The 70,501-nt window shown below is 34.4% G+C and overlaps 7 protein-coding genes and 1 pseudogene across 14 annotated transcripts; 4 read left to right on the top strand and 4 right to left on the bottom strand.

Annotated features, from left to right (window-relative positions):
- Positions 1-36,418: 36,418 nt before the first annotated feature.
- On the top strand, positions 36,419-43,672 carry LOC107896461 (serine/threonine/tyrosine-protein kinase HT1). 2 transcript variants are annotated; one of them, XM_041081771.1, is made up of 9 exons: positions 36,419-36,711; positions 36,892-37,008; positions 37,118-37,357; positions 39,670-39,944; positions 41,655-41,787; positions 42,161-42,356; positions 42,739-42,860; positions 42,957-43,112; positions 43,186-43,672. In XM_041081771.1, the coding sequence occupies exons 1-9, from the start codon at positions 36,694-36,696 to the stop codon at positions 43,492-43,494; spliced, it is 1,566 nt and encodes a 521-aa protein (XP_040937705.1). In that variant the 5' UTR covers positions 36,419-36,693; the 3' UTR covers positions 43,495-43,672. The 2 variants fall into 2 exon arrangements, with proteins under 2 accessions (XP_040937705.1, XP_016677132.2); XM_016821643.2 differs by lacking the exon at positions 36,419-36,711 and adding an exon at positions 36,739-36,743.
- Positions 37,357-38,078, top strand: LOC107896472 (WAT1-related protein At1g21890-like). The gene is made up of 2 exons (XM_016821654.2): positions 37,357-37,591; positions 37,673-38,078. Exons 1-2 carry the CDS (start codon positions 37,388-37,390, stop codon positions 38,018-38,020), a joined length of 552 nt encoding a protein of 183 aa, XP_016677143.2. The 5' UTR covers positions 37,357-37,387; the 3' UTR covers positions 38,021-38,078.
- On the bottom strand, positions 38,227-39,878 carry LOC121209884 (uncharacterized). Its single transcript, XM_041081772.1, has 2 exons — positions 39,740-39,878; positions 38,227-38,627 (listed from the first exon to the last, which is right to left on the bottom strand). The coding sequence occupies exons 1-2, from the start codon at positions 39,767-39,769 to the stop codon at positions 38,307-38,309; spliced, it is 351 nt and encodes a 116-aa protein (XP_040937706.1). The 5' UTR covers positions 39,770-39,878; the 3' UTR covers positions 38,227-38,306.
- Positions 43,673-43,965: 293 nt separating the features above from the next.
- LOC107896423 (G-box-binding factor 1) lies at positions 43,966-48,328 on the top strand. 2 transcript variants are annotated; one of them, XM_016821592.2, is made up of 12 exons: positions 43,966-44,238; positions 45,553-45,686; positions 45,810-45,857; positions 45,976-46,065; positions 46,167-46,256; positions 46,360-46,517; positions 46,652-46,706; positions 46,826-46,874; positions 47,052-47,251; positions 47,490-47,567; positions 47,679-47,804; positions 47,983-48,328. In XM_016821592.2, exons 2-12 carry the CDS (start codon positions 45,627-45,629, stop codon positions 48,067-48,069), a joined length of 1,041 nt encoding a protein of 346 aa, XP_016677081.1. In that variant the 5' UTR covers positions 43,966-44,238; positions 45,553-45,626; the 3' UTR covers positions 48,070-48,328. The 2 variants fall into 2 exon arrangements, with proteins under 2 accessions (XP_016677081.1, XP_040937704.1); XM_041081770.1 differs by lacking the exon at positions 43,966-44,238 and adding an exon at positions 44,339-44,595.
- A 326-nt stretch (positions 48,329-48,654) lies between these two features.
- LOC107896407 (vicilin-like seed storage protein At2g18540) lies at positions 48,655-51,461 on the top strand. Of its 2 annotated transcripts, none has more exons than XM_016821585.2 (5): positions 48,655-49,304; positions 49,372-49,547; positions 49,647-49,727; positions 49,814-50,125; positions 50,216-51,461. In XM_016821585.2, exons 1-5 carry the CDS (start codon positions 48,998-49,000, stop codon positions 51,296-51,298), a joined length of 1,959 nt encoding a protein of 652 aa, XP_016677074.1. In that variant the 5' UTR covers positions 48,655-48,997; the 3' UTR covers positions 51,299-51,461. The 2 variants fall into 2 exon arrangements, with proteins under 2 accessions (XP_016677074.1, XP_016677066.1); XM_016821577.2 differs by having other exon boundaries at positions 49,638-49,727.
- A 77-nt stretch (positions 51,462-51,538) lies between these two features.
- Positions 51,539-55,384, bottom strand: LOC107896433 (probable protein phosphatase 2C 55). 4 transcript variants are annotated; one of them, XM_016821615.2, is made up of 7 exons: positions 55,199-55,358; positions 55,095-55,112; positions 54,406-54,493; positions 53,768-54,160; positions 53,227-53,551; positions 52,379-52,528; positions 51,539-51,946 (listed from the first exon to the last, which is right to left on the bottom strand). In XM_016821615.2, exons 4-7 carry the CDS (start codon positions 53,818-53,820, stop codon positions 51,650-51,652), a joined length of 825 nt encoding a protein of 274 aa, XP_016677104.1. In that variant the 5' UTR covers positions 53,821-54,160; positions 54,406-54,493; positions 55,095-55,112; positions 55,199-55,358; the 3' UTR covers positions 51,539-51,649. The 4 variants fall into 4 exon arrangements, with proteins under 4 accessions (XP_016677104.1, XP_016677114.1, XP_016677090.1 ...); XM_016821625.2 differs by having other exon boundaries at positions 53,768-54,133; XM_016821601.2 differs by having other exon boundaries at positions 54,456-54,493; positions 55,095-55,384.
- Positions 55,385-56,193: 809 nt separating this feature from the next.
- Positions 56,194-59,043, bottom strand: LOC107905350 (laccase-6-like; annotated as a pseudogene).
- A 1,497-nt stretch (positions 59,044-60,540) lies between these two features.
- Positions 60,541-63,619, bottom strand: LOC107896394 (zinc finger protein GAI-ASSOCIATED FACTOR 1). Of its 2 annotated transcripts, XM_016821565.2 has the most exons (5): positions 62,816-63,619; positions 62,321-62,717; positions 61,965-62,236; positions 61,100-61,540; positions 60,541-61,006 (listed from the first exon to the last, which is right to left on the bottom strand). In XM_016821565.2, exons 1-5 carry the CDS (start codon positions 62,937-62,939, stop codon positions 60,759-60,761), a joined length of 1,482 nt encoding a protein of 493 aa, XP_016677054.1. In that variant the 5' UTR covers positions 62,940-63,619; the 3' UTR covers positions 60,541-60,758. The 2 variants fall into 2 exon arrangements, with proteins under 2 accessions (XP_016677054.1, XP_016677049.1); XM_016821560.2 differs by having other exon boundaries at positions 60,541-61,540; positions 62,816-63,618.
- Between the last annotated feature and the right edge of the window lie 6,882 nt (positions 63,620-70,501).

Raw genomic sequence — 70,501 nt, 5'->3', positions numbered from 1 at the left:
AATGGATGTTGGAACCCCATGTAGTCTCACAATCTCACACATATACAATTCAGCTAACTTCTCAAGTGAAAAGTCAGTTCTAATCGGAATAAAATGTGCTGATTTTTTCAATCTGTCCACAACCACCCAGATCGAATCTTTCTTTCTCAGAGTCACAGGCAATCCTGATTCAAAATCCATCGCAACATGTTCCCATTTCCATTCAGGAATCATAATAGGTTGTAGCAAACCCGTTGGTACTTGATGTTCAGCTTTAACCTGTTGATAAATCAGACATTTTGCAACAAATTCACAGGTTTCTAGTTTCATACCAGGCCATCAATACATTCTTTTCAGATCACAATACATCTTTGTACTTTCCGAATGAATAGAATACATACTATTGTGAGCTTCAACAAGAATATCATTTTTCAAATCTAAATAGTTCGGAACAAAAATTCTGTTGCAATAATATAACATACCGCTATCATCAATGGTATACGCTAAATTCTAATTGTCCCGAATCATTTTTCTTTTCAACATCAATTTCGAATCATCATATTGCAATTCCCAAATTCATTGAAGAAACATAGGTTTTGCTTTTAATTCTGCTAATACAAGATCATCTTCATTAAGAGACAAATGAGTGTTCATCACTCGAAGTGCAAAAAATAATGATTTTCGATTAAGTGCGTCAGGAACTACATTAGCCTTTCTCGGGTGATAATCAATGACTAAATCATAGTATTTTAACAATTCCAACCACCGTTTCTACCTCAAATTCAACTCCTACTGAGTCATCAAATATTTCAGACTTTTATGATCTGTATACACATAGCACTTCTCGCCATATAAATAGTATCTCCAAAATTTCAAAGCAAATACAATTGCAGCCAATACAAGATCATGTGTAGGATAATTCCTCTTGTGCAGTTTTAACTATCGAGAAGCATAAGCCACAAATTTTCCCAATTGCATCAATACAGAACCCAAACCATTCAAAGATGCATCAGTATATATAACATATGGTATACCTGATTCTAGTTGAGTCAAAACTGGAGCTTCTGTTAACATTTTCTTCAACTGATCAAAACTCAGCTGACATTCATCAGACTACACAAATTCAACATTTTTCTGTAGTAACTAAGTCATCGGTGAAGCAATCATTGAAAAATTCTTGACAAAACGGCGATAATACCCAGCTAAACCCAAGAAACTTTGCACTTCTGTTACGTTCTTCGGAACTTTCCTATTCACCACTACATATAATTTGCTTGGATCCACATGAATCCCTTCAGCTGATACAATATGACCCAAAAATCCAACTTCGTGTTGCCAGAATTCACATTTACTAAACTTTGCATATAACTACTTTTCTCTCAAAATCTGTAACACAATTCTCAAGTGCTATGCATGCTCAGATTTTGTCTTAGAATAGATTAGAATATCATCAATAAATACAACCACAAATCTATCCAAATAAGGTTGAAAAATTTTGTTTATTAAATCCATAAAAGCAGCAGGAGTATTAGTTAATCTGAAAGGCATTACCAAAAACTCATAATGACCATACTGAGTTTTGAAGCTTGTCTTTGGCACATCACATTCTTAACTTTCAGCTGATAATACCCAGATCTGAGGTCTATCTTTGAAAATACTGCAACACTTTTCAGTTGATCAAACAAATCATCGATACAGGGCAAATGATACTTATTCTTGATTGTAATCTGGTTCAACTGTCTGTAATCTACACATAATCTCAATAAGCCATCTTTCTTTTTCAACGACAGGTGTACCCTAATATGATGTACTCGATTTGATGAACCTTTTGTCCAATAACTCTTAGAACTATGTCTTCAATTCTTTTGACTCAGCCGGCGCCATTCTATACGGTGTTATTGATATTGGAGTTGTTCCTAGAATTACATCAATCACAAATTCAACTTCACGATTTGGTGAAAAACCAGTAATTCCTCTAGAAATACATCAGTAAACTCAATAACAACTGGTAACTGTTCCAGCTTTGATTCAGAACCTTGAGTATCAAGAATGTATGCTAAAAATGCTTCATTACCTTTCTACATTAATTTCTGAGCTGAAAAGGCTGAAATAATTATGAAAACATCTTTTGTATTCCCAAACTCAGCTAAAATTACTTCCCCTGTATGACTTTTCAAATCAATCCGTTTTTCTCGGCAATTCACTGCAGCATCATGCTTCATTAACTAATCCATCCCCAAAATAACATCAAATTCTCGAAAGGGTAACAACATCAAATCAGTAGAGAAATCACAGCCTTTTTTTTTCAGTGGACAATTTCGACATACTAGATTAATTATCACACTTTGTCCTAATGGATTAGTGACTTTGTAACATCCCAAATTAGGGCTAAACGAAATAGTGCTTTTGAAACCATAAATTCGAGGTAGAAATAATTATATGGATAAATTTTTAAGGTCTACTGTACGATTAAATAACTGTGCAAAAATATCGATGAGAAATTTTACCGATTAGGTGTCCAATTGAATCATTAGGACTAAATTGCTATAAGTGAAAAATATATGTTCTAGTTGATTTAAGGACTTAAATGTGATGGGATTTGAAAATTGAAGTCCTTATTTAGTAAATAGACCATTATATGTCATTATGGACAAAAATGGACATAGGAGGGATAATATATCAAAGTTTTAATGGAATGACATTTTGCTCCATTGGTATTTAACAGAATTAAAAAGGAAAAATAGTCAAAAATTGATTCCATCTTCTTCATCCTTGGCTGAATTTCATAAGGAGCCATAGCTAGGGTTTTTTTCATCTTTCAAGCTCAAAGTAAATGCATCCTAGCCTCGTTTTTAATGTTCTTTATATTTATGAAGTCCTCGTAGCTTGATTTAGCTATTCCTACCCTTAATTTGAGCTAGGGTTCATGTTCAAAAATATACCCATGAATGACATGCTTGTGCTTTAATGTCTAATGGAAGAATATGGAGGTTTGAGGTGTGATAAACAACTTTTACTAGGTGGTTTTTGGTGAAATTGATAAAAAGGATCTAATTGTAAAAGTTGTAAAAACTGTGTAAATGTGTAAATATGTGAATAAATGAAAATTTTGGGATTTTATAAGAGAATAAATGATTCGGCTAGGCTTGGGTAATGAGAAAATGAGGTACTTTTCAATTTACGAGCCTAGGGGCAATTTTGTAATTTTGTGAAATTTTATAGGCAAAATTATAATTTTGCCATATCATGATTTTTGGAATGAATTGAATAGTGCGTGTATTAAATGAGCTAAATGTGCTATTATAGATCAAGAGGGACGAGGGATACACCTTGACCGAGGAAAAGGCAAGGTTGTGGACTAAATCACAAATTGTCAAATTTTGCAACGAGGTAAGTTGTGTGTAAGTAATTCAATAACTCCAATGTTACCTATTTAATTTTTTTGTCATTATATGATACATGTATGTATACTTTAATGAAATTGAGCCCTGGGTGACCCAACGGAATACTTAGGACTTGGATGTCGTGACACCGTGCTAAATGAGATTCAATGTAAGACCATGTATGGGACATGGCATCGGCGATGATATATGTGCCTGTGTAAGACCATGTCTGGGACATGGCATCGGCAATGATATATGTGCCTGTGTAAAACCATATCTGGGACATGGCATCGGCGATAATGTATGTGCCAGTGTAAGACCATGTTTGGGACATGGCATCGACGATAATGTATGTGCCAGTTTAAGACCATGTCTGGGATATGGCATCGACAATGATATATGTGCCAGTGTAAGACTATGTCTGGGACATGGCATTGGCGATGATATATGTGCCATTGTAAGACCATGTCAGGGAGTGGCATTGGCGATGATATGTGGACTCATGTAAGACCATGTTTCGGACATGGTATTGGTATTTTATTTGGTGTACGATAATGCCGAGCGTCCTTTAGTATTTCGAGTGGTTCAACGTGCCATTCAAGATTTTGGGTTAAGAAATGGAGTGATATGAGTAAGAATGTATAGTACAGGTATGTACGTGAATCCCATGAGTATTGAACTCGATTCATGATGAGAAATTTAGCATGAGTAGAAAAGAGTAAGTTAAGTATTATGTTTAATGACATTTAATGTCAATTCTGACTATGTTCATGTGTGTAATATGATATCGTGGTGATAACTGATAACATGTTTAATTCATTAATATCTTGACTTATGTTGTTTATTATTTACATGCAACTTACTAAGCCTTATGCTTACCTTTCTCTCTTTTCCCTTTTCTTTTAGCATTGTCAAGCCAGCTTGGGGATCACAGAAGTCGGAGCTCGAGTCACACTATCAGCAAATCTTTTGGGGTACATTTGGTTTAATGCTTTTAAGTATGGCATGTATAGGGGACATAGCATTTTGTTATATGTGTCATATTTGATAGCCAAAGTAATGGCTCCTTTTGGTATATTATTCCATTTTGTATATGGCTATGAAACATGGCTCATTTTGATTATTGGGTTAAAATCCCTAAATATTGATACATGCATGGGATGCATTATTACTTGTGTGGTGTGTTCTAAATTGGTTGCTAACAAAGATTGACAAAAGGGTGAAATTCATGCTTGATGGATAAATGATACTAATTAGCATAGTCATATATGAACAAAGGTAAAAAAATGAAATGATTGAACTTGACAAGTGGGGAGTTTTAAACATGTATACTTTGATATATGAATGTCATCCATGAGGTAAAGTTTGGAGGTCTAAGTAACCCAACCATTGCCTAATTGATCACCATTGGCATGCAAGTGTGTTTGTCTTGTTGTGGGTGACAAGAGGGCTTGGAAATTAGCCTCAAAATTTTCCTACACGGGTAGACACATGGGCGTGTGTCAGGACCGTGTGTGACACACGATCAGCCCCATGGGCATGTAGTCTGGCCGTGTGTCCCCTGCACCCTAAATTCACAAGTCAGTATGCATGGTAGTAAACACATGGGTAGAGACACGGTCGTGTGTCTCAACCGTGTGGAGGACACGGCCTTGGACATAGGCGTGTGCCCAGGCCGTGTGAAGTCTACACCTTAAATGTAAAAATTAAATTCGTCACACGGCCTACTACACGAGCTTATGACTTGGCCGTGTGACCCTTAATTGATGCTGACGTCATAAACAAAGAGTTACAAGGTCTGGGGCCACGGAAGTGTCAAGGGCACATGGGCGTGTCCTCTTGTTCACACGGACGTGTGACCCTGTTTATTAAAATTTTTCTGAAGTTCATGATTTAGTCCGAAACCGCCCCCAACGTATGTTCTGGGCCTCGTAGGCCCATAAAAGGGGCGACATGCATGTTCTTGAATAAATTTTAAATTTGAACCAAATTTTATGGCTGGTTTTACATAGTAGTGTATGTTCAAGTTCGATAATGCCTCGTATCCTGTCCCGGTATTGGACACGGGTAAGGGGTGTTACAGACTTGCAAATCATAATCGGTAGATTTCACAGACAATTTCTTTTCTAATGCTAATGCAGTGAAAATATATGAATGTGTAGATCCAGGATCAATTAATGCATACACAGAATCATCAAAAAGATAGAAAGTACCAGCTATAACATCTGGAGCTAAAGTTTCCTCTTTCACTCGAATGGCATATATACGTGCAGGTGCCCTAGCTTCTGACCGGGTAGCAGGATCTCTCATACCCAAACGAGCAGTCCTTGTAGCACTGCTTTGACCTGAGTGTTTGCCTTTTTGAGAAGTGGCTGATTGTTTTTCTTTTTGTTCTCCTTCTTCTTGTAGCAATTGAGGGCAGTCTCAAATAAAATGATCAGTAGCTCCACATTTATAACATGCCTCTATCGTAGCTCTATAGTCACCTGAGTGAAATCTTCCACAACACTTGTATTTAGGCCTGGAAACATTTTGTACACTGCTAACACTAGCCCCAGGTTTAACAGTTATCCCAAACTCTTGCTGAGTTATTCTATTTCTTTTCGATCGTTTCGGCATTATAGTGGATTGACTAGAATCTTATCTAAACTTTTTGGCCAGAAATGCTAAAAATGACTTGGAAGAACTTCTTTTATAAGATTTCTTACTTCTTATTTCTCGTTGCATCTTTTTATTATACACTTCTTCCATTTTCTGAGCTCGATTTGATAAAACAACAAATTCTTGGATTTTTGTACCTCCAATCATCATTTTGATCTCATCATTTAGCCCTTCTTCAAATCTAATACACATTTCCTCTTCAGTGGGTACAAAATCTCTAGCATATTTACTGAGGTATACAAACTCCCTTTCATGCTTAGCTACAGACCGGTTCCCTTGAAGTAAATCGAGGAATTCCCTCTTCTTCTTATCCAAATACCTTTTTCCCATATATTTCTTTTTAAATTCGCTCTGGAAAAATTCTCAGGAAAGTTTCTTTTCAAGTACTATTGCTTCTATGGTCTCCCACTAGTTGTTTTCTTTTTCTTTTAGTAAAGAAACCGCACATCTTAAATAATCAACCGAAGAACATGCCATTTGTTCAAAGACTCTTAAAAAATTCTGTAGCTAGTATTCAGCTTTGATTGGATCGTCATCCAACCTTCCCCGAAATTCTTTGGCCCCATACATTCTGAGTTTTTCTATTGGAGTTCGCTTATAGATTCAGTTGTCAGAGGAGGTGGAGGAGCAACCGGGGATGTTATTGGTGATGCATTAGGGGGAGGAGGTTGCTGAGCCTGATAACTTTCCTGCATCTTCTCATTATACCACTGATTCATAATTCCATAAATCATATTTTTAAGCTCTTGATCTAGCATCAAAGAAATTGGGACATTACTACTTGTCCCTTGTTCAGATGTCTGCACCCTACCGTTAATTTCTTCCTGTTCAGCATGTTAAGGTCTATCGAACATTTTTACAATCTATAAGAAAAACAAGGATTAGATCGGATTATACACATCACACTATCATAAATTTATATGGCATGTATTTCTAAACACTTTATATGTCACATTCGTTCTGAGAATTGAATAAACCGAAGCTTTGATACCAATAAATGTAACACCCCTAATCGTATCCGTCGCCAGAATAGGGTTACTAAACATTGCCAAAGTTTTTCAGAACATTTACAGTTAATTCATAACATTTACTATTCATATTTGAAATCATACATAATCAATCATATTATCCTTCAAATGGACCCTTGAGACCCAAATTGTACATTAAAAGCAAGTCGGGACAAATCTAAGAACTTAGGAAATTTTTCACGAAATTTCAAAATTTTTCTCATGTACAGGGGTCACACGCCTGTATGGTTAAGCCGTGTGGCTCACATGACCAAGTGAAACAAGTCACACGGCCGTGTCCTTAACCCGTGTAACTCTCTAACTTGCAAAACATTAAGGCGCAGTTTTCACATGGCCAAGACACACGCCCGTGTTCTAGGCTGTGTAGCACACACGACTGAGACACACGCCCATGTCTCTGCTCGCATGCTCGATTCTGAGCATTCTGTTTCTCAAATTTAAGATGTAAGGGACACACAACCAAACCACACACCCTTGTGCCAGGCTGTGTGTCACACACGGTCAAGATACACACCCGTGTGTCTACTCATATGGACAAAAATAGGCCACTTCAAGGCCACTTTTCTCACCCTTTTCAAAATTTACCTGCATATAACATTTGTACACACCAATATATCCCAACCAAACAACCAATTCAAGTCAGATATCAAGTTTTAAATATAATATGTCATCACATTATTCATTTGTATAAATTTACTGTGACACCCCTCACCCGTATTCAATGCCAAATTAGGGTTACAGAGCATTACCGGACTTACAAAACAATTAAACAACCATTTAGCATACATAGCATCATTTCATACATTCATCATTCAACCTTAATCAATTTGTCCCTTATACGAGCCTACAAGGCCCTAAACATGCTTTACGAATGGTTCGGGACTAAACCGATGACTTATGAAACTTTTATGAAACTTCAAAAATTTTCTTCAAAATAGGGGACACAAGCCCGTGTGGCCAGGCCGTGTGTCTCACACAGCCACCTGACAAGTCCGTGTCATAGACCATGTGGACATTCGAAATGGGAGCACATGGTCGTGTCCTAGCCCGTGTCTGACCCTGTGTAACTCTCTGACTTGGGTCACACAGCCAACACACACGCCTGTGTGGCTAGCCCGTGTGCCCTAAAAATGGCCATACGCACTCGTGTGCCAGACCGTGTTCTAGGCCATGCCAAACCTATAGGGTATACTGACTTATGCCACATGGCCAAGCCACACACCCGTGTGTTAGGCCGTGTGGAGCATTCTGACTTGATTTCTAAAACCACACCAGGGGACACATAGCCGTGTAACATGAACATGTGTCACAAACGGCTGAGACACACGCCCGTGTCTTTGCCTATGTGGACAAAAATAGGCTATTTACCAAGCCATTTAGCCACCCCAATTTGAACACATCTTCACCTACATATATGGCACCAAAACAAAACATAATATGCAACCCAAAACAACCAAATCAAACATAATTCATACCATTTCATCTAATCATTTCTTAGCCTAAACCACAATCACAAATATCCTCAAATCATCAATCATTTCCATCAAACATTAATCACATTCCAAAATGACATTAGCACATATATAAACATACATCACCAACCAAACCAAATACACCAAAATAAGCCATCACACATGGCTATATATACATGCCAAAACATAAGCATTTACAATGCCAAATCTTATGGCCAATATCATAACCAAAACATAACCAAAATGACTCGAAGTCCCTATACATGCCATACGACTCGAAACATAGTTTCAAAGGTACTAAAGTGTTAGAGGATAGTGTGATGAAGTTTTTGACGATCCCCGAGTTCGAGCTAGCTTCGGAATCACTATAAAACATGGAAAAACAACAAAGTAAGCAATATAGCTTAGTAAGCTCGTATGTTAACAATAAGCAACTATCATCATTCATTAATCATTCAAATAGTAGAAAACAATATACAACAATTCTATTAAATCTCAAAGCTATTAAATGATCATTCACATAACTTACCAAATAACTTATCAATTCCATAGTTTCAATACTCAATTCATTACCGTACATATCTGTACCATCTCATATCAATCTCATACTCGACCACATCTTTCATTTACCCGTTGAACCATTCAGAATAAAAGTCAGATACTTAATATAGCATACGATAAGTACCAATACCATGGCCCGAAACCAAATCAAGGTAACTTATCCGAAATTCTGATATCATGGCCCGAAGCCAAATCAGCCGATATGCATGGCTCGAAGCCAAATCGGTATATCTCGCACCCGAAGTGCTAATAACATGGTCCGAAGCCAACTCAAAGTATACCTAATGACATGTCACTAGCATCCTAAACTATTCCTAAGTTTCAACCGGGATTCTAATTGTTGAATCATTTTCAAATTTGTCTGTAATCACATAATCACAATTCATGCTATATCAAAGCACATAAAATACGTTTGAAACAAAATTATAACATACGAACGTACCTCGGATGTTAAAACAGCGAATTAAGTCGATTAGTCGATAACTTTATCTTTTCCCCGATCCAAATCCGTATTTCTCCTTTCTTGATCTAAATATATTTAAAATTAACTTATTTAATCATCTATTCATTCAATTTAACCCAAAACACACTTTAAAATACATTTACACTTTTGCCCCACATATATCACATTTTTCACAATTTAGTCCTTATTTCATAAAATCACAAGTTAATGAAATTCACAAAAAACCCATGCTAGCTGAATTACCATAATGCCCCTAATAGCCCCTATTTTTCATTTATTTCATAATTTAACCTCTAAATTTACACAATTTTTAATTTAATCCCTATTTTGCATTTTCACTAAAAATCACTTAACAAAACTTGTTTAACTATCAACAACTATTAAAAATCTATCATCAAACATCAAAACTCATACATATTCATCAATGGCATCATTCAAAAGCTTTGACAGCTTTGCTAAATAGTCCTTGGGCTAGCTAGTACTAGATGCAACGATCATAAAAACATAGAAATCATTAAAAACGGGATAAAACACATATCTAATTGCTTGAATTTAACTTAGCCGAATGAAGAACCTTAATTTCTTCTTGTTATTCTTTAATTTTCGGTTAAAAGATGAGAATGAAAGCCTTTAATTTGGTTTTATTTTATTTATTATAAGTTATTTACTAATTTACACATATACCCTTAATGATAAACCATTTAAACATCCATTTAATGTCCAATCTTGTCCACTTACACTAAGGATGGTCTAATTACAACATAAGGACCTTAACATTAAGATTCTATAGCTATTAGACACCTTTAGCTATTAGAGCTCAAGTTTTACGCTTTACGTGATTTAGTCTTTTTTATCAAATTAACCATTTAAACGATAAAATTTCTTAACGAAATTTTCTCACAATCATTCAATCATGCTGTAAACATTAAAATAATAATAAAATAAATATTTTGACCTTGGATTTGTGGTCCCAAAGCCGTTGTTTCAATTTGACTAAAAACGAACTGTTACATTTACTTTGTAATTTCCATTCATTAACTGCTAATAGATACTATTAAATATATGCACATAGACTAACATATATGTATATAAGCTTTTCATAACCATACTACAAGTTTACTTTCCTATCATTCCATCCTATAAATGCCATATAAACCATAAGGTACTTGTAAAATCTACAGGAGAAAAACTGGATAGTGTGGCCCGATGTGTTGATCCGATCCTCCGGACTCTTGTTAATCTACAAAGAATATTAAACACACAGGAATAAGCTTATGAAAGCTTAGTAAGTTCATAGGATTTTAAATAAATCTTATCGAATAGGTAATAACAAAATATTAAACAAAGCATTTTAATAATATTCCCTGTCAATCACAATCTCAAATGTTGAATTTATTTGATTGAGCTCAATATCGCAACTGATTAAATTCTTTCACTTTCATTCATATAACACTTACCAACATTTGTTAAATTATAGAACGTCTTACGGATTTGAGTACATTGTTTTCTCAATATCAAATACCAACTATGGTCTTTCACTAATATTGTCATGACCATGCAATATTCTCACTCATGATGCCATAACCCAGTTATGGTCTTATACATGCACACTTACTGTCATGGTTCAATCACGGTCTTACGTATACTGTCCCATAATTCAATTATGGACTTTTCACTGAAATGCCATAGCCCAACTATATTCTTATAGTCCACGCTTTACCACGGTTATACCATGATTTTTATCCGTCAATTTATCACTTATCACTTCACTTATCACTAAACGATTGTACTCAATTCAGCGTGTTACTCTATTTGAACATTCAAATCACTTTTCATATACTTTCAATAGTCATAATTCAATAAAAAAACACATGAAATAATACATTATTATCATTTCTATATTAACAATAATTGTAAAAGTTTAACTATCTGAACTTAACTGGACCACTTGATAAACCGTAATTTATACATGTTTTTATCCCATGCTTAGCACATTTATGGATGGTTTCTCCTTAGATTTGGTGAATTCGATGCTACTAATTCTTTAATTTCATGTTTTATACTTAGGTGAGCATAGGAGAGTAAAAAGAGCGAGAAACGGGCAAAAAACGGAGAAAATGGACCTACATGGGAAATCAACACGGCCTGGACTTCCTCACACGGGCGTGTCACACGGCCGTGTCCCTTTGGCAGGATCGAAGCATGACTTCCACAGGTAGACTACACACCCGTGCCTATTCAACAACCTTGACCACGGGCTAGAGTAATCCTACACGGGCGTGTCCCTCCCTATTCGGAAAAGGCCAATTTGGAGGGCTCTTAGGCATTCTAAAGCCTATTTAAACACCGAAAGAGGCACTTAGGAAGGGGGACGCAGAGTAGGAAGCAAGGAATTACTCAAGGAAAGCCGATTGATCCATCTTTGAAGCCGGATTCATCATCAAAACTAAAGATCTCCCTTCAAGTTCCTTCAGGAGTTTTGGTTTTCTTATGTTTTGTTATCTTTATGCTTTTGAGATGTTTTCTTTCATAAGTATGAACTAAACCCCCTAAATAACTAAGGGGAATGAAACCTAAGACGGATCTTGTTATTATTATCTGAATTGTATGATAAATATTTGACTTGTTCTTAATTATGTGTTCTTAATTCTTGTTTTAATATTCTAGGATATTAATTCAAGTTAATGCTCTGATTCAGACGAGGAATAGACCTTGTCTAAAAGTAAAATTGTCATAATTAAGCGGAGTTGATTGCACGCCTAGAGATAGAGTGATAAGATTTTACCAGATTAGGGTGAAACCTAATAAGGGGATCCATAAATTAAGTTAATGCAACACTAAGGCGTTAATTAGAAAGAGATTTCAATTAATCAACCTAAGGTTAGACGTTATTAGTCTCAAGAGAGATAATAATATAACTTAGGGATTTCTACGGATCAAGTCAAATGAATAAATTGTCTGATTTAGAGTCAAATAACAAGTGAAGTCTAGGTAGATTTTTCTTTAGGTATTGTCTTAATCAATCAAATTTTCTAAAAAGTATTTTTCCAAATTTTCTTTCTGTGCATTCTTAGTTTAGTAATTAGTTTAGATAACCAAACCTCTTAATTTTTAGGCTAGATAATAAAAAGAAAGTAATTACTAGTACTCTTGGTTCCTTTGGGTTAGACAATCCAGTCTTGCTAAAGCTATACTACTGTTCGATAGGTACATTTGCCTTCATCGTGATAATAGTTAGTTTCAAGAATTATTAATTATAAATTTTTAGAACCTGTCGCGAATATCACGTATCAAGTTTTTGGCACCGTTGCCAGGGAACTAGGATATTAAGAACACTCGATTTTTATTGCTTTAGCAATTTTACTTTTATTGTAATTTAAATTCTTATTTTCTTTTCTAATTCTTCATTTATTCTCTTCTGACAGGTTTTTCTAGTTTATGACCAGAAGAAACCCGTCAAAACCATTACTGTTTGATAGTGAGATCGATCGCATAGTTCGCAGAAATCGAGGAGAAATAAGGTGAAGCTTAAGATACGTAGAGGAAGAGCAAGAAGACGATATTTCAACTACAACTGAGGATATGGTTGAAAACCAAGAAAATCCGCTACCTCCTACGATTGCTACTAACTAGAATCCTACTCCACGTACTATGTATGATTATGCTAAACATTCTTTAAGAGGAACTTAATTGAGCATAGTTAGGCCTGCTGTTGCTGCCATTAATTTTGTACTGAAACCTAACACCAGTCAAATGATCCAACAGTTTGTTCATTTTGATGGTTTGCAGGATGAGGATCCCAATGCTCACTTGGCAAATTTCTTAGAATTTTGCGACACTTTTAAAATCAATGGCGTTTCTGATGACACCATTCGCCTTCAATTGCTTCCCTTTTCATTGAGGAATAAGGATAAACAATGGTTGAACTCGTTACCACGAGGGTCAATCACTACTTGGGAAGAAATGACTGAAAAGTTTTTATTAAAATATTTTTCGCCGGCTAAAACAGCCAAATTACGTAATGATATCTCTTCTTTTATGCAAATGGATTTAGAAACACTCTACAATGCGTGGGAGAGATACAAACTCTGGCTACAGGTTCAAACATTTCGTAATGGCCTGAATCCTTCGACTCGATAGATGATCGACGCAGCCGCTGGCAAAACTATCAATAATAAGACACCTGAAGATGCTTATGAATTTATAGAAGAGATGTCACTGAATAACTATCAGTGGCAAGTCATGACGACAAAACCAACGAAAACAGCTGGCGTTTTTAACATTGATTCGGTCACCATGCTCTCTAATCAGGTTGAACTTTTTAACAGAAAGATTGACAGTTTTCTTGGTTCTTCACAGGTTTACCCAATAATGTAGTGCGAAACAAATGGAACTGGATCAAGCAATTTAGAATACCCACTCTATGGCCACAACGTGGAGGACATGGGTAATAATCTTTGATCTCAAAATAATTCTTATATTAATACTTACAATGCAGGTTAGAGGAACCGCCCAAATTTCTCATGGGGAGGCGAAGGGAACCAGCGACTACCACCACCTCCAGGCTTCTAATAATCACCCTACCAACAAGAGAAAAAGCCGAACCTTGAAGAGATGCTAACAAAATTCATCTTGGTGTTAGAAACTCGTTTTTAGAATACCGAGACAATACTTAAAAATCAACAAGCATCGATCCAAGGCTCGAAACGCAGATAGGTCAGCTCACTAAATTGATATCTGGACGACCACAAGGTAGCCTGCCGAGTAACACTGAATCTAACCCAAGGGAGCAAGTCAATGCAATTACCATTCAAGATGAGGAAGGGTTAGTTGCACCTGAACCAGAATCGATGCAAGAAACTGTGATAAGTAAAGGTAAGGGTGAGGTGGACCACAATGACCAGAAACCGGTAAGTAAAGAATACAAACCTCGTATGCCATACCCAAACGCGACAAGGAAAGACCGCACAGAAGAACAATTCTGTAAATTCCTTAAATTATTAAAGAAGCTACATATTAACTTACCATTTATTGAAGCTCTTTCGCAGATGCCAAACGCAGTCAAATTCCTAAATGAGCTTTTAACAAATAAGCGGAAGCTAGATGAGGCGTCACATGTGGAGCTGAATGCGGTTTGCTCAACCATACTACAGAATCAGCTGGCTAACAAATTAAAAGATCCAGGGAGTTTTACGATTCCCTGTTTAATTGGTAGCCTAGATGTTAATAATGCTTTGGCTGATTTAGGGGCTAGTATCAATGTCATACCTTACAAAATGTTTAAGCAACTAGGTCTTGGGAAACCCAAACAAACTAGGATGAGTATTCAATTAGCCAATAAAACAATCAGATTTCCTAAGGGGATTATAGAAGATGTACTCATTAAAATTGACAAATTTATATTCCCAGTTGATTTCGTTGTTCTAGACATAGAAGAGGATAGTAACGTTCCTTTAATTTTAGGGAGGCCCTTTTTAGCAACCACTAGAACAATAATTGATGCTGGCACAGGTGAACTCACGCTTCGTGTGGGAGACGAAACAATCACCCTTCAAGCTCGTAATTCGAGTAACACATCGAAAATTGAAGGTGGTTGTATAAATCATTCTACTAACACTGATCATGCGGTGCAACTTACTTTGCAGAAAATAAGTTTGAAGAACCTACACGAGCCATGTTCAAGCAACAACAAAGGACTTATCTATGAAGAACGAAGGCTACAAATTAAGGAACTAGATGAATGGCAAACACAGAAATCGAGAACACCCGATAAACCAAAACCGAGCTAGGATGAGCTCAATAGATCACCAAATCAACTTAAGGTTGGAGACAAAGTACTACTAGATGCAGCAGATCCTCGCATTCCCACTTCTGAACCTAATAAAGAAATTCCTCTCACGGTACTCAATATTTTCCCATATGGTACAGTAGAGGTAATTCACCCCAAATTCGGAACTTTTAAGGTAAGCAATACTCGTCTTAAACCTTATATTGATAAAGTTTATAACAGGGATGAGGAGTGTAAACTCTTCGAGCCACCATGATCACACACCAGAGAGGTAAGTCAAGCTTAGACTAAAAATAAGCGCTTCTCGGGAGGCAACCCGAGCACTAACAGTAACGATTTATTTAAATTCTAGTTTTTCACATCTAACCTACTAATTGAGTCTTGAAACACAGGGTTTTCCCATCCACACGGCCAGGCACACGGGCAGCAGTCGTAGGCCGTGCACATACCACGAGATGCAACACGGCCATGCGATACGACCGTGTGAAAATAGAGCAAAAATGTTTCCCCACCACAGGATTCGATAAAGTTGCGACGGTCGTGCGACATGGCCGTGGGTAATCCAGCCAAATTAACACGGGCAAGCAACACGACCGTGCCCACCGACCGTGGTCGAGCCTGTCAAAATAACACAGGAGTGTGCCTGCATACACGGGCATGGGAGAAGCAAATGAAGATTGACACGGAAGTGCAACATGGCTGTGTACACCAATGTGCCCAATTTCGAAAACCATGAAATGCACGGGTTGAAATAAAGGCACACGGGTGTGCCCCACGGCCGTGTGCCCCAATTTCTCTATAAACACCTATTATTTATTTTATTTTTATCTTTATATTTTGAAATTAATTTTTATTTCCTTTTAATACTATTTATCTTGAGTTTTTACAATTTTTATTTTTGGCTATTTCATTACGAGTAATTATGATCCATTATATTTCCTAAAAGAGTTCCTGATTTTATCACAATCATAAAGAGTTCCAAAGCTCATCATGAAATAGGAACTAAAAACTCCAATGGAAAAGGACTTATGGACTAATGAACCTCTACCACCACCGGAGTATCCTCATCCACTCTTATCATTGCCTTGGCCGATTATTCTCCATAACTCCAATTCAAGGAGTTCATTCATCATTCAGGAAGTTTCACTTCTCTCCCTATCTTATGATTATTTATCTATATTTTGCAATATATCTATCTTTGTACATTGAGGGCAATGTACATCTTAAGTGTGGGGGGTCTTTCATATCATCATTAGAATTCCTTGAATTTTGTCTTATTCTCACGTGAATCACTCATATCACTATTAGAATGAATTTTAATTAATTTATGATTTTTATTGATATTATTGAATTAAAACATAGGCATTTATGCATTGATTGTTTAAACTATAAGACGTTAGGGAATCAAGCATGATAAGTTGATTTTTGAAGAATTATAAACTTTTAGGTTGTTTCCCTAAATTTAGGTATTATCGTGAGTTGAAATTCACAAGTTTAAACATCCAAAAGCCATAATTTTTTTGAGATCTTGAGCCTTTAGAGCATATTTTATTTCTTTAATGCTCACTCTTATTATGAGTGCGTCAGTATTGATTTGTTATTCTAGAACTTGCTTGATTATGCATGTCAAGACCACACCATTTGATTTGATATGTCAAGATGATAAAAGCACTTAGGTTTAAGCCACTCACTCCACAAAAGCCTACCCTCATAATTGACCCTTAGTGAACCCTTTTGAGCCTAACTAGCATTACTTGATTTACCCTCAATATTAACCCATAACCCATTATTGTTGAAATCCCCTAATTCGATCCCTATTTTTTCAAGATTTGATTTTAACTAATTGCTTAGCTATGTTTTTCTCTTCTATGTATTTGTCTTGTGCTTAAAAAAAATACTTCAACACATATTAGTAGTAATTCGTCATTTTTGAGCTTGAGTGTTAATTCCATATTCTGAGAAGAAGCTCATTTGTATTCAACTGATGACTGGTTATTTTTCTAGCTAGATAATTTTTCAATTCAATCTCGATTCTAACCTTTTCTTTCAGCTTGTGACCACACCCCCTAACCAAAGCCACATTACAACCCTCTAAAAGACCTTTTTGATTGATGTATCAGTTCAATTTCTAGTGGTAGAGATTTGATTTTCAAGCAAGCCTATGGCAATAGCTTTTCATATTGACTAATGAGTGCTTTAATTGATGTCCTTAAACAACTTGAGTGATTTGAGTGAATCTTTAGTGGGGATGTTGAACTCTGTGATATTTTGATCAAAGGTAATCACCTAGATAAAGAAAGACACCTATGTTTTCTTGATAAAATACTCAACTTGGAATGTACTTTTAGTTGAAGTTTCAATGTATGAATACTTATGGATTATTTTAAGATATTATTGATAGGGATTATAAATTGAGAAGAATTTATTTTGATTGTGAGTTGAGGATTTTGCTTGAGGACAAGCAAATGCTTAAGTGTGGGGGTATTTGATAAACCGTAATTTATACATGTTTTTATCCCATGCTTAGCACATTTATGGATGGTTTCTCCTTAGATTTGGTGAATTCGATGTTCTTAATTCTTTAATTTCATGTTTTGCACTTAGGTGAGCATAGGAGACTAAAAAGAGCGAGAAATGGGCCGAAAACAGAGAAAAATAGACCCACATAGGAAATCAATACAGCCTGGACTTCCTCACACGGGCATGTCAGATGGTCGTGTCCCTTTGGCAGGATCGAAGCACGACTTACACGGGTAGACTACACGCTCGTGCCTATTCAACAGCTTTGACCACGGGTTGGAGTAATCGCACACGGGCGTGTCACACGGGCGTGTCCCTGCCGAGCCCAAGTATAACCCTATTCGGAAAAGGCCAATTTGGAGGGCTCTTAGGCCTTTTAAAGCCTATTTAAACACCGGAAGAGGCACTTAGGAAGGGGGACGTGGAGTAAGAAGCGAGGAATTACTCAAGGAAAGCTGATTGATCCATCTCAGAAGCCGGATTCATCATCAAGACTGAAGATCTCCTTTCAAGTTCCTTCAGGAGTTTTGGGTTTTCTTATGTTTTGTTATCTTTATGCTTTTGAGATGTTTTCTTTCATAAGTATGAACTAAACCCCCTAAATACCTAAGGGGAATGAAACCTAAGACGGATCTTGTTATTATTATCTGAATTGTATGATAAATATTTGACTTGTTCTTAATTATGTGTTCTTAATTCTTGTTTTAATATTCCAGGATATTGATTCAAGTTAATGATCTTATTCATAGGAGGAGTACACCCTATCTAAGAGTAAATTTGTCATAATTAAGTGGAGTTGATTGCATGCCTAGAGATAGGGTGATAAGATTTTTTTGGATTAGGGTGAAACCTAATAAGAGGATCCATAGATCGAGTTAATGCAACACTAGGGCCTTAATTAGAAAGAGATTTCAATTAACCAACCTAGGGTTAGACGTTATTAGTCTCGAGAGAGATAATAATATAACTTAGGGATTTCTACAGATCAAGTCAAATGAATAAATTGTCTGATTCAGAGTCAAATAACAAGTGAAGTCTAGGTGGATTTTTCCTTAGGTATTGTCTTAATCAATCGAATTTTCTAAAAAGTATTTTCCCAAATTTTCTTTCTGTGCATTCTTAGTTTAGTAATTAGTTCAGATAACCAAACCTCTTAATTTTTAGGCTAGATAATAAAAAGAAAGTAATTACTAGTACTCTTGGTTCTTTTAGGTTCGACAATCCGTTCTTGCTAAAGCTATACTACTGTTTGATAGGTACACTTGCCTTCATTGTGATAATAGTTAGTTTCAAGAACGATTAATTATAAATTTTTAAAACCTGTCGCGAATATCACGTATCACCACTCGATAGAATATGTAGAAATTTAGGGACTATTCTGGTACTTTTTCTTTTCCTCGTTTATCTTCGATTTCTTGATCTATAATATAAAATTATTCATTCATTAGCACAAATATTTCAGTTTAATTTTACTTCACAATTTATGCCCTTCAATTTTAAAATTACACTTTTACCCTAAATTTTACAGTTTTAACAATTTGGTCCCTAATCAATTAGCCCATCAATTAAATTAATTTTTATTAACTAACACTTTATTCCATCATTCTAGACGCTAAATAACCTTTGGTATTTAAAATCTCACCACAAAACCCTAATTCTTAACACTTTCACAATTAGGTCCTAAAAATCAATTTCTATTCAAATCACTTAATAAAATCATCATTTAATGAAATTAAAGCTTCAAATACATGATAATTCATCATAAACATACAGCACTCATCCATGGAAACTTTTAAAATCACCCATAGAATCAAAAACTAATGAATTCAATAGGTGGACCTAATTGTAAAAGTCATAAAAACATAAAAAATTCAAAGAAAAAGAAAAAATTAACTCACATGGTGAAAAATTATGAAAAAACAACTTCTTTTAGACCTCCTATGGTGTTTTGGCTGAAGAAAAGTGAAGAGATCTCTAGATTTTTCAATTTAGTCTATGTTTTATTTAACTAATTTACAAAATTTCCAATTTTACCCTTATTTTACATTATTTTCTTACTTATTTCTTAGCCCATACCATCCAGACCATTTAATTTTGGTCTAATTTCCTTTTAAATCCTTATTATACATTTAAGTTATTTAATCATTATAACAAATTTTACAACTTTTACAATTTAGTCCTTTTTAATTAATTAACTATCAATACGTTAAAATTTCCTATAAAAACTTAATACTAATTCAATAACACTCCATAAATATTTCTAAAAATATTTATGGCTCGGTTTATGAATTTGAGGTCTCGATACCTCATTTTTAACTCCGTTTACCTAATAATTTCTTTTAAATCACAACATTGTCTAATTCAAGAATACTTTTAAATTCACACATGGCTTATAAATATTAGTTTACTAAATTTCCAAACTCATTCGTCAGATTTAGTGATCTCAAATCACTATTTTCGACACCACTAAAAATTAGGCTATTACATAATCCACCCTTTGTACCATCACTACTAACATAAATTCCTTCCATAAAACCCCTACTCCTCTAAACTTGCTCTATCCTTGAACTCTGTAACTTAGTTTCCATGAAGAAAGCCACCTCAAGATTAGTCTCCCTCAATATGTATTAAAGGCAATGGATAATTCAGGGTTTCCCATCCATCGGACATTCTAATTTAAGAGATTCATTGCATCCAACTGCCCTACCTTGCAGAGCTAGTCGATATCTAAGAATTATGAACATTATTATGTCCATCAGAAGCCTTCCCCGAATCTAACTCAGCAAAAACTTGAGAAAATAATGAACTATGAAGTCGTTTCTTTCCTTCCCCAACTTCATCAGATAGTCTTCCTCCACTAAATCCCTATTCGGATCCATGTTTTCATCCTCTTTGAGATCACTTCTTTTCTTTCCTCCCATATGCAATCTTAAATTTGCACCAACTTGTCTAATAAAATTAGCATTTTTGAAAAGACCTTATATAATCATTTGCCCACCCTCCTCCTCTCTACCGAATGCCTTTCCCAAATCACCAAGCCGCGGACCTTCCCCTTATTCAAATAAAGAACAACTTGACACCGTCATTGCTTGTTTTGGAAATGCTTTAATTGTCACTAGGCAAACTCTCTCCAAATGTCCCAATCATCTACAAAGGAAGCATAAGACTGATAATCTTTCATATTGGAATTGAGCATATATGCAACTTTTTTTTACCCAAAACAATCTTCTTCCTTCTCTTCAACGGGTTTCTCACATCAATTTGTACTCTAATTCTCTTATAGCTTCGATAGTCCATACTTATGGATTTAACGTCATAATCTAAAAATTTCCCAAGGAAATCACCAAACTATTTTGCCATCCCCTTAGTCATTAAACTCGCCAAAAGATCATGAACATGGATCTAAAAATTGACCCAAAACAATGGTACAGACAATAGATCTTCCCCCACATTTAATATGTGGAAAATTAACAAATGATTATTAAACTTCCAGTGGCTTCCTTCCAAAAGCTTATCCATTTCAATCTCATAATAGAACTTGAAAAGCAACCGTTTTCCATCAAATTTGTAACCATCACTCCCCCAAGAGGATGCCATAAATTAGCTAGGGTTGTACACATAGCCTAGAATTGCACAACACTTGCAGTCAAGAAACTACCCACTACACTCAAATTTTCCACATCCTCCGTCGATCCCTCTTCCAAATCGATCTGCCAAGCCCATCTTCCCCACCAGCAATAGATAAGGCCACCATCTCTTCCTCTATTTTAATGCCATTATCGTCAATCTTTTCCTTGTACCTTTTGCTGCGCGGTGGAATCGGTAAACAAAGAAACCCACTTTGACTAAAACCATGCTATTAGAAACAAACACAACAATGTGCTACTAGAAACAGACTCAACTATTAATTTTTTTTAAATATATAAAAACTAATAAATAACTCTTATTTAATATTATTTTAGAAGATACTTTTTATATAGAATTTTGAAGTTATTTTCACTATTATAAATATAAAATATTTATTTGTACATTATAAAAATTAATATTAATTATAAATTAAATAAAAAAGATAATTCGATCTGTTTGTATAACCATGGTCTAATCACAATTTAGATAAATTTGTTATTTCTAGATTTTTTTTCTAAGAGGGTGAAAAGAGTAGAATAAGAAAAAAAAATCAATTTTAGGTGGACTAGGTAAGAAGGAAAGGTGAATGAAAAAAAATTAAAAATCATCATGAATAAAATTTTAAAAAAATCATCATTTTCCATCTATATATAAATAATAACATTTTTTGAAGAAAATTTAAAAAGGAACATTTTAATTTGAAAAGATTGAAAGGAAAAAACATGTGTAACACACATAACCCGTACTCGTCACCGGATTAGGGTTACGACATATTACAGTACAATCCAGAAAAATCAATAACAGATAGCATCAACTTGCAAATTTAATTAACATAATTTCATAATAATTCAAATTGGAGTAATACTGTAACACTCCTCACTCGTATTCAATGCCAGAATAGGGTTACGGAGCATTACCAGACTTATAAAACAATTAAAAATCATTCATTATACATACGTTTACACATTTCATATAATTATCATTCAAACTCAATCATAATATCCCTATAACGTGTAACAGTCCGATTTAGACCCTAATCGGAATGGTGGTTTCGGGACCACGAATTCGATTCAAAAAAATATTTAAATATTATTTTTCGTGTTTATTATATGTGAATTTGCATGTGTGAAAATTTCGTACAAAAACTTGATTGTTTGTGTGCTTAATTTGATAAAAGGACTTAATCGTGTAAGTTGAAAACTTGATAGTCTAAATTATAAAGGTTGAATTGATAGTGGCTTTTTAATATGGAGTATTTATGTTGCAAATAATCCATTATTTTAGTGATGGCCGAATGTACCCATAAAGTATATGTTTATGTTATTATATTTATAAGGTTAAATAAGTAAAACATGTTAAAAGTTAACATATATTATATTATAACATAAAAAAAAATAAAGCCATGCATTCATACTTTGTTGTTGCCGAAAATAAAAGAAGAAAGAAAAGAAAAGAAAAGGTATTCGACCATTGTTGGTTCAATTTTAAGGTATGTTTTGTTTCAGTTTTTGATGATTTTTACGTTTTTGATATCGTTACTTCGAATATTACCCAACCCATGCTTGAATTTTTTATTTTGGTGAATATTTTGTGTTATGCCATTGATGAATATTTGTGTTTTGTGATTTTTGATGAGGAAATATCAAAAATATGTTTTAGATTAACATGTTTTGTATTGGAGTTTTTGATGATTTTGAGTAATTAAGACTAAATTGCAAAAATAATAAATTGAGGGACTAAAATGTGAAATAGATGAAATAAATGGATTAGTATGAGTATATAGAAGATTCGGCTCAACTATGTTGTTGTGAGATTTTGTGTATTTTGTGTTTTATGCAATTAGGACTAATTTGTAAAAGTGTGAAATGTCAGGGGTAAAATGGTAATTTTCCCATTTATGTTTTATTGGATTAAATTGAATGAAATTGTACTTAAAATGAGGTTAATTTGAAATTATATAGATCAAGAACAAAGGAAATCGGACTTGGATCAGGGAAAAACAAAAATAGTCGAATAGCTGATTCGTAACATCTGTCGATATCCGAGGAAAGTCTCTAAGCAATTAAACATGGTTTATTTTGAACATAAAATGATTTACTATGATAATTCAAATTTTATAATGTATTATTATGTTAGTCGAATGAGAAATATTAATGAATTAATGTGATTAAGTTGTATTTGAATAATATCAAAACCTCTGAAAGTGTGCATGTGTTACATGGAGTATTATACGATTTGATATAAGAAATGCATTCTGGAATGATTTTATGTTTGTGATATTCGGGCTTTGAGCCTAACAAGCCTTGGGCTGGTGACTTTGATTGGGCTTTGTGCTTAACAGGCTTAGTGCCGGTGAATAAATATCAGACCTTGAGTCTAGTAGGCCTATGCCGGTGTGAAATTCAGGCTTATGCCTAATAGGTTTTATACCGGTGATTTGTTTTCAAGTCTATGATTATGAGTATTCAAGCTATTTTGGATATTGAGCAAGTGAAGTTGAGCTAAATTGCATTGTATATGTTTGACCAAAAAGGTAAGTATATGTGAGCTTATATTGAACTTGTATATTCGGTTATATGTGAAGTTGTCTTGTGTGTGCATATTCGGCCATAAGTGATGATATATTGAAATTGAACTATAAGTTATATGTAATGTTTTATTCATCTCTTATATTCGGCCACATGTGAAGATATAATGAATCTTGTGTATTTGGCCATACATGTAAGTGATTATGTGATGAAATATTTGATCTTGTATAATCAGCTTATAGAAAATATTTATGAGATGTTATATAATTGATTGTGAACATTCGGTCAAGGTATTTTATTAAGATGAAGTATAACATTATGAATATAATTTGTTTATTTTGAATGTTTTGATTATTCATTGAGTTGTTTAATTTGCTTAAGGCTTACTAAGCTAAGTTAGCTTACCCTATGTGTTTTTGTTACTCTTTTTTTATAGATTTTGGTTGTAAGTTACGAGCTCGGGGATCGTGACCGAAGTCATCCATACTATCGTCAACTTTCAGTACTTTTAAAAGTCTATTTTCAAACTTTTGGCATATATAGGCTAATATGTATTTTGTTCAACTTTGAATATGTGTAAATTGAGCCATGTGAATATGGCTTAACTTTAAAGCTTGGTTTTGGTTATGTTTGGTAATGGTTTATTTTGTTTTGATTATAATGTTAAGTGAAATGAATGAAAAGTAAATGTGAATGGTGTGATATGTGTTGGAAATAGTTTGAAGTAATTAGTAGAATTGGCTGTGGTTGATTATTCAGTTTTGAACAAATATGAACAAATAGGGTTTGACGACTTGATTTTTGGTGTATGCTTATTCATTTATAAATATGAGCTCAAATGTTAAATATGTTTAATGTATATTTGGAAATGCATGGTATGAGACATGCATGTGATTGAATATGCATAGGTTAGTTTAGTTTGGTTTGCAGGAAAAATGTAACTTATTGGATGTATATACATGTTTTCATGTACGATTATATAATTGTTTGTGATGAAACAAAGTTGACAGGAAACAATGATAGTGATATACCTATTTGGTTAATGAGATGAAAATTGACCAAATGAATAGTAAATTGTATAATAATACGCTAAGGAAATTATAAGAATTTTTAGTACATGTTAATTATATGTTTATAAATATACATGTACTTGTTTGTGTGTTCGAATGATGTTCGCTATAATGGTTTGGTTTGTAATAATAGTTTATGCACAATTTTATATTTGTTAATGAAAATGTTTTTATTTGAGATATGATTCGTAAATGCAATATATTTAATAATGTATATTAAATATTTAATTAGACATGTGTTTAAATTTACGAATATAATTCGTTTAAATATGTGAATGTTCGAAATTATGTTTTTGTTCAGTAATGCCTCTTAACCCTAGTCTGGCGTCGGATACGGGTTAGGGGTATTACATTTTATTGGTATCAGAGTTACGGTTTAGTCGATTCTAGGACAACGTAGCGTGTGTGAATTTAGCTATACATGCCAAAATTTATACTGCGATAGTGTGATGACTTCTGACATTTGAAAATGTACTTTTATATAGTAAATGGATCCCGACAGAGTCGTAGCCGATGATGTTGAGAGTGTAGCACCTGCTCTCGCGCAAGAGACGACGCCAGTTGAATCACGACCTATCTCGAGTAGCCATTAAGGGAAGCTAAACTAGCCTTCTACCAAATGATGAACAAATGGTTTATTTTTATTATTTTCTTATTTTAAGTTAATAACTGAAAATGTCTCATTTTTTGCTATTTTTTATCCAAATTGTCCAATCGTACCATAGGGAACCTAACAAGTTGATTGAGTGTTGTAGGGGGTCAACGATGGCCCGAATATGAGTGAAAACATTACCTAGAATGGAGTATCTTGATATCGAAGCATGAAAGTCGTGACCCCCGTGTTAGTGCTAAAATAAGGAGAATAAAGGCCACCTATAGTGGTATCACAATACCAAGGATAGATATTGCGATACTGAGACCCCCCAAGACTCCAAATTTCAATTCTAACTTAGGTATCGCGATATCCAAAATCAAATATCGCGATACCAAGGATGTTGCAACATCCTGCCTAATACAACAAAAAAATTACTACAATGGTAGTTTTGTCCAATGGCCACACCAATCAAAATGAAATGCCTAAGGGCTTTTTGGTCCAAAATTTAGGGTTGAAATAACTGTTTTAAATCCACTTTTGGCTGAATAAAGGAAAAAGCTTTTCACTTTTGTTTCTATCATCTTTTTCCTTAGTTTTAGGTTAGGGTTAGGGTTTTATTTCTTTTCATTTCTTTTCTTCTCTTTTTCTTTTTCTTTTCATTTTTAGTTTAGGTTTTCTCTTTTCTTTTTAGAGTAGATTTCATAGTTATTAGTTAAGCTAGTTTTTGTTGTAATTTAGTTTTATTTACATGTTAAAAAATTTAAACAATCACTCTTTAAACTTTTCTTAATGTTATTTTAGTTTTCTTTAGTTTTAGTTGTTAAAGATTCTACCTTTAATGTTCCTTGCTTCTTACCTTGCTTCTAGTTGTTATTTTTACTTTGCTTTTAGTTTTCTCCATTAAAAAGCCAACATTTTATCTTTATTCTCTTGCGTTTGATGGTTATGGACATCTTAGTTGTTTCCTTCATGTTTTTTACCTTTAATATGGTAATGGGTAACTAAACCCAAGGAGTTTGGTCGATGGAGATGTGGATAAAGTAAAACCTTTGGATAAAGAACTAAATCATAACAAATTGGACTAATTTGAATAGAACTAAGAAATTAAGTAGTGATGTCCCTAAGGGAATATCAAGATAAAGTGAGACCAAAAGGTAATCTTGTGATGCACCCATTTGTTAATCACAGATTAACCGGCAAGGTCAAGAGATAAACCGAACCTAATTCGTCTAAGTCGATAAAATTGAGATTGAGAGACAAAATAAAGCCACTTAGTAATTTAAGTGATTTATGTCCCAAACCCGAGATTTGGTAAACCATATCAAAGTCAACCAAGCTCAATTAGCTATTTTTTAGATAGTCCCTTAGTTTTACATTTCTTGTAATTTAGCAATTAGGATAGTTAATTTAGAAATTAGTGTTAAAAATCTCTGTTTATGCTTTGTCGTACTATAGCAATTAGTGAGTAGCTACCCAGACTCCTTTCGTGCATGTATTTTTTTTAATATAAATCATTAAAATGCCAACTCTTTTGGGTTCAATCCTTAGAATACTCTAGTGTTCTATTGTAACACTACAAATATTACAACTGACCAGTACGCTTGTAGTAAAACTGGGCTTTAAAAATAGTTTCATAAATTTAGAGTTTTAATGCACATGCGTGCAACAGGTCAAGTTGTTGAAACCATTGCTGAGGAGTTAGTATAAGATTTGGTGATTTTTGTTTAATTATTGCATGCTTGTTAGGGACATAATTAGAAAAAATTAAGTCTATTGATATGACAAATCTTTTTTTATAGTTTTCTTTGTTTTGTTTTGTTGATTGTTGACTGGTAGTCATGTTTAACGGTAACTATAGATGGCCGAAGGTCTGTTCATGCCTGATGTGAATAACACTTTAACACTTAGATGGGATGATTACGACCTTTTTTGCGAAATAATGATACGACTCCAGCTATGATTGGTATACCTACTCGTATCTGGTGGCTAGCGACAACCAGGATTCGAAGGCACTTAATGACGGTCATGACCAGATACATTGGGATGATGCCTTCGAGAATGGAATATTGGGATTCTGAGAAAACACAAAAACTATCAAGAACCAATTAGGCCAAATACCTGAACTCCTTCAACATCGAGCTAGGGAGCAAGCTTCGGTGGATGACTCTATCGAGTCAGACAATGCTGAAGTGGAGGAAGAGGTTCTCTATGAAATTGTTGAACGAAAATATGTGAAGGTTGATGTTCAACAAAAGATAGAGGTCAGAGAGTTGATTGAAGTATTGGGCGTTAAAGAGAAAATCTCTAACTCTAGTGAGGTGAGTGTGGAGGAGCCACCAAACTTCTTGGACGTTTTAGAAGAAACCCCATGACAAGAACCAACCGAGGATGTGCCCCAACAAAGGAATATTCAAATGGAGATAGAGAACTCAAAAGAAATTGAGTTTGTGAATCCGACATTGATGATCCCTTGGAAGATGCAATGGAATGAATTCAGTTTCAGTAAGAATTGACTCAAAGTTTACATATCGGCACGACCTAAGTCAAGGCCGGTTCGATATGTTCATTTGTTGAAAAACACCCTTATCAACCTAAAATGAACAAGAGACAGGTCAAAGTCTCAAGGACTTCTTGGAAGTTCCACTTTAGGGGCATGACGTATCGTTGGAGAGCGAATTTAAATTTAAACTTATTTTGTAAATAATTGAACTTATTCGAGTTGAGACTCTATTTGCTTTTGTTTAGTTCAAATTTAAAATTTGTTGCATCTTTAAATTTAGGATTAGGTAGTTTAATTTTTGTGTAGTTGGGAGTTTACACTGAAAAATTAAGAATTTTTTGGTACATTACAGTGGTATCGCGATACCCAAGACAGTTTCAAAATTGGAGTTCTAAAAATTTCAAGGATATCGCGATATTAACTCTTGGTATCACGATACCCATGTCAGTTTTCACAAAATATCTATTTAGGTATTATGACATGTATTTTCACTCTATTTAACCCCAAAACTCAAATTCTCTTAATCTTTAGTCCTAATCTCCCAAATATATTTTCTTTCGTTTGCTTTTTTGTTTTCTGTGCAAGCCACCCATTTGAAGATTACACAACAACTTCAAGCTTAAATGTGAAGGTGGATAACCAGAGCTAGCCTGATACTCCTTCTAGGGAAGTCTGATAACCTCTTAATCTTTTGTATTGGGCTACACATTGAGGACTATGTGTAATTTACGTGTGGGGTGTACATAGATTTTATCTTTGTGTGTTTTGTTTGCATATTTTTTATTTTTGCACAGTTTTTAAAAAAATTCAAAATTTTTCAAAAATATTTTTCTTTTTTTTTCTTTGATTTTGTTGTTTTTATAGAGTGCTTGGACAATAATTGGGTAATAGGTCATGGGTTGTAAATATCGAATAAGTATGTTGAATTGCCAAGCATGTAAATTTTGACTGATACTAGGTAATTTGACGTTCTTAATATTAGATTAGTTAGTTTGATTAGTTAATTTGTATAATAGATTAGAGGTAATAACCTTTAATGAAAATGAGTAAGGTGTGTCATTGGATGAATGAAATGTATGGGTCCTTTTAGATAAATAAACTGAATTGTTAATTGTTCATTTGAATAGAAGTACGCATGATTGAAATATTATTTTGTGAGTAATTCAGGAAAGACCTTAGGCATTGTTTGATTTAACCTAGAGCCCAAAAGCTTTTCCTTCTGCTATATACCACTAGTTCCTGTACTTTGAGCCTCAAACATCCTTTTCTTCTTTAGCCTTATTATTGAAGCCTTAAACCTAAATGAGTCAAGAACTCAACCCTTCTCTATCCGATTCTGAAAATGTACTATATAATGGATGTCGTGCCATGGACATTGAGGTTTAGGTAGAGACGTTATGGTGGCTTCTTATGCGAAAAGGAAAAGAAGAGACTACGTGATATAGTGCATATAGAACCTTGCTAAGTATGGTAATAATAATAATAATAATAATAATAATACAAAAATAGAAATGTTGAGTGAATAAAAGTAAGGTGAGGGTTAAAAGCATTGTGAGTGGAAGAGTGCAAAATGTAAAAAAAGGGTTTTAAAAATCAAAGTCAAGCTCGGAAAGAAAAACTTTCAAGTCATAATGTATTAACGCTTACTAGTTTTGTATGTGCCAATATTGCGTAGTATCTTCTAAAATTTTGGAGAAATAAGATAGGCGAGAGAAGGAGAAATAAGAAGCTGAGTCTATGAATAAATTGGGGGCGAATGGGAAACAATGTCATATGCTTAACCATTTCTAGTGCTTGAAACCGTTTTGACCGTCCTAAGCCTCAGAATGTTACAAGCCTAGAAGACCTTTGGGACCCGAATAATTCACTAACGTAATAATTCTTGAATTGCTTGTATTTGTCCAGATGAATATGACCAATTCATTTTTTTATATCTATGAGCTATCCATGTAATTCATTTTGATGGATAACACTTGTACATACATTCATTTTAATTTCCACTATATTTGTTAACACTTTAATTTATTGAACTAATTGTGTTTGCATTGAGGATGCCTGAGTTAGCTAAATATCACTCTTAGGTTGCATGTGAGGTAGTTCTTATACAAGTTCGATGTTTTACCACTATGTGATTTAATTGTCTGATTTAGTACAAGGGTCATCTCTTTACACGTTTAGTGTGTTTGCTTGAGGACAAGCAAAGAGTTAAGTTTGGGGAGTTGATCTACATAAATCGATGTGGCAAATTAGGCTTTTTCGATGCACTTAAGGAGCTTTTTCTCGAGCAAAATAGAGTTTTTAACATAGTTTTTTGTTATTTTTATTATTTCATATTTTCGGTTAATAAGTGAAAATATCTCATTTTTATCTCTCTTTTTTTACCCAAATTGGCCAATTGTGCCATGGGGAACCTAACCAGTTGATTGAGTGCTGTAGGGAGTCGACGGTGGCTCGCATGTGAGCAAAAACATCACCTAGAATGAGGTATCGCGACATCAAAGCATGGAAGTCGTGATACCTCTCACAATGCTAAAATAATGAGAATAGAGGTCACCTACAATGGTATTTTGATACCAATGATGGATATTGCGATACTAAGGCCCCCAATGCTCCAAATTTTAATTCTGACTTAGATATCGCGATATCTAAAACTGGATATCACGATACCCAGAATGTTGCAACATCTAGAGCCGGATATTGCAACATTATGCCTTATGCAACAAAAAAAATGACTGTAGGGGTAGTTTTGTCCAACGGCCACACCAATCATAATTAAATACCTAGAGGCATTTTGGTCCAAAATTTAGGGTTGAATCACCTATTTAAATCCACTTTTGGCTGAATGAAAAGAGGAGTTTTTCACTTTTGTTTCTATAATCTTTTTCTTTAGTTTTAGGTTAGGGTTAGGGTTTCTTTTCTTCTCTTTTTATTTTCATTTTTAGTTTAGATTTTCTCTTTTCTTTTTAGAGTAAATTTCATAGTTATTAGTTAAGTTAGTTTTTGTTATAGTTTAGTTCTATTTACATGTTAAAAACTTTACACTTTCTTGGAATCATTTTTTAATCTTTACTTAATGTTATTTTAGCTTTCTTTAGTTTTAATTGTTAAAGATTCTATCATTAATGTTTCTTGCTTCTTACCTTGCTTCTAGTTGTTTATCTTTACTTTGCTTTTAGTTTTCTCCATTAAAAAGTCAATATTCATCATTATTTTCTTACGTTTGATGGTTATCGACATCTTAGTTGTTTCTTTCATGTTAGCTTTAATATGGTAATGAGTAACTAAACCCAAGGAGGTTGGTCGATGGAGATGTGGATAAATTAAAATCTTTGGACAAAGGACTAAATTGTAACAAATTGGACTAATTTGAATAAAACTAAGAACTTAGGTAGTGATGCCCTGAAGAGAATATCAAGATGAAGTGAGACTGAGAGGTAATCTTGTCGTGCACCCATTCGTAAATCTCAAATTAACTGACGAGATTGAGAGATAAACTGGACCTAATTCGTCTAAGTCGATAAAATTGAGATCGAGAGATAAAATGAAAACACTTAGTAATTTAAGCAATTTATGTCTTGAGCCGGAGATTTGGCGAACCACATCAAAGTCAATCAAGTCCATTAGTTATTTTCTGAATAGTTCCTTAGTTTTACATTTCTTGCAATTTAGTCATTAGGATAGTTAATTTAGAAATTAGTGTTAAAAATCTTTGTTTATGCTTTATCATTCTATAACAATTAGTGAGTAGCTAGCTAGACTCCTTTGTTGCATGTATTTTTTTAATATAAATCATTAAATTGCCAATTCCTTTGGGTTCGATCCTTGGAATACTCCGATGTTTCATTATAGCACTACAAATATTACAACTGACCTGTACGCTTGTAGTAAAATCGGACTTTAGAATTTGTTTCATAAATTCAATTTTTAACGCGCATGCACGTAGCCAATCAAGTTGTTGATGCCTTTGTGAGGTAGTTGGTGTAAGATTTGGTGATTTTTGTTTAATTATTTCATGCTTGTTAGAGAGATAATTAGCAAAAATTAAGTCTATTGATACAACAATTTTTTATTATTATGATTTTCTTGATTTTGTTTTGTTAATTGTTGACTGAAAGTCATGTTAACAGTAACTATAGGTGGCTCGAAGGTTCGTTTGTGTCTAATGTGAATGGCACTTCAACACTTAGCTGGGATGATTACAGCCCTTTTGTGAAACAAGGATACGACTCTAGCTATGATTGGTATAGCTACTCGTATCTGGTGGCTAGCGACAACCAGGATTTGGAGGCGCTTAATGATTTTAATTACTGTATATCTAAATCTAGTTATATGTTAGGCAATTTTACAATTTTCAAATTTCAAAATTTATAGGTTATTGTAATTTTAATTATAAAATTATTTTTATTATATTATTTTATATTTTTTAAAAATTTTATTATATTTTTATTTTAATTTAATTACAATTAAATAAGATTGTTTTAAACAAATAATCAATTTCTTTAAGTTTTCCGTTACATATTTTTATTAACAATATAATAAAATTTTGGTGTAAAATAAAATTTAATAACCTTAATATCATATAAAATTTTGCAATCAAATATTGTGATTGTTAAAATTGACTTTACAAAATGAGATTTAATTTTTGTGCAACATAAGATATAATCAAACATGAAGTTGTTGCAAAATAATATTTTGGAAATATATAAATATTTTTATTATTATTGTAGGGAAATTATTTGACAACCATATTTTTCAGTTGTTAAAACAAATATTGGCAATGACACTTAGTTTATGCAATACACAATCAACAAAATATCATTACAAAATAATAATTAAAAATCAAAATATTATAAACAATATATTTTATATTTGTCAAAACAAAATTTTAATAATAATATTTAATGTAAAATAAAACTAATTAAAATATCATCATAAAATAATATGTGGTAACTATTATAATATTGTAAGGTAACAAAATTAGCATCTAAATTTACAAATATATTATAATAACCTAATAAACTATGTTCAGATTTCAATATTCTTGATCAATCTATTTCCCATCCTCAATGTAAAATTTAATACGGTTATTATGGTAATGAAAAAAAAATAATGATTTTTTTGGCCTTTAATTTTATAAAAAAAATTTAATCATTCATCTAAATTTGTCGAATCACTCTAAAATGAAAAAAAAATTGATGTTTATTAACTTTATTGACATAAAATATATATGAATTGTCACGTGTCTACCACATGAATAATTAATTAAATTTTTAAATATTAAATGTATATATCTTTATAATTTTGATAATTTTTAATTTTTTAAAATAAACTTTTTAAATTAAAAAATTAAAAAATTATTGACGTGATAATTTGATAAAATTAACAAATAAGTACTTGTGATGATGAAGTTTAGTTTGAGGGGAATCTAGTTTCGGTGAATCATTTGAAATAGATTCAAAATCCATAAAATTATATCACGTCCATTTACATAAATTAATTTCATCATTTATTTTTCAATGATATTAGTTATTTCTAATAGTTATAATAGGTATTGTTAAGAAAAATTTCACCTTAATATTTTAACCAAAATAATTAAGGGCGTAAATATTTGAATTAATTAATGATATTATAAAAATAAAAAAATAAAATTTTGTAAATTTAAAGTAGAGATATTAAATCTTAAATTTAAGCGTAATATAAATCATAACTATACACTTGACACAATTATTTGACTTAATAAAAAAGTTTTATACTTTTTTCTAAAATTACTTTTAATTAGCAAGTAGATAAAATTATTTTTAATAAAATTTTAATAAACATTTAATATACAATTATAGTAAATTAAAATTATAACGAATTAATGGTCCAAACATTCTCGTAAAAACCTAGGCTTTTGATTGTTCATCTTTTCCTATATTGGGTAAATGAATCCAAACGAATTAATAGTTCCGGTTATTTTAATAATAAATTAGTGTAATTGAGTTTTTTTTTTTTTGCATAAGTTAAAATTTTTGTCTATATTCTTTGTACCAACCGTTTCATTCAATTTTAGTTATACTGGTCAAAATATTGTGCACTAGTTCGTATATGAATAATATTAAAAATTATAAAACTTTTAATTTTATATTGTTATAGTTCTAAATAAATTTTTTATCGAAACATTGTGCATCGATTAATGCATAAAAATTTTATTATTTGAAATTTATTTTATATAATTCATTTGATATTTATAAATATTTCTTAAATATCTTTTTTAAAATATTTATAAATTTAAAATAATACATTGAAATAAATTGATATCAATACAAATTAGTTCTAGTAGAAAATGATATCTCCACCAGTTTCGTATTGACTACCTTGATAATAGTGAAAGACTCATTTGTACTAATTAAAATTAATGTAAATGTACACACTTATGTAACCTTTTATGTTTGAGATTCATGTAAAATTAAATTCATATTTTATATTTGATTTTCGTAAATTGTATACCAATAAATATTTGTTTCATGTAAACATTCAACCAATATTTTTTTTTTTGAAATAGAAGATGCATATAATATATATATAAAAAATAAAAGCACAACCAAATAAGTTGAAGCAAGTTACTACAGAATTAACTAACCCAAACCAACAGGCTTCCCCTCTATACCCAAGTTATGGTTCTTCGAACTTACCACAACCATTTGCACACGCATCAAAGGTGAAAGCATTAATCATAAAATGAGGAGGATTAATTAGGGATACCAGCAGGTTGGATGTCTGTAAATTCTGAATTATCTGAATTCGCGTTCGCAGATTATCTAATTTTTAATATCTAAATCTGAATTCAAATTAAATATTATTATCTGTCAAATATTCGATATTCAACTCCGTATTTATTACAAAATATATAGAATTTTTCTTTGTGCAAAATTTGAACATATGGCTTTTAACAACTAAAGCTATACTTTAACCATAAAAGCTAATCCTAAATTTTAATTAAAATTAACACAAACTAATAAATAACATATAAACATCAATGAGATAATTTTTAAAATTAAATAGAATAATTAAATTAAATATAATAATAAATAATAAATTTAAATATGTTTAAAATTTTTATAGAAAAATATATTTAATTTAATATCTTATTTTTTTTAAATGTCATATAGTTTCTCTTAAATTTTATTCTTTTGTATTTGTAAATTAATTGAACAATAAGATGGAGTCATCGAAATTTCTAGATTTGCAATTTTTCCTTTCATTATTTGATCAATTCAATTAGTTAATTTTTTAACAGAAAAATAATATTTATATAATTAAAATAAATATTGTGATATGAGTTTATTTGTAATGTGACATGATTATATTTAGTACATATTATATTATATAAAACAATATACAAAATAATATACAGTTTAAAGACATATAATATATTATTGTTATATAATTAAATAATGAATGTAAAATAATTATTATAACATTATGATATTACAATATGCATTTTTCTATTAATGATATGCAACCTAAACCTCAAAATGTAACTAAGTATAGATAAGGTAGACTCCTCTGTTACATCAATTAGACTCACTCCCACAAAAAAGAAAATTTTTTATTGACCAATCTTAATTTCAAATAAATCACACTTCCTCATGTGACCAATCGGGTAAAATTTGGCACATGACATTGATATTTCCAACCAACATGCCAAATGAAATACCCAAACACACATTCATTTAAACTACCACACATACACGATTTGTGGACCGATCCCACGACCTTAAGGATATGATGAACATCTTTGCCCATTTGACCAAATGCTGGGGATTTAGAAACTACATGAGATTTAAGACAATAAGATGTTAAATAATATATCTTTTTTGATAATTTTTTAAGTATATTTAAATTTATTATATTTATTATTTATTATTTATTATTAATTGAAATATTTAATTTCAAAAAATTATTTTTATTAATATTTATATATTATTGATTAGTTTATGTTAATTTTAATCAAATTTGAAGATTAGTCTTGATGGTTAAAACATAATTTAATTGGAAAAGGTCATGCATTTGAATTTTGTTGGAAATAAAATTTTAAATATTTTATAGGGTAAATTACACCAATAATCACCCAACTTTAGATAGCTAACAAAACAGTCACTCGGGTTTCAATTCAGTCACTCAACTTTCAAAAAATAACAAAATAGTCACTCCATTTTCCGTTACATCTATAACAGAGCTATCGTTTCCGTTATTAACTTAATAGAAATGCCATTTTCCATCCCTCTCCCTCTTCCTCACCATCCCCCTATCACAAACCCCTTTACTTTTTTGCAGACCTCCCTACCATTGCCCTTTCCTTTTCTTCCCACTATTCCTTCTTCACCATTATTCCTATCACCCTCAGCAAAGCTGCTATGTCCAAAGGAATGAGCCACTTTGTCCTTTTCATCTACTCAAATGTTTTGGCTTCTCTCATTCTTCTGTCAGCAGTTTTTTTCTTTACGAGGTTCTCATCTATCTATCAATTAGATCCATGGATGAGCAACTAATGGTATTTATTTCTGTTTTGAGACTTCCTTATATGTAAGAAAAAGCGGCCACCAATTACTTTATCTTTTTTGTACAAAATTTTTTGCTTAATCATTGTTGGGTATGCAATTAAATCTAAATAGAGTTCAATAATTCCTTTATTAGTGAAAAAATTGGGTTATAAAACTGAGTTTTTTTGCAGGATCACTTTGATGCCGAACTGTGTAATCATTGGTATAAGATACAACTTTCCAACCTTTGCTTGTGCTCTTGCCAACTTAATCCCAAATTTCACTTTCTTTCTTGGTGTTATCTTCAGGTTCGTCTCTGCTACTATGCCATTTGTTTTTGTAGTATAAGGCATAATCAGTTGTCTTTGATCTTTGCTAGCTATGTCAGTTTTTTCATTTTTTTTAAAAATTTTATAGGATGGAAAAGCTAGAGTTGAAAAGCCCAAAAAGTCAGATCAAGTGTTGGGCACCTTAGTATCTATTTCTGGAGCACCCATTATAACCCTTTACAAGGGTCATCCAATACTTTCCCCACCAATTGAACCACATTTACATCCATCTCCTTCTACCATGTTAACAACATCTAACAATTGGCTCATAACTGGCCTTTGCATCGCTACTGCCTCTTCGTCACTTTCAGCAAACATCATTGGTCAGGTAATTTAATATGCCATTTCATAATCCACGATGCTTTGGCTACTTCAAACTAATACTTTCCCTACTAAATTTGAAGGCTGTAATTCTATAAAGGTATCCATCAAAGATAACGTTGGTTTCCTTCTATTGCCTCTTTGGGTCCATTCAATCTGCATTGGTTACTTTGATTTTGAAAGAGACCCAAACGCTTGGATGTTGAGTCCTAATATCGAGCTCATTTCTGTGGTCTACTCAGTAAGCAAATTGTAACTCCCCATGTTAGCTTTGTCATTTTGGCAAATCGAAGCTTTGTAACTAAGACCAATTTTGTTTTAGGCTTTATTTGGAAATATGGTAACATTTGGTGTGCAAGCATGGTGCATATGGCGTAAAGGTTCGGTCTTTGTGGCCACATTCAAGCCCTTAAGTATCTTTGTGGCCACGCTTTATATTGTTGCCTTCTTGGGGTTCATTTTCCTTGGGGATGATGGTAAAGAAGGAATTGAGGGAAGAGGGGGAGAAGGCAAGGGTAGGGAGGTCCGCAAAAAAGTAAAGGGGCTTATGATAGAGGGAGGGATGGTGGGGAAGAGGGAAGAGGATGAGAGAGGGATGAAAAATGGCATTTCTGTTAAGTCAATAATGGAAAACGATAGCTCCGTTACAGACGTAACCGAAAATGGTTAGTGGTGACTATTTTGTTATTTTTTGTGAGTTGAGTAACTGTTTTGTCAACTACCCCAAAGTTGAGTGACTGTTGGTATAATGTACCCTATTTTATAATTGGCTACGTAGAGTCGGATATCCATTATCCGAATTGCCATCCCTAAAACTAACCTGATCAGTGTAGTTCACATTAAATAAAATCGCCCTTGTTAAGTCGTGTACCACTGTATTAGCAAATCCACCAATCCAATCGAGGGCAATTAATTTCAATTTCAACTACTACATTATCTAGGCGTAAAGACTTAACTTAGGATAGAGTCTCTTTGATCGACACTGCTTCTGCAATATGAGGAGCATACACCCCTTGAGCAAAACCAATACAAGCCCGTTGGAACACCTTAGTGTCGTCCCTCAACACTGCCCCACTTCGTTGCACACTCACCTTGAAACAACGCCGCATCAACATTACACTTAACCCACCCAAACGACGAGCAGCCATCTTCGCGTCAACATTACACTTAACCCACCGGGCAACTCCAAACCCAATCAAGCCTCCTCCCCAACTAACGAGTATTCTGAAAGTGCTCAAAGGACAATTGCGAACAACCCCAATCTTGCAAAAAAGAGTCTGCAAACAAAACATAAGAGCTTGGCACATCACTCCCTTCTAGACATACAAATTCCGATGGAACCACAACGGCCAAATTATTAAAATTTAAAAGCTATTTGATACCATTTTTGGAAAAAAAAAGTCAAAATATTTTCTTTTATAGAAGTTTTGAATTTTTTTTTTCAAAGTTTTGGAAAATTTTAAAATTTTAAAATCTTGAATTTCTAATTTTTTTCCAATTTAAAGAATTTTTTAGAATTTTTTTAAAGTTTGATTACAATTTTGAATTTTTTTTTATATTTTTCAAAACTTAGGAAATTTTAATATTTTTTTAAATTTAACCAATCATAAATTAACATATATAATTTATTAACTGAAATAATTAATACCAATATTAATTATCTTTATTTATTAACTTTAGAAAAGTACAAAAACTCAATTACTCTATTTTTAGGAATCATTTACTTGCTTTAAATATTAATTAATAAATATTTTTATAAATTTAAGATGTAATGATTATGTAGTGTAAGTGCTTTTTAAAACATTTATTGTAAAAACTCTCAAAAATAGAATAAGAGTAAATGTAAAAAAGGGAATCAGGCATAATATAAAAGCCATTTGTATTTCCTTGATTGCCACTATTAATGTTTGAGTCCAAAAACTTCCATTATTTTCAAAACAATTTCCATATTTATCAAAGTAACAGAAAAAGGTAATAATCTGTCCTCTAAAACTCTGTCACATATGCAGATACAAAATGCTTCATGAACCCTCAATGGACCAGAACCAAAATAAAAATGAGTAAATTTAATTACTTTCCATAAAAACAATACAAAAAAAATAGTTTCCATAATTTCCCTCTCGTTTTTAAAACCCACCCAAAGGGCCAAAACCCATCCTTTCCTCTTTATCTCATAAATAAATATAAATAATTAAAAAAAATCATTTTTTTTGTTGTTTTATTTTTGTTTGATTTCACATATAAATATACAGGAATTTTTGGCCATAAAAGAAGTCATTTTTTCAGCCTTTTTGTTTTTCTCTTTACTGTGTAATGCAGCAAGAAAACTACAAAAAGGAAGCTTCAGCAATGGAAGGAAGAGAAAGGGACGAGTTAGAGTTGTCTTTACCTTACCCTCTTCAATATATTGGTGACACATTGTTCAAGCTGACGTCAATGTACTATAATAATAACGTGGAAGAAGTAGAAGCAGATGATGATTCAGACAATAGTTTTGCCTTCCAGATTGATGAAAGCTTGTTAATTGATCCTCGTCTTGTTTTGCTTGACAAAATGATCGGTGAAGGCTCTTACTCCACTGTTCATAAAGGATTGTGAGTTCTTTTTCATATTTTTTTTCTCTTCAGTTATTTTTTTTCTTTTGCCTTTCTTTTGGGGTGTCTTATATTTTGGTTTTCTTGATACTGGCTTCATTAGGTTAATCACATTCTTTGCATGTTCTTGGATTTTCATGCTCTTTTGGCTTTTGTGGGCTTGTTTGGATTTTTCTCCTTTGTTTGAATTCAATTTTGTTTTCATCTTTCTTTTGAATTCTGTCTTCTTGGACTGATAAAAATTTCAAGGGGTTTAAGGTGGTTTATCTTGTTTCTGTAAGGGCTTGTTTACTTGGTGTGTTTAAGTCTGATCTTAGTGCTATTTTGATCAAACATATATATATATCTTGATTAAAAAAAATTGGGTTCTTTTAGTAAAGGTATATGGATTCCTTTTAGTTTAGGGTCTGTAAGATGCTCTTGATTTGTTTATCACTATGTTTAGTGTTCAAGATTTGTCTTCTCTTTTGGGGTCCCTTTGAGCTCGTTCAAGTTCCAAGGAAATAGACTTGCGATTCCTTGTTTTGCTGCATTTTAAAGAAACATTTCTAGAATCAAGTCGAGATAGATCATTGAAGGACTATTGTGTTCGTCATATAGTTTTTTTAGTTGGAAACATGATTGGTTGATTATGAATTAGCACTGCATTTGTATAAGCTACATCATTACTACTTTAGCTAGTTGTTTATACTTGAGATTTGAGAACACTGATGAAGTTTTAGATTCTAACAGCTTTTAGCTGATAACATCACAAGTAATATGAACCGCCGTGCAATCTCCGTTAATAGCATAGTTGACAATTAAAAGATTTTGAGATCGATTGTAACTACATTTAGATGTTGTTAGCGCCGCATGTATGTGGACTGCAGTTGAATCTTTGTTCATAGCATAATTGACGGTTAAAGGACTCATCATCCAATCGATTTGCGATAGATTCTAATTACATTTAGATGATGTTAGCGCCACGTGTATGTGGACTGCAGTGGAACCTTTGGTAATAGCATAGTTGACGGTTAAGGGACTCATCATCCAATCAATTTGCGATCGATTCTAATTACATTTGGATGTTGTTAGCGCCACGTGTATGTGGACTGCAGTGGAACCTTTGTTAATAGCATAGTTGACGGTTAAAGGACTCATCACCAAATCACTTTGCGATCGATTCTAATTACATTTAGATGTTATTAGTGCCACGTGTATGTGAACTGCAGTGGAATTGCATAGTTGACGTTTAAAGGACTCATCATCCAATCGATTATGATTAAATGCTAGTTGACAGGACATCCTTGGATATAGTGTCAAATTTCCTCAGCAGCCGGTTGTATGTCAATATCAAACAATATCGTTTATGTTTTATGTCGAATTCAATGAAGTTGAACTCCCTCGATGCTATCTTGTTTTGATATTGTTTGCGTGCTAAAGCAGCCTCTCTATTATGGATGCTGTGGTAAATGAATTCCTCATTGCCCTGTATTTTAACAGTTATGCATGAGAAAAGAGGCAAAGTTTATTTGTTTCCGATTACGAAACAATACCTTTGTGCCCATGCTTAGTAATTCTGCAATATTATGTTTAACATTGTGCAAATTTGATTGGATGCTTGCTCTTAATGTGGTGTTCTAGAAGGCTATACTGCTGCAATAAATTTCAATTTTCTGTTAACGAATAATTTGGATCCGTGACACTGATGGTTACTTCATTTTGTTCAAGCTACAAATCCAAACCTGTTGCTGTGAAGATGATTCAGCCAAGTAATCCATCAGCTGTAATTCGCGAGCATAAGGAGAAATTTCAGAGGGAGGTTTTCCTGCTGTCTAGGATGGACCATGAAAATGTTGTAAAGGTTTTTAAAAACTTACCCTTTACCTCTTTTAGTGTATGTCTAATTTTACCTTTTCACCTTCACTCTCTTCCATTTCAAGCTCCCAACAGCCAGCAACGTGTGATTAAGTTTTAGTATTACGGTTTGCTAGTATATTGCCGTATCCTCCTCACTAGCCAACCTGCTAACAGGCTTCATAAGCAAACTAAGTTGTTGGATTTGGTTTGAGGATACTGTCTCCCTGCATGTCAATGATATAGCCATCTATGGAAGATGTTCATACGGCACTCTGATATTTGTGGCTATTTTAACTTACATTATTCTCTGAAACTGCTATTCATATTTGCATTAAATTACCTTGTCCTTCTAATTCAGATATGTTTTGCTGAAGCAGTTTGTCGGCTGTTCCCTGGAGCCGACTATGATGATAGTTACTGAACTCATGAAAGGTGATACACTTCAGAGGTATCTGTGGAACATGCGCCCCAAGCGTCTTGAACTGGATTTTGCTTTACGTCTTGCATTGGGTATTTCCCGAGCTATGGAATACCTGCATGCCAATGGCATTATTCATCGTGATCTGAAGCCAAGTAATTCATTCTATTCTCATCTCAATATTCTAGTTGCTGCTATTTGGTAAACAGTTAATGATATGCTTATTCTTTCACTTGCTTGCACTGACCAAGACTTAAGATACAGCAAAATTTCATGTTTTCCTGAACAGATATGATAAACTGACTATGCTAGTAATGTCAGGTGACCAAACAAAGTATAGATTGTGCTGGAACGGAAAGTTTTCGCTGATATGCATTAAAATGCCTAAGGACTTTAGAAGCTGATACTAAGCATTTAGACATTGCAGTACTTTTTTATTGTGATTGACTTCATCAACAGACAAACACCTCAACATTGAGTGAAAATATTATGCCAGAAGACAGTCTGTTTCTTATATATCCTTTAATCTCATGACAGGCAATTTACTTCTCTCTGAGGATAGAACGTGCATCAAGCTGGCTGACTTTGGACTAGCTAGAGAGGAAGTATTGGGTGGAATGACCTGTGAGGCTGGTACTTACCGGTGGATGGCTCCTGAGGTGCTTTTCTTATAATGGTTCTAAATTAATCTAGTAGTGGCTTATCTTCCTAGTTTTCTGGTAATGCCTAACTTGTTTTTCTGTTATCCAAATTAGATATACAGCAGAGATCCACTCCCAATCGGAGCAAAGAAACACTATGACCACAAAGTCGATGTGTACAGTTTCTCAATTGTTCTTTGGGAGATACTGACGAACAAAGCTCCATTCAAGGGAAGGGATCATGTAACAGCGGCATATGCAGCGGCAAAGGCAAGCTGAACTTTCATTTCTCATGTCAATAATTTTTAACAATTTCTAACTATATCCCTTTTGCAATCCTCAGAACGAAAGGCCTTCTGTGGAAGGTCTTCCAACAGAGATTGTATCTCTCCTGCAGTCCTGTTGGGCAGAGGACCCGAAGATTCGACCAGAATTTAAGGAAATCACTGCCTCTCTTACGAACTTCCTCCGCAACTGTAGCCCACCAGAGACTACACCTCCTAAGCAAATGGAAATTGATCGTTCCGGAAGCCATGCAGAGGAAGAGTCAGTCGATCCCGGGCATGTTACAAATAAGTGTAACGACAAGGGGAGGAAATCGAAGTCTTATACCTCATTCTTCATCTGCTTCGATGATTGCTTATCGAATTGATCAGGCAGGATGATGGCTTATCATGTTTTGGGTACAAAATGTACATGAATGGCTTATGCCCTTCTTTCAGTAAACATAAACTTCACAGAACTGTCAATTGGACATCAATGCTTTTTATATATATACACCTCAGAAACAGTCAAAGATATAATTAAATATACATAAAGCTTTTATCAAAGTTTTTGTCTTTTGTTTCAAGAGATGTACTTATTTCGTGAATGGGAAGCGTGGTTGGGCTTAGTCCGGCTGAGAGAGGGACCAATTTCCATCTGCTAAATGGTGAAACCAGCAGGAACCATGCCCCATCAAGTACGGCTAAATTAGTAAACAATAAAAGCCTGAAAGCCAATAAGAATGAAGTCAAAGGCGGTGCCATATAAATGGATAATGTTTCAGTGACGTGGAAGCCACACAAGCCCATACGGATAATAACCTTAAGACCAAAAAGAAAAAAGTTCAAACCTAAACGATGTAGTTTCGCTATAAAACTTGACAACCCCCTTTCTCTTCTCTTTCTTTTTCTTTCCTTCCAAACTAAACAAAGAACATTGTACTTCAATTTCTCGTACGATTTTTTTATTCTTTATTCTCAGCCGTCGGATAAGGAAATATAAGAAGCAAAAAAAAAAAAAGTTTATACAAATAAATGTCTTTCTCTTGGTAATTTCCCCTTTTTATTTATTTATTTAAAGTGTTTCCACTTGGACTTCCTCCTTACTTCCCTTTTCAACGCCATGAAAGCAGGTCTTTCTTTCTTCTTTCTTCTTCTTCTTAATATTGTGTTTTTTATAAGTAATGTTAAAAGCGTTTAGAAGCTAAATTTCTTTCCTTCTATTTCTGTTCATTTATGCCATTAATAAATTTGTTTCAGGATTTCTTTCCTTTTCTCTTATCTCTTGTTTTTTTTTTAACTTTGATTTATCAGTTGGATTAGTATTACTTACTCGTTCTTCTCTCAACTTTTATCTTTATATTGTTTCTTTTAAGTTTTGCCTGTGTTATGCCTATGGGAAATCGTGTGGTTTTGGCTTGAAGATTAAAATTAGCTTTTACTATTTTGGGAAAAAACAAAAAAAACCCAGTTCTTTAGCATATTCATCAGTAAGAAACTAAGAATCCATTCACTGATAATGTATGTTCTCTTCTTCTTTCTTTTTTTTTCTAACATGTGGAGAAGGTGTATGGATTCCAGCTGTAATACGACAATTGCTGGTCAACGTTAGGTTTTTACTATAATCTGCATGAAGAATTAAGAGGGCTAATTGTTGACTAGCTTTAGCTGTGGTCTATTTAAAACAGATACCGCCAATTTCTACTGATTTTTCTTTTTCTTTTTCCTTCTAATTTTTTGTTTAATATGGGAATTGTTGAAAAAGTCGGATTTTTCCTTTTGTAGGGAACAAATTGGAGTTAATTAACAAATTATTAGAATTAAAGAATTACTTTATATTTCAAGGTTGTCGCTTTATGGAAACGATTGATACTCTACCTCTATTTTGCATATGGCTAAATTAGCTACAAACATGATGCTTTCCTCTGAGTGCTTCACTTGTTAGGACAAGAATGTGTGATTTGTCTTTAAGTTAGTTTATATGGAAGTGTAAATTAACAACCTAATTTGTCTCATTTTGTATTTATTCGATGCTAGAGATGTGACCAAGATAACAGAAGATCTTTAAAAAGTAACAAGTTTATTTCTAGATTTTAGCTTTCTTTAAATGGTTTTTAAGTTATTTTGAAACTGTTGTAATTTGTTTTCAATATTTTAGGGTAAGTTTTGTCTTTTTGTTGGATCATGTGAGTGTTGTTTACAATGTTGCGGAGCATTGAGTCCGGTTCGATTATTTTTCTCATTGTAGTCCATTCATGATAATATGCAGCCTGAAATCTATTTAGATTTATGCTCCATGGGCTCATAAATGATGTTCCTACATATTCCCGATAGCTAGTTATAGTTTCCCATTTTTCTCCCCCTCCTTGTTAGTTGTGTCATTGGTAGATAATTTCTTGTGATCTCTCATCTCTGATATACTTGTTTACTTGGTTTTGGATTCACAGGTGCTTCATAAAAGTCATTGACGATCAAATTTTATTTTAAAATTGCTGAAATTAAGAAGTTTGCCAAAGTGGTTATGGGAACAGAAGAAGAGAGCTCACCTGCCAAGCATTCTAAACCTACTGCTTCAGCTCAGGTATATCATTCTTGCCTTATCTCCACCCAAAGAAAAGAACAAATAATGTGCCCATATCATTCATGTTCTCTCATCACTAGCAAGCGGTTGAGCTTTACTGATTTTTCTATTTTTTACTTATAGGAGATGCCTACGACACCTGCATATCCTGATTGGTCAAGCCAGATGCAGGTTTGTATAGTACATAAGTCTTATGGTTTGTCTTATTTTTCAACTGTTGATCACATTGATAAAAGTGTCTTTGTCCTGTAAATAATTGTTAGAGCTTACAACTCATCTTCTTGTTTAGGCTTATTATGGTGCCGGAGCTACTCCACCTCCCTTTTTTGCCTCAACTGTTGCTTCAACAACTCCGCATCCATATATATGGGGAGGCCAGGTGATTCCTCTTTTAAAATCACTATTGCCTAATCATTTGTTTCTTTCAATGTTTGATTCAAGTAAGGTTCTTACTTTTCTTTTCTGTTGATTGTCTTTCAGCATCCTTTAATGCCTCCATACGGCACCCCAGTTCCGTATCCAGTTATATATCCTCCAGGGGGAGTATATGCACATCCTAATATGGCCATCGTAATATTAGATTTCTTTCTTTCTTTATGTGTTTTCCTCTTGCAGTATATTCCCAGTTGTTCATAAAATAAATTCCCTTTCCTCATGGCAATTTTTTCTATAGGCTCCAAGTTCTGCACCAAATAATGCTGACCATGAAGAGAAGAGTGCTGATGACAAGGATCGAGGTGCCACCAAAAAATCCAAGGGAACTTCAGGAAGCAAGGTTGAAGAGAGTGGAAAGGCAGCTTCCGGATCTGGAAAAGATGGCGGCTCTCAAAGGTGTACTAGACTTTTGATGTTCCAATCTTTCCTCAAACAATTTTCACATTCACTCTCAACACGGATTTTGATTAAAGAATTTTCTTTGATTTTTTTGTACATGCCTTTCCTAATTTCAATCGCTTTCTTAACAGTGGTGAAAGTGGCAGTGAGGGTACAGCAGATGGAAGCGATGAGAATAATCAACAAGTATGTGCGTAATTGTCATTTTTTAGTTGTCATCAAGGGCACGGATGATTTACTGGCTAGCATGTTAATATGATGAATTGTTCTTTCTAATAATTATGTGCCCTTCTTTTTCTCTTTAGGAACCTGCTGCTGCGAAAAAGGGAAGCTTTGGACAGATGCTTGCAGATGGTATATTAAGTTTCCTTATCTAATTTTGGCTTTTATTGTTGGATAAATCAATCAAAGAAGCTTCAGCTTATTTTGAAAAAAAGAAAAAAAGTTTCTCTTTATGTTTTCTAAGTGTACTTATGATACTAAACATGGGTTTGATTTTATATTCTAATTACAAATCACTCTTTGTACCAGCCAATATGCAGAGTAATACTGCTGTGGCTTTGGTTCCTGGGAAACCCGTAGTCCCTATTCCTGGAACTAACTTGAATATTGGGATTGACATATGGAGTGGTGCCCCTGCTGCCACAGGAGCTGCAAAAATGCGACCCAACGCGTCTGGTGCTGTAGCTGCAGCTGCTTCTGGAGTTGTAATGCATGACCAGTGGATTCAAGTATGAGCCTTGTTGATTTTTGTTTCCTATTTTGCTTGTTCATTCATTAATCATTACTATTTGCTCCATTTGCAATCCAATATTCTGCTCTTGAGTTGTTAAAAACCTGCCTCATTCCTTGTAGTGTAACTTTATTTGCTCCACTATTGTGTCCTTTTAAGTAGCTAGAGCATTTTGGATGCGACTTACCTCTTCAGTTTCATGTTTTGAACTAAATTGGAGCTGTTGGTTTGTGCAGGATGAGCGTGAGTTGAAAAGACAGAAAAGGAAGCAGTCTAACAGGGAATCTGCCAGGAGATCAAGATTACGAAAGCAGGTAGACTGTTTTATATTTGTTCCTCTACCTATGATTTAGGATTATAAGTATTTTTTTAGCTATGTTTCGAATCTTAAAGACCTGGTGCGCTTGTATTTGGTGTTTCCCTAGGCGGAGTGTGAAGAGCTACAAGCAAGGGTGGAAAACTTGGCGAACGAAAACTGCACCCTTAGAGGGGAACTACAGAAGCTTTCTGATGAATGTGAGAAGCTTTCATCAGAAAATAGTTCAATTAAGGTATATAAATAGCTGCACCCTTTACTTCAGATCTTGTCGTTTTCCTCCTGCTTGAACCTTGCTGATCATTAAACACTAGTACTACTATCATCCGTCCAATGTGTTGCAATCAGTTCTTCCTTGTGCATATATTTTTGAATATGTTATTTACAAATATGATTTGTTTCTCGTATATCAGGAGGAATTGATGCGGATTTGTGGACCGGATGCTCTTACTAAGCTTGAACAAGAGAACCCCTCTTCAGTTGTCGAGGGTAATAGTTAGTAGGAAATCTACAGAGATAACTTGGTGCAGGCAGTGCAGTATTCCGTCTAGTAATATTCTTTTTTTAGCGTTGGCCAATAACCTAATAGGACATTTGTTTTCTTACTAATCTAAACCCTTAAGACTCTTTAACGTTGTAACCGAAACAACTCTCAACCAGGTCAGATTGTGGTATTGATGTAATTGATTGGACAGTCATTCAGATTTTGATCCAAGTTTATATTTAATATATAAAATGAAACAACATGATTAGAGATTACTTGGTGTATGATTACAACCCTCTAAAAATCGAAATTGTATGAAATTTTCCTTGTGAAAAAGGTAGAATCAAACAAAAAGAGCTTGGTCTGCCTTGTTGGTGAATGTACGGAAACTGGATATTTTGTTTGGTAAAGCGAGGGATCTGGTACTACTCAAAACTGTCTTGTTGGTGAATGTACGGAGACTGGATATTTGACAACTTATAAATCTAGCTTGTGGAACTTTTTTTTAATTCCATTTCCAGTAACTTATTAATCCGTGACAACAATTTATAATTTGATTTTTTTTTCTTTTAAATTTACGAACATGGCACCTTATCAAATACATTTAAATAAAATTAAAATCAATTGAATTTTGGATATATGTTTGGTAATATTCAAATGCGGTGGTGTTGTCTATTCAAACTTTATCGATCCTCTGCAATACAATGTTCTCACTCTCTCTTTCTCTCTCTAGTTGGACCTTAACAACTTTGTAATCCAGCGGGAAGAGTTGTCTTAAGCTCCTGCCACCTGTTGCATGGCCCTGCACGTGTCCATCCATAACACTACGTATCTAACCCCGATCACCCACTTTCTTCTATATACACTAAGCCAACTCTTTCCATCTTCCCACCCAGCAATCAGAACATCAGTGTCTAGATTCTCATCTCTATCCTCTTTAAACAATGCTGAGGTTGAAGGGAACCTTGGTTTCCCCATTTTCCTTTTTCGCAGTTTTCAGCATTATTCTTGCTTCCCCCACCTTCCTGAGTGTCGAATCTTATTCGCATCGCCATGCTTCCACCGTGGGTCAGTTGGTTCTTAAGCACGACAGGAAGCTCTTAACTCAGACAAAACATGGAGAAATCTCAGCTGCTATAGTCACTGATGGAACAAAAGGGCCATACCATCTTCAATTCATCACCCTGGAGCCTAACTCCGTGTTTCTTCCAGTTCTGCTACATGCAAACATGGTTTTTTTCGTCCATACAGGTACTTGCATGTTTTAATGAATTTATGGTGTAAGCTTCTCGGTTTTGAGCTGAAAATTTTGGTATAGGGAGTGGGACTTTGAGTTGGACTGATGATGATGATATGAGGGATGTGAACCTTCGGAAAGGAGATGTATATAGGTTGCCTGAAGGATCGGCTTTCTATGTACAAAGCAGCTTAGAGGCTGAAAGAGAGAAGCTTAGGATTTATGCTATCTTCACTAACGCAGAAGATGACATATATGTATGACCTTCTTACCTATCTCTTTTATCCATTTGTTTTCCCTTTCTTGTCGGCTTATAATGGTAGGACTTTTTGGTCTGTGAATTTAAGAAAATCCAGGAGCCATCCATTGGGGCATACTCAAGCATTACTGATGTCGTTCTCGGCTTTGATACCAGAGTACTCCAAGCAGCTTTTAAGGTATGATTTTAAGTGGTAGAATGTCTTAGTTTTTTTCCTGCATAATTCTATTAATATGTGTATACATTGGAAACTTGTGTCTCAAGGTACCCGAAGATGTGATAGAAATAATGAGAGCAAGCAAGCCACCTGCTATAATTCATGCAGTGCAAAAGGAGGGGAAGATGTTAGTGGAATGGCAAGCTCAACTCTTGAAAGCCTTTCTAGGGGGCAATAGGGATGGCTTCTTCCATTCTATCAATGGCAAGAAGACGAAGAAGAAAATGAGAGCATACAATGTTTTAGAAGCAGATCCAGATTTCGAGAACTGTAACGGGTGGAGCCTAACAGTGGACAGGAAAGACTTACATATATTGAAACATTCCAACATTGGACTTTTCATGGTGAACTTGACAAAGGTTGGTTTTTACTACAAGTTCTCTTAAATAGTAGCATTCGGCGGAGTTAAAGAAGATCCATTATAATGGTGTGATTTTTTCTCTCTGAAGGGTTCAATGATGGCGCCACATTGGAATCCAAGAGCTTCCGAGATAGCAATAGTGTTGCAGGGTCAGGGGATGGTTCGGGTGGTTTGTTCAAGCAATGCCAAGGAATGTGAGTGCAGGGACATGAGGTATAGAGTGAAGGAAGGCGATATATTTGCGGTGCCAAGGTTTCATCCAATGGCTCAGATGTCATTCAACAATGATTCTTTTGTTTTCATGGGGTTTAGCACATTAACAACAAAGCGAAACCATCCTCAATTTCTAGTGGGGAAGAAGTCTGCGCTAAGGATCATGGATAAACAGATATTGGCTTTGTCTTTCAATGTCTCCAACGCAACAATCGATCAGCTTCTTAAACCGCAGAGAGAATCGGTGATATTAGATTGTACATCGTGTGCGGAGGAAGAGGAAAGATTGATGATGGAGGAAATTGAAAGGGAAAGGAAGGAAGAGGAAGAAGCCAGGAGGAAAGAGGAGGAAGAGGAGGCCAGAAAGAGAAGAGAGGAGGAAGAAGCTAAGAGGAAAGCGGAAGAAGAGGCCCAAAAGAGAAGGGAAGAAGAAGAGGAAGCCAGAAGGAGAGAGGAAGAGGAAGAAGCTAAGAGAAGAGAAAAAAAGGAGGCCAGAAGGAGAGAGGAAGAGGAAGAAGCTAAGAGAAGGAGAGAGGAAGAGGAAGCTAAGAGGAGGAGAGAGGAAGAGGAAGAAGCTAAGAGAAGAGAAGAAAAGGAGGCCAGAAGGAGAGAGGAGGAGGAAGAAGAGGCCAGGAGGAGAGAGGAGGAAGAAGAAGCTAGTACGGAAGAGGAAGAGGAGGCCAGAAGGAGAGAGGAAGAGGATGCTCGAAGGAGAGAAGAGGAAGAGGGAGCTACAAGAAGGGAGACAAAGAAGAGAAGAGAAGAAGAAGCAAGGAGAGAGCAAGAGGAAGCTTGGAAACAGGAAGAAGAAAGGCAAAGGAGAGCAGAAGAAGCCGCAGCAAAGGGTTGGAGGGAGAGGGAGAAACAAAGAGGACAACCAGAGGAAAAAGAAACGGAAGGAGGTGGCGATGAGGGCCGTGACCGCAGAAGGGCTGCAAAGAAAGTGTGGTTGATTTAGTCTTAATCCATTCGCAGATGGTTTTGCAGTAGTGAATAAGATCTGCCCTACTATGCTATCAAGTCTAGGTAATTAGATTCCATGTTTAGCGTCTGTGAAAAGCTTTCTAAATCTATGGTTTTTTTGGGTCTTGATCTTAAATAAGCTCTTTGGCTTTCTTTCACCATTTCCCTCCGCCCCTTCTTTCACCTGCTCTAAGAAAAATGATATCAACAAGGAAGATAAAATCCATGAAAGTTGTTAAAGGAGGAACGACGGAATTACTTATTGAACAAAAATCAAGGATCAAAACTTCTCGTGAATCACAAGTGCATAAAGAAAGGCCAATATGAATGTTTCTTTCACTAGGTTTCACGTATTGGAAGAGCCAGCAATATACGACACAACAACAGTGATGTCGTCAAGCTTGCCACCATAGTAACGAAACCCAGCATCTTGAGCTGCTTTGGCAAACGGTGTCTGTCGGTTCTTATCCACTGCTCGTTCACGAGCCAATGTTGCTATCTGCTTAGCCATCAATTGGGGATTGAAGCCAGCTCTTAAACCATGAACAACAGCAGCAGTAATCTCATTATTATACAAGTTATCAAACAACCCATCTGTTCCAGCGATAATCACATCACCTGACAGAACAGGAATTTTGAAAACCTGGCCACATTATTCCAACAATGATAGATTAGGGACTGTGAATAGGTAAAATAGCTTCATATCTTCTATGGAAGACAACATACCAAAATCATCATCCCATCAAACATAAGTAGAAAAAGAAAGGAAAATAGAAAATTGATATCTGCCTTCACAAGATATAAGCAATTATTATGAATATAATAACTCTTAACACCCACAGTGAAACCATTTAAGAATGCAGCTACATGAGGTCCAACAATTAAAACTTAAACAATCTTTACTTTTAGTTAAAGTTAACCATTTAGCGATAAAAGATCCTAAAAACCGAGGAAAGCAAGCCACGAGTTCCTATCCTATTCAAAGTTATCTTAAGGTCAAAAAGGAGGGAAATAAAAAAGAACACTGCTATCAATCCCTTGTATCAAAATGGAATATCATAAAACATCAACTAACCTGACCAGAGCTTGGTAGATCACCACCGTCACCACTCTCCAATTGATATGTAAAATTGAAACCGTGTTGCTGGACTGGGGAATGGTAGACGGTGCAGCCATCCCTAACCACAATGAAACCGCTGTCCCCCAGATTTATTGCATGTATCCCCTGTTGAGAGTAGTAAACTACATGATATCATATGGGATATAATTTGACCGCTAAAATCTTATCGACCTTTTTAGATTCGGGAAACTGAGCAATCCAATGAGCTCTAAAAATCAAGCTAGATCAATTCTTTACGGCCATTAAAAACAAGTCATATTCCAGTATACAGACAAGGAATGAGATTATAGCAGTCGATCCACCTAAAACACGGATTGAGATACGGAAACTGATGAATATAAATAAGAAAAGACAGATATTTCAATAGGTTCATGTGTTCATGCAGTCAAATGCTCTTGCTAAGTTCACAAAATAACTAATAATGTGGCTAGGACTTCAGTTCTCAGGAATAGAGAAACTCTGCAACATACAACTTTACCAAGAGTAAAATTTAAAAGCTTAACTACTTTTCCTGAAGAAATAAAGTCTGATATTTTAAGAAAATGAATTTTCTTCTTTCTTTGTTTGGATGTGGGCATAATAAGCTAAAAAACTTGCGGAACAAGTTAGGTAGAGCTCACCACACCTATTAAATCATAAAAACCAATAGCAAGTTAATCATGAAGAACAATGAAAAAGAATCTAAGAAAGCTTTTCTGTTTCCTTGTAAGTATCATATCCTAGTGGACTCATCAATAAATGTCAATGAAAATTCATCTAAAGATTGTCTCTGCTCATCTTTATTAACATAAAAGAAAACAAACCTCCTCTGTAAGGGCAATGATGCAGGCAGTTGAGGATCCTTGTGATTTTGTGCTTGAATGGGCTTTCTCTAATACTCTGGCTGGGTCAATGGAACCCTTTGGTTCATCTTGAATTGCTGCCACTGAATTACACATAAGTTCACGGGCAAATTCACCAGCATCAACGCCAACTTCCACCCAGCCACCAACACCATCAGCTACCCCTATGGCTTCGTCATTGGCACAAATGAAGTGAGCATCCTCTCCTCCTGTTTCTTCCTTAGCAGGATGTGGGAGATAACAAGACCCTGAAACTAGTCTAAAGCTTTTCTTGTTTGGAATAGCTCTGAAATCAACACCAAAGAACAAAACGGTGGAAAATAAGTACATGTGTAGATATCGTCTTAAAATGCTTGAGAATAGCTAATATCAGAAAAGTATAAAGATTATTGTATTTGTAGATTACTACTTAAATATAATTTGTAAAATTAAAAAAAGAAGTTAAAAGAAGGGACAAATGGTAACATATAAAATAAATTGAAGATAAGAGGACATTCTTTACAGGTAAACTTGCAGCCCGTTCATCCTTAGAACTCCCATCAAATGACAAATCATGAGCTGCCCTAGAAGAGGTACAAGACAAAGATGATGTGTCGATATTTTTCATCCTTGGACCAAAAGGAAGATTATATCCGGTATTTCTCTACACTGCGTCACAAAAATTGTACCCACAAACAAGACGATTGTTGCGCTGTTCTTGCTTTCTCAAAATCAGGCTAGCTTTTGGCAACTGCTTTGACTTCGATCAGCAAAATAAACCCCACTAGGTTTCAAGAAGTCCAAGCCATTCCCACAACTTGCTACCAACTCATCCATATAAACATCTCCGAAAACAGCCTTGGAACTAGACACAGCCATTGTTTTTGCCCTAAGACAAAACAGGTTTCGAATACACCTATTATCAGATAGAGATTTACCAGAGTAAGAGAAAGACTGAATCAACCCTGAATTCACAGACAAAAATTTGAGCTGTCTAAGCAATGAATTTGCTGAGTCGGACAACGGAACTTGTTTTCCTGTAAGAGACCTTTGAAAACCAGTAAATACAACAGGTTTTAGCTTAGAAAACACAACTGCTGGCATCTTTAACCCTTATATCAAGTTCCCTTAATTCAACCACCGTTTGAGAGAATACCAGACCTTGTATTGCAAACAAAAGGCTATACGTTGACACGCGTGTAACCACCTACCAGCAATTTCCTCTAAGGAAGCATATTTGTCTCAATACCTGAAATAGCAGACAAAATAGAGGTATATTATATTATATGTATTATGTACATTAAGGTTTGGGCTTTAGGAGCGTAGCAAAGATGCATAAGCTCACAAAATTCAACAACAAAAAGGAAAGAATGGGAAGAGTTGAAATCACTTAAGCTACTCACATGGCTCAAGAATTATTCAAATTGCATTTAGATCAAAAAATAATAATAATATATTAACTGGATTTTAACAAAAATAATAATATTACTCATGAAAAATGGTTTTGGATACATTGTTTTTTATTCTTTTCTTAGCAACTTTTGAGCATTAGAAGAAACGAGTAACCAAAACATAGCTTAAGTGTATAAATGCCTTTTTAAAGTTAAATATTTCTGGCATACAATAAAAAGAAAACATATGAATTCTGCATACATCAATGACAAAAACACATGGATAATTTCAAATTTTTAATCATCAAAAAAGAAGAAAAAAAAAACGTTGGTAATTTAAAGAATCTAAATGCTGAGAAATATAATTCACAAAAACTAGAACTCTCAACAACTACCTACAAACTACAGACAATAGCCAAATAAAATGCAGAACTTGATAATGAAAGAAAAAAAAAGAACCTGTTGAAGCGGCTTAATCTGGTATTATTCGACACCTGAATGTTAGAGACAAAAAGGAAAGAAAGCAAAGAGAAAGAAAGAAGAAAGAAGCTCCGAAGAAAGACCTAAACGAGAATCGACGATCTCCGCAGCTTCTTCGCTGCCTCTCCCTCTCCCTCTCTCCCTCTCCCTTCGGCTGTGCGGATGCTGCGGATGTTTCACTTTTTCAGGGCAAGCGCTGTATTGAGGATAAACACGTGATACATTCTTGGACACGTACCCAACCCAACCCTCTATTCTTAGGACTTAAATGTATTTATTTCAAGTTCTTCCACCTAGATTTAATAGAAAAAAAATAGATTTAATAGAAAATATTAATACCATAATTAAATTATGGTTCATAAGTTATAAGAAATGATTAATTTTATATAGAAAAAATATATGAAAGTTGTGAGTAACTATGTTCTATACTTGCATGCTTAATTTTTTGTGTAAGTTTTCAACTCTTCAAGTGCAGTTGTTAATAAGTGAGTTTTAGTTTTGCTCAGTTTATTAATTTTTAGATTAAATTGTATTAATTTCTAACCTACTTATAATGTAATAGTTTGATTTTGTATTATAATTAACTTTTAACTATCTATTTTTAATACTTTAATATTTATAATTACTTCAACTTATATTTATATTTTGATGGTATTTTATTTATTATAGAAAAATTGGAACCCACAACAAGAGTGAGATATGAGGTGACGGTCAGTGGGAGGTTGGTGACTGACTATTTTTATAATATAGATTAAGCAAAGGTGGGGCGTGGACGGGTGGGTGCAATAAACAAATGGAGGGTTAGCGAAGCGGGGAGTTGAAGAGCGACGAGGTCCGTTCTTTTTTTAGGTTTGGGGTACAGCAAGGTTGTGGTGGTGGAGTCGCCTCATCCAAAAGTTTTGTCTCTACCTAGATATAAGTTTTAGCTATTGGATATCAAAATTTCTTTCTAAAAAAAATCAATTAAATGATACTAATAAAAAGGGCTACATCAATCAATTAATCAGTTGAGTAATGCTAAAAGCTTCTTCTTTTTTTTTTTTTTTTTTGCGTAATGCTAAAGGCTATAAGAAATGGTAAAAAAAATGCTCCAAAATCAATGGAGCCCATTAATGGATTATTTGGCCCAAATAGGAAAGAAAAGGGAAAACACCCAGTTAAACATCTTATTCGTTGTCTATATGGTCCTGAAGCCCAATAAACCAGTACGGTTTACAAAAGTCGAACTATTCTTGGAATTACATTACTTGAGTTCAACAAATAACCAAACAAATCCATTATTTTCACATAACTTGGGCAATAGTCTACGTACTAGCAAACATAAAAATAAAATGGCATAAATGGTACGAAAGGGAAAACCCAGCACAAATTTACAGATCAACAGAGTGGAAGATCAGGAGGTGGAGGTGGCAAATTCTGCATTTTGCCTTTCCCATTCTTCACTAGAAAAGCCATTGACAGTCCACATGTTGTGTGCACTTCCAGATGGCAATGCATGAACCTCATTCCTGAATTATTCATTACAGTTAATAAAGTAATCAAGGTGACAAAATAAAAACAAAACTGAATGAAAAATTTTATGGTTTTTAGCTATGAAATTCACCTGGATTATCAGCTCTGAATCGAATGACTGCCCATCTGCCTTCTGGCACACCCACTGTGTTCCTATAGGGAGGAAGGATCGTACAAGTTAAGAAGTGCAGTGGTGGAGTTATAGTTGCCAAGACCAGTGCCCAACAAGTAGAAGCTAAAGCCATGAAGGTGTATGGGATGCTTCTCAGTTCCTACTGTGCCAGTGTCTTGAAATATGACTTGAACTGCCCAACCATGTTCCAAGATACTAACTTGAGTCCCTATTGCGGATTGTGTATCGACACTAATGTTATTGGGAGCCCCATTTACAAAATCATACATCTTTTCTGGTTTATCAGGGAAATCCGTACTATAATATCCTTGTAAATTATTGTAATAAGCATTCAGAAGAGACACCATTGGTCTTCGAAAAGTTACATTGTTGACTGAAGCCGCAAAGATTCCCCCATCAGGCCCCTGGCATCTATCAGAGTCAGGTGAGTCGCAGCTGAACACGTTGAGTCCAATTGTCGATTGCCAAAGGAACATCAACAGGGGACCATTGGTGGTTTGGGTATAGCCTTTTGACTTGGTCCAAGAATGCTTGAACCGATGCAGTGTCATTTACATTAGGTATGATTGGTTCAAGAGGTGTCATCGACGTTTCACACGTGACTTCTGAGCTAATTTGTCTACTTTCACTGTGGGTGATGCATAACGGAGAATCCCACAAGAAGTTTTCATCAAGAAGGGGACGTTTTTGGCTGGCATGTAAGGGGCCATTGCCATGTTTTTGCCAATGGACAGGTCTGCTTTGATCAAGACGTTGTATGTCTGGCCTGGAGTCAGCATTAGGAACGTGGTTTTGAAGGGTTTTGTGTATTCTCCATCAGTTTCCACAACAGTCATAGTATGGTTAGCCACCATGAAAAAGTGCTCCATGTTAAGGGCTGCATTGATGATTCTGAGAAGATAGTTCTTCCCTTTTGAAACATTAATGGTGTATACATCTGCACAATATTAAATGAAAAGAACCCCCCACAGACCAACCATCAGTAGTTTTAACAGTAATGGAAATTAAGATATACTTGTTTGTTCAGTGCATTTAAAAGACCATATATACCATCTCTAGAACAGTTATGGAGGGGACCAGGAAGACCATTCAAAGTGTAGGCATCTGACCCTGGGGGACCTCCTCCTGATTCTTTCACATGTCTTTCCAAGCCCTGGACGTCTCGAAGCCAGTACTCTCCTGTCCAAACAACACCGCTTGGTTAAAATCATGTCGAGTTTCTGATACATGCAGATGAATCCTTGCGGATCAAGGTAGCTTGGTGAATACGAAATGGATTACCTAGTATAATGACATGCTCTTCAACGGGAGGCTGAAATGGATAACCTACTCCTTGCTTGGGGTAGATAATGAGGGGACCATGAACCGTTGCTCTTAGCCATGATATGTAAGCATGCCAGAAGAGTGTGCCCCGTTGGTTCAACAATGTAAACCTGTATTTGAAATTCTGGCCTGCTTGGATCGGACACTGAGTTATGTAGGCAGGGCCATCAAACCAGCATGTTAGCCTTCGGCGGACCCCATGCCTTTAATAAGAAACCGAACCAACATATGTCACTCCTATGCTTACTAGCAATATGGTGAGCTAAACAGCTAGAGGAGGAAAAAGAATGAAGTAAATTTACTGATCAACTTTCTTACAAGTGAATTGAAATGTTGTATGGAGTAAGATTAGAGACCTTGACGACCACAGTGTCGTCTTCCCAAGCATAAATAGTAGGTCCAGGATACATACCATTGACAGTGAGTATAGTTGATGTTTTGCACAGTTTTGTAATAGAGGCTGTTTGAACCTGTTAATTCACTGAGAGGTTTATTTCAACTTCAAAGACAACTCACAACTCATATGCAAAGCTGAAAATTGAAGATTATGAGTTATACTTTACAGAAAAAAAAAATTGTCTAGATCAAGTTCAGCAATTTTATTTTTAATCCTCAACATTACTTATTCTAGGTAGTGACATTACAAGGAAAATAGTTATATCAAGATTTTTTTTTTTTAAATTTGAAAAGCAGAATAAATAATGATAATGAGGGCCCAGCTTAATTGATAAGTCGACAACCAGACATTAATGCTCTAGCAACAGCGAAAAGAGGGATGGATGCATCAATGCCTCGTTATTATCCGCACAGGATTGCATTAAGCATCACCTTGAAGTCATAATATCTTGTAACACTCGCTTTATGCCATGCTTCAAGAACACCTCCAATAATGGAGAAGAAAAGAAGAAACAAGAAAAACCTGCAACAACTATTTTCCAACTTATTTCTTGGCATTCCCATACACCCAGAAAAGAAATCAAGGGGACCAATTTATACCAACAACAAATTGGTCCTTGAAAATCCATGTTTGGAGCAGTTGAGAAAAAAACTAGTCCTAACATTCTTGATAGTAGGAAACAAGTTTCTTCTTCAATGGTTTGGTAGACTGTCATTGTATTGAGCATGTAAGAGAGATTATGGTTCCAGGGGCTTCTGAGATGAGTCATCAATTGTTTCTTAGTATTTGTATTCTTGAAAACCTAATCAAATGTTAAAAACAGGACACATGATTATGACGAAGTATTCATCTCCAAATGGAATTCGTAAATGCAGAGAAATATGGTGGTTGCTGACTGTATCTACCTTGTATTGCTATATCATGTCTTCTAATTTGGAGCAGTATATGAAATTGGGGTTCACAGTTACATCTCCAACCATTCGAAATTATTGATGCTGTGGCAGCTAAAAATCCAGGAACAACCAGACAAGTCAGATTTTTATTGTTAAGGGGAAATCAACTCATTTAATGTTTTATTAACCATTTGTTGCTTATTATATTGCTTCTACTTAACTACTACCACTAAAATTAAATAAGTAAAATTCAAGTAAAAGTTAAGAGGGTAGATTTTTATTTTGCCTGAAATTGAAAAACAAAGAGAAGCAAGATTTGGTCAATGGAAGCAAAGGGAGCATAATGTCTTTAATCTATTAACCATATACACATTTATATACAGAATTTTGCAATGTTATGTGGATAATCTAGCTCTAAAGCAACTTAACATAAAAGACATTAAATTTATGCCTTTTAAGAGTTTTTCAATATAAATTTTATATTTGGTTAATTGTTTTAGTTTAAAGATAATGACGTTTAAGAGAGCTTAGAAGGTATATACACCCAAAAAGCCGGCATGCAATTTTCTCCTTCATCATCACATTCATTGACTTGGGTGCTCAAGTGTCTGCATTAATATTGTAGCTAGCCATGATATGGGTTGGAGGACCCTCCACAATGTAAGACGTTTTCCCTCTTTTGCAGACCTCAAATCATTTCAACAACTCCTCCATCCTCCATGACTTTTTTTTTTGTTGAAGAACATCCTCTAAGACATTATTAACTAGTTTGGAAATGATTAGAGCTTAACAATCTTTACATGAATAAAATTTAACTAAAATGAACCAATCTCTTACTGCAACTGTATATATATTTTGAAGTTTCAACCCAATATTTAAGCTTGCTTATGTTTTCTCAGCCCACTTATTATTGACACCACCCCAAATTAAACAATTCGACTTATTTTCCATATTTCATGCTTATGATATGATAATAAACAAAAGGGTTTTGCTTAACTCCCCGAGTTCTCGTTTGCTTTCATGATCTGGTTTACCTCATGGAAAACTACAGCTCATTCACTTCTCAATTCTTTTTTTTAGAAAATGGGAAAGAATAGCTTAAGTGATCATCTTATAGTTCCCAGGCTTTGATAAAATATAAGATAAACAATGTCGAAATGTCTCCACTTCACCCAAATCATTTTTTTAGAGATGTTACTCTTTCAGCAAGCTTTATACATTAGGTATCCTAATAAATTTGGTTCTAGTATTTAACCTTTTACACAGACGGGCATTTTCGCCTTTGTTGTGTACAAGGCAGCAGAACAATAAAAAAAAAGACCTCAACTGCCTCTTTTGATGGCTTGATGCTAACCCCTGCACTGGCAATTCTTATTTGTCCCATGTTATGAGCTCCTTCCAATGTCCTTGCTGGTGAAATCTCCACCCCCAAATGAAGTTGCTGCTGCAACAACATCAAGTTCATCTCCAATGGAGGTAATTAGAGCTGACAGGCCACCATTGGGGCTGCCACCAGCAGCCATTCCCAATCCAAGAAAATCCAGAGTTGCTTGCCTAGGACCAAACACAGGAGTTCCCATCATCAATTCCTTTAATCCTGAACTTCCATCACGAGGAAGCCCAGGGCCAAGCCCTGCTACAACAGAGGTATTCTCAGGCTCAACTTCTCTCTGACCCCATTGTAAATTATCTTGCTGTGCAGATAATGAAGATAATGAAGCTATACCAAAACCATGAAGCAAGGATGCATTAGTTGCGGTTGCTCCCATCTGAGCAGCTTTCTGCAGCAGTGCTGTGGCAGACATAGCAGGTTGTGGTGGTGGAGCGTACTGCCTGTGCTCTTGCCCTGCAGTCCCAAATATTGATGACCCATGGTTTGTTGAGAGGCATAGAGAAATTGGTTCAATGGATGGAGATGGAGCAAGGTCAGTAAGACAATCTGGTTGACCTACAGATTGAAATAAGTCGATGAAAACCGGAGGATGCTGAGGTTTTAAGCTCGCAGATGTAGTTGAGGATGCAAATAAGCTAGCAAATACACTGCAGCTGCTGCCATTGCTACCTAAGCTGGCGCTACTACTACAACTTCCATTTAAACCTGTTGGTGCCGCAGCTGGAGCTGGAGCCAGAGATTCTTCCATGATAGGACTGGGATTTTCAGGCAACTCTATAACATATCCAAGATAGAGGGCAAATACAACATTAGAGGACCTGACTTAAAAAGTCTAAATACAAAGTAGCATGGAAAGTTAAAAGACTTATCTTTGTGAAAAAGAACTTTAAAGCAAAAAGCAAGAATCGATCATGATTTCCATTCAGTAAATCCACTTCTCTTTTCTTTCAGCTTTTGAAACATTTTAGTCTTTTATCAAGATTGAATTTCAAAGTTCAAGAAATGACCTTATTTTCCTTCCCTCTCAAATCTCACTCTCACCACCAGTCCAGCTACTAATACCACCATATAACAACAAACACCAGAAACAGACAAATAACGACTAAGGTCCAACGATTCATCCGAAGACAATAATAACAACAAAAAACGTTGTCTTTGCTTAATTAAAACAAAACCAGAATGCAGAAAACTTACTTACCAGAACTTTGAATTGGCAAAGCTGAAGAAGATATCACACTACTTAACTGAGGCACAGCTGGAGCTGGAGCTGGAACTTTCCCTGATTCTGGTGCAGAAACCGATATCGGTGTAGCTGCAGATGGTGGTGAAGAATCCGTAGTCTGAGGTTTCGGGTTGGATTCTTTGGTGGCAGTTTGATTCTGATTCTGAGGCTGCGGTTGTGTTTGAGCTTTAGCCCTCTCCTCTGCCAACACATCACAGAAAGCCCTGTGGGTGATAAAACTATCCCTCCTGGGGAAAACAACAACAACAATATTAACAATATCCAATTGTTTTTCAATACAAAATGAAGCTTTAGATTGTTTCAAAAAAAACCTGGAAAACACAGTTCCACAATCACATTTGTACTCCCGAGTACCGCAAATCTTGGAGTGAGCTTTCCAATCCGATTGAACAGCATATTTTTTGGAACACTTATCGCATTTCCACTTTTTTTCACCATGTTTTCTACAGAAATGTTTCTTAATTCCCGTAAGATCGCCCAAAGCTCTTGATGGATGGTGATGGACACAAGTGATCTCAGGACAAACATAAACTCTCTTTTTCACTTCCTTACTTGATCTCTGCTTCAGCTTCCATGGTAAATTATGACCTCGTCTATGAAGCTGAAGATTCTGGTCCCTTTGAAATCCTTTGTTGCAAATTTCACAAACGAATCGATTCGTCGCTAGAAGAGTACTCGGAGATAAAGCAATCACCTCTGCATCCGGATCTGTAGCAACCTAAAAAAACAAAATTAAAGGAAAACAAAAAACATAATAAAGTCCGGTTGTTTATTGATTATCATTAGATAGTTAATTTAAGGTATACCTGGCATTCCAGGGAGGTTACGTTTCTTCTTGGCGGTGGATTTGGGAAGTGGGTTTTGGTTACCGGAGGACGTGACGCTAGCTTCACCGGAAGCGGTGGATGAATTATCTAAGTCGACCGGCATTACTTCAATATATTATTTTTAGCATACAAAGTTGGTTTTTTTTTTCCTTCTTCTTCTTCTTATTGTTCCTAGGGCTTTGTGTTTTGCTCTTTAAGCCACCTACTAGCTCTCTGCTGAAACTCTCTGACAAAAGTTCACATTACTCAAAGTAACTCAATGATTAAACCCAACTCTTTCAGAATCAGTTCTAAAGCTTTTTAAAGTTTTAAAGTTCGATTCAAACCCCTCAGAAACGAACCAATAACAACTAAAAACCCAGAAAGCAAATCCAATCAATAACCCCTGGTGCTGAATGATCCAACGGTCAAAGCTGAATCAAAGAACATATCAATCTCAATGAAACAGAGAAACGGGATGGATTATAAAAAATGGATAAGTTTCATATAAGGCGGCTTCAAAAGAAATACAGGAAGAAAAGGAAAAAAAAAACTTAGAGAGACTTCATGCGAAAGATTCTACAGAAAAAGGAGGAGAAATAATTTATAAAGAAAGAAAAGAGATCTTGGCTCTTGCTAGTTTACTTTTCAAAAGCAAAACATACATAAAATAAATAGAAAATTATTGTTGAATAAGCTTTCATCAGTGTTAATCTGATATAATAAATTTGCTCAAGAACAAATACGAAGAGTTAGGGGATTTTTTTTATGTAACCCTTTTACTTGTGGGTTTTGGGAAAGTTGTCGGGAGATGATGTTTCCTCGTGTAGTGCAGTCAAGCAGGTTAAATTTGCTAAAAAAAAATCTTCTTTTTTTAAAAAATATTTGGGTGAATAAATCTATTTCTAGCATATTTATTGGAATAAGCTGATTTTAGAGGGAGACGTGTTTTCACCTTTACTCTTTGATTTGGTTTAGGTTTTTTAAGGTTTTTGTTAGAGGTATTTATGGTCTAGGGTTAGAAATATGGGAAGATCGATTTAATTGTGTTAGTACTTGAGGTAGACATTGTGGAAGCTTAAAAGTATATTTCAGCTAATGTTGATGTGATAGCATTAGGATGCTTATACATTTCTACTATCGTGTCAGGATGGAACCATTACCTTAGAAGCCCGCCACATTGCAACTCAAGCTCCAAGTTCAAGGTGCTTATACGATCACGGGTTGTAACATAACAAATGCTCCTAGTTGACGGATGTTAATTTGGGGTCACGGTTTGGAGTAAAACTTAGTAATCCACTTGATAGTGATTATGCGGTTATGAGTTCAAGTTCCATCTCGCAGGAAGAGGATGGTTTGTAAACCTAATACAAAAGTTTGAGATGATAATTGTAGGGAAAAACTTAGGGACTTTTCAGTACAATCAAGTTTGTTAAACTAAGTTTTATTTGATAAAAGATTTTAATATAACAAATTAAAAGTATTTTTGAATATAAGCTAAAATTAACAAAATAATTTTTAAATTTGAAGTCTAAAAGATAAAACTTTGAAACAAATTTAAAATCAAGTGCAAATGATTTTAACCAAGTCAAAATGATTTCAATGAAGTTAAAATCATTTTAAATGATTTTTAAACAAGTCAAATTTGCTCTAGGACAAACGGTATCTATACCTTATGGACATGTATCGATAATTTTGGAAATATCGATACCCTTAGAAAAATTGAGACCAAAAAGGTATTTTGTTTTCAAAAACACTAAAAATTATCGATACCATATTTATGATATCGATACTTTTTTCAAAATAATCGATACCTTTCTTAAAAACAATACTAAAATAGTATTATGTTTATCATAAACCCTATGAAGAAGTATTTATCTGGTATCGATACCTATTTCAGGAAGTATCGACAAAATATTTTTTAAGTATCAATTATTTCATTCCAACGGTCACTGAATTAGCATTTATGACAAAAAATATCAATACCCTTTTTGGAGGTACCGATACTTGCAGTTGAAGGTGAAATACATGCTCTAGTTTTACGTCCCCAACGGTCATATTAACTTCACCAACAACCTCAACGGTTGGAAATCTATTAGGGAGTATAAATACCATCTTTCAAAGTCCTACAACATCCAAGAAAGCACTTTCAAGCAAAAATCATCAATCAAATAACCTTAGAGCTTAAATTTTCATATTCTTCTTACATACACTTGTGAGCTTTATCTCTATTCTTTTACTCAAGTGTATCTTATTGTATTTGTGCTTCAATTTGCAAACAATTTTATCTTGTAAGGATTGTTTCTTTGTTAGCTCATTTGTATCTCTTTGAGAAGGTATGAAACTTAAGATTTGGGGTAGAAATCTTAAGGAGTTGTAAGGTTAAACCTTCTCCTCAAAGGTTGAACAAGTTAGTGAATTTGGGAAAATCATAAGTGGTGGAAAGCTAAGGTAGTGGAGTAGGCAATTATGGCTGAACCACTCTAAACTCTTTGTGTTCATTGTTTCATTCTTGCCTTTCCTTTCACCAAATTTAAAGGCCAATTCACCCTTTCTTGGAATTTTTAGTTTGCTTCATTGAGCTAACAATTTGTATCAGAGCTAGAACTCTTGAAACGATTTTACCACGAAGAGAGAAGATCCTCAAGGTATTCAAAATAGAAGCTACAACTCAAGAAATTTCCTTCATGGCATCGGAGTAAAATTTCACTATATTGGGAGACGAGAATTTTGCCATGAGGCCTCCACTATTCAATGGAACTAACTACTCATATTGGAGAATAAGAATGAAGTTATTCATCTAAGCCAATGACTATGAAGTTTGGAGGATCGTTACTAATGGGCTATCCATTCCAATAAAGAGGGTCGAAGATGTTATTATCCCAAAGGATGAGAGTGAATGGGATGAAAATGATATCAATAAGGTGCAATTAAATGTGAAGGCTATGCACACTCTATTTTGTGCTCTTGGCCCAAATGAATACAATAGTCACCTTGTGTGACAATGCAAAAGAAATATGAGACAAACTTGAAGTCACCCATGAAGGGACAAGTAGAGTTAAGGAGTCCAAGATTAGTTTTCTTACCCTTGATTATGAATTTTTTAAGGCAAAAATAGAAGAAGGTATCAAGGATATGTCCGATCACTTCACTCATATCATCAATGGTCTCAAAGCTCTTGGGAAGACATATCCCAACAATGAGATGGTAAAGAATATTTTGAATAGTCTCCCAACATCTTGGGAACCTAAAGTGATGGCAATAGAAGACTCAAAGGATCTCAACTCACTCTCCCTTGATGAGCTCATTGGTTTCTTATTGACGTATGAAATGAAGATCAACTACAAAGCAAAGGAAATCAAAGAAGTTCCAAGGAAAGTAAGAGTTGCATTCAAACCAACAACTTGTCAGAATGATGAAGACTCTAGTAAGAATGGTGATGATGAAGAGATGAAAATGTTTGCAAAAAGATTCAAGATGTTCATGAGGTCCAATAAAGGAAGACAATTTCAAAAAAAAAAGAATCAAGAATGAATCTATTAAAGAGAAGGACCCTATCATATGCTATGAATGCAAAAAGTCGGGACACATCAAGTTTGAGTGTCCTTAATGGAAGAAAAGAGGGTCAAGCAAACAAAAGCTTAAGGCTCATGTTGCTACTTGGAGTGATGAGGATTCATCGGACAATGAATATCAAGAAGTAGTCAATCTTTACCTTATGGACATCAATGATATTAAGGAAACTTCTAATTCATCTACTTTAAATGATTATTCTTTTGATGAATTGCAAGATGCCTATGATGAATTGGGTTTAGAATTTGAAGTCATGATGTCAAAACACAAGAAAAATGTTTCAAAATTAAGAAATGAAAATGACTTACTTTCTAAAACCAATCATGACCTTGAAGAGATAGTAAATAAAGTGCAAGAAATTTTAATCACTTTGGAAAGAAAAATTTAGATTTGCATAATTTACTTTCAAAAGCTCATGAGGATTATCAAAAGCAACTTGAGTTGCTTAAGAGTGAAAAAGCTTACTCTAACAAAATTTTAGAAAAAGGAGAAAATTCAAAACAAAACTTTGTTAAAAATAGCTTTAATTTCTATAAACATAGAGGTCCCCAAAATTTTTACAAGAGAAAAATCATTAAAAGTGTACGTGCCCCTAAAGGACTCATAACTTTTCAATATAGGAGCTTGATTTCAAAATGGATACCCAAAGGGACTAAAATTATAGGAACTAATGCTTATGGACCCAAAAGAATTTGGGTACCAAAAATCAAATCTTAATTCTATGTTTGCAGGAAAAGGAGCATTGCATTGAGGTGGGTTATTCAAAGAAAAACTTATGGTACCTCAATAGTGGATGCTTAAGACACATGACTAGTGTCAAGATTCACTTTATCGATTTGAAGCCAAAAAGTGGAAGAGAAGTTACATTAGGTGACAACTCTACAAAACAAATTGAAGGAATAGGCTTTATTGGTAAAAACTCTTCTATCATTATTGAAAATGTCTTGTATATCAACGGTCTTAAGCATAATATTCTAAGTACTAGTCAATTATGTGATAAAGGTTTCAATGTCATATTTGAGTCTAAATGTTGTAAAGTTATTGACATTGCTTCTAATAAGATTATGCTTGTAGAACATAGAATAGAATATATATATATATGGTGCATTTAGATTCTTATTGCTAAAAAATAAGATTATCTTTGTTATGGCATAGAAAACTAGGACATGCTAGCATGATTATATTGTATAAATTAGTTAAAAATGACTTAGTAAGAGGATTACCTAAAATTGACTATGATGTGAATAATGTTTGTGATACATGTATTAAAGGTAAACATAAAAGGGTTTCTTTTAAACCTATTAATGATGTATCAATTAGTAGAGTTCTTCAACAAATTCACATAGACTTGTTTGGTCCAATTAGGACATCTAGCTTGGATGGAAAACAATATATTTTTGTGCTTGTTGATGACTATTCTAAATTTACTTGGGTTCTTTTCTTAAGTACTAAAGATGAAGCTTTAGAAAAATTCATCACATTTTTAAAAATGAACCAAAATGAAAAAGGTTACTATATCACTAGTATTAGAAGTGACCATGGAACTAAATTTCAAAATCTTGGTTTTGAAAATTTTTGCAACTCAAATGGAATTAGTCATAATTTTTTTTGCACCTAGAACCCCTCAACAAAATGGAGTTGTTGAGAGGAAAAAAAACTTTAGAGGAAATGGCTAAAACCATGCTTTGTGAAAATAATTTACCAAAATATTTTTGAGTAGAAGCAATAAACACCGCTTGCTATGTGGTTAATAAAGTGATGATTAGATCTATTTTAAAGAAAACTCCATATAAACTTTTTAAAAACAAAAAGCCTAACATTAGCTATTTTCATCCATTTGGATGTAAATGTTTTGTTTTAAACAATGGGAAAGATAATCTTGGTAAATTTGATGCAAAAAGTGATGAAGGAATTTTTCTTGGTTATTCTTTAAATTCTAAAGCTTATCGAGTCTTTAACAAAAGAACTTTAGTAGTAGAAGAGTCTACACATGTTATTTTTTATGATTCTAATCCTCCTTCTAGAAGGGATTTTTGTGTTGATGATGATGATGCATAATTTTTCAATAAAGAGGATCAATCATCAAATGGAAAAATTCAAGAACAAATACAAGATGCACTTGAAGAAATTTCTACTAAGGAAAGGGAAGTCACTTATCCAAGAGAGTTCAACTATGTGAAGAATGGTATGATTTTGGGAGATCCATCCCAAGTGGTAATTACTAGATCTTCTCTTAGAAATACTTGTAAATATGTTGCATTTATATCATGCATTAAGCCTAAAAATATCAAAAAAGCATCAAATGATGAATATTGGATATTGGTCAAGCAAGAAGAGTTAAATCAATTTAAGAGAAGTGAAGTATGGACCCTAGTTGATAGACCTGGTGATAAATATACTATAGGTACTAAATGAGTTTTAATGAACAAGTTAGATGAAAGTGATAACATAGTGAGGAACAAGGCTAGACTTGTTACTCAAGGTTACACTCAAGAGGGAGGAATAGATTATAATGAAACATATGCTCTTGTAGCTAAGATGGAAGCCTAGAATGCTCTTAGTTTTTGCATGCTTTAATAATTTTAAATTATATCAAATGGATGTAAAAAATGCTTTTCTAAATGGTTTTATAAATGAAGAAGTGTATGTTAAACAACCACCCGGTTTTGAAGATAAAAAATTTCCAAACCATGTTTTCAAACTTTCAAAAGCATTATATGGTTTGAAACAAGCTCCTAGAGCTTGGTATGAAAGATTATCAAATTTTCTTATTGAAAAAGATTTTTGTAAATGGGAGGTTTGTAACACCCTGAATTTGGGCCTAGAAGTTTTGGGCCTTGAGCATGGGAGAGGTTGAAGGCAGCTTATAATATTTTGTTGTGCATGTGAATTTCGTTAATGAAGGCTTGTTTTAGTGTTTAAGTGTGCTGAGAAGTGTTGGAGAAGTCCTGGGTTCAAATCAGGACTCTAGCAAAAATTTTGGTTTAAGGTGAATCAAACCCTGGGTGTAGTAGGTTGGCCTTAAGAATATTGTTGGGGAAATTGTGCCACAAAAAGCCTTGTGGTCTAGTGGCAAAGTAGCGCCACATAAGAGGCAAGAAGGTGGCGTCATAGAGTTGGCAAGGAGGTTCAGGGTTCGAAACTCATGGCAATCAAAGAGCATTTATTTTGCTAACAAGGGGCGGCAAGAGTTGGTGTTGAATTTAAACTCTGATGATGGAGGGATCCCACATCGGGAAGCTAACATAAGAGTGGATGCGAAGCTGGCTTTAAATACAGAGAACCATGAGGAGAGTAAATGTACCTTTCTTGGCTGATCCCTTTCGCTTTATGGCGTGCTCGTTTGGGTTGGGCGTCGGCTAAGAGTGCTCGGAGCGTCGATTAACTCCAGTCTCCTATCAGGTGTGTATTTCTCACTACTCTAGCTGTAGGATGGCTATTTCGGGCCGCGATGGGCCGAAAGGGGCATGTGGGCCCAATGGGCCTACGGGGCCAATTGGATAAGTTGTTTGATTATGTAGTAAATATTGGACTAGGCTAGGTGAATCTCATATCTATGGCTAGATTTGGGCTAAAAGGGCCACACGAGCGTGTGGGCCCATTTGGGCCGAGAAGGGCTTTAGGCCCATTTGTATTGTTATCCCTATTTAGAATACTTTAGTTTACCAAATTACTGAAATACCCCCAGTTGTAAAATTACCAAAGTACCCCCAGTTTATAAAATTACCCAAATATCCTCGATTTGTAGAATTACCGAAATACCCTCAGTTTGTAAAATTACTGAAATACCCTAGACTTGTAAATTATCAAAGTACCCTCAATTTACAAAATTACCGTTTTACCCTCGATTTACAGAATTACCATTTTACCCTCGATTTATAAAATTACCATTTTACCCTCGATTTACAGAATTACTGTTTTACCCTTGATTTACAGAATTACCGTTTTACCCTCGATTTACAAAATTACTATTTTATCATTGATTTACAGAATTACCGTTTTATCCTCGATTTACAGAATTACTGTTTTACCCTCAATTTATAAAATTACTGTTTTACCCCTAAGGTGTTAAATGATTGTTTTGCCCTTGTGGGCAAGTGACTGACTTGGACT

Source organism: Gossypium hirsutum, chromosome A11 (genome assembly GCF_007990345.1).
Source record: "Gossypium hirsutum isolate 1008001.06 chromosome A11, Gossypium_hirsutum_v2.1, whole genome shotgun sequence".
In the NCBI taxonomy this organism is placed as follows: Eukaryota; Viridiplantae; Streptophyta; class Magnoliopsida; order Malvales; family Malvaceae; genus Gossypium; species Gossypium hirsutum.
The sequence above is the reverse complement of the archived record's forward strand: the minus strand, read 5'-3'. Positions and strand labels throughout refer to the sequence as shown.

Excerpts from the sequence above, each read along its gene's own strand:
- LOC107896407 (XM_016821577.2), top strand. The coding sequence starts at position 48,998 with ATGCTGAGGTTGAAGGGAACCTTGGTTTCCCCATTTTCCTTTTTCGCA. Across the intron at positions 49,305-49,371 it reads GGTTTTTTTCGTCCATACAG|GGAGTGGGACTTTGAGTTGG; the intron begins GTACTTGCATGT and ends ATTTTGGTATAG. Across the intron at positions 49,728-49,813 it reads TACTCCAAGCAGCTTTTAAG|GTACCCGAAGATGTGATAGA; the intron begins GTATGATTTTAA and ends TTGTGTCTCAAG.
- LOC107896461 (XM_041081771.1), top strand. Across the intron at positions 41,788-42,160 it reads ACCATGAAAATGTTGTAAAG|TTTGTCGGCTGTTCCCTGGA; the intron begins GTTTTTAAAAAC and ends TTGCTGAAGCAG. Across the intron at positions 42,861-42,956 it reads ACCGGTGGATGGCTCCTGAG|ATATACAGCAGAGATCCACT; the intron begins GTGCTTTTCTTA and ends TATCCAAATTAG.
- LOC107896433 (XM_016821601.2), bottom strand. The coding sequence starts at position 53,820 with ATGATTTGTCATTTGATGGGAGTTCTAAGGATGAACGGGCTGCAAGTT. Across the intron at positions 52,529-53,226 it reads TCATTGCCCTTACAGAGGAG|GGGATACATGCAATAAATCT; the intron begins GTTTGTTTTCTT and ends TACTCTCAACAG. Across the intron at positions 51,947-52,378 it reads ATCTACCAAGCTCTGGTCAG|GTTTTCAAAATTCCTGTTCT; the intron begins GTTAGTTGATGT and ends TAATGTGGCCAG.
- LOC121209884 (XM_041081772.1), bottom strand. The coding sequence starts at position 39,769 with ATGTGTCACCAATATATTGAAGAGGGTAAG. Across the intron at positions 38,628-39,739 it reads AATATATTGAAGAGGGTAAG|ACTCTTTTTTGCAAGATTGG; the intron begins GTAAAGACAACT and ends TTTTGTTTGCAG.
- LOC107896394 (XM_016821560.2), bottom strand. The coding sequence starts at position 62,939 with ATGCCGGTCGACTTAGATAATTCATCCACCGCTTCCGGTGAAGCTAGC. Across the intron at positions 62,718-62,815 it reads TAACCTCCCTGGAATGCCAG|ATCCGGATGCAGAGGTGATT; the intron begins GTATACCTTAAA and ends AGGTTGCTACAG. Across the intron at positions 61,541-61,964 it reads TTTGCCAATTCAAAGTTCTG|AGTTGCCTGAAAATCCCAGT; the intron begins GTAAGTAAGTTT and ends GATATGTTATAG.
- LOC107896472 (XM_016821654.2), top strand. The coding sequence starts at position 37,388 with ATGCTTTGGCTACTTCAAACTAATACTTTCCCTACTAAATTTGAAGGC. Across the intron at positions 37,592-37,672 it reads TCATTTCTGTGGTCTACTCA|GCTTTATTTGGAAATATGGT; the intron begins GTAAGCAAATTG and ends ATTTTGTTTTAG.
- LOC107896423 (XM_016821592.2), top strand. The coding sequence starts at position 45,627 with ATGGGAACAGAAGAAGAGAGCTCACCTGCCAAGCATTCTAAACCTACT. Across the intron at positions 46,518-46,651 it reads AAAGATGGCGGCTCTCAAAG|TGGTGAAAGTGGCAGTGAGG; the intron begins GTGTACTAGACT and ends CTTTCTTAACAG. Across the intron at positions 46,875-47,051 it reads TGGACAGATGCTTGCAGATG|CCAATATGCAGAGTAATACT; the intron begins GTATATTAAGTT and ends TCTTTGTACCAG.